General features: G+C 44.8%; 1 protein-coding gene across 3 annotated transcripts; it reads right to left on the bottom strand.

Annotated features, from left to right (window-relative positions):
- Nucleotides 1-28,225: 28,225 nt before the first annotated feature.
- Nucleotides 28,226-64,458, bottom strand: LOC141152857 (uncharacterized). 3 transcript variants are annotated; one of them, XM_073637503.1, is made up of 3 exons: nucleotides 64,354-64,458; nucleotides 36,095-36,200; nucleotides 28,226-29,685 (listed from the first exon to the last, which is right to left on the bottom strand). In XM_073637503.1, exon 3 carries the CDS (start codon nucleotides 29,675-29,677, stop codon nucleotides 28,754-28,756), a length of 924 nt encoding a protein of 307 aa, XP_073493604.1. In that variant the 5' UTR covers nucleotides 29,678-29,685; nucleotides 36,095-36,200; nucleotides 64,354-64,458; the 3' UTR covers nucleotides 28,226-28,753. The 3 variants fall into 3 exon arrangements, 2 of the variants coding, with proteins under 2 accessions (XP_073493604.1, XP_073493605.1); XM_073637504.1 differs by lacking the exon at nucleotides 36,095-36,200 and having other exon boundaries at nucleotides 64,354-64,447; XR_012247172.1 differs by lacking the exons at nucleotides 28,226-29,685; nucleotides 36,095-36,200 and adding an exon at nucleotides 46,923-47,122 and having other exon boundaries at nucleotides 64,354-64,450.
- Nucleotides 64,459-72,089: the final 7,631 nt, after the last annotated feature.

Raw genomic sequence — 72,089 nt, 5'->3', positions numbered from 1 at the left:
TTCAAGTGCAAGCAGCTTTAGAGGAGTTCCTGGGAAAAATGACATGCAAGCTAGATAGGGTTTCCCTCTATGCCAGTCCTTTCACCGAGCTAAATACAACTCTCAGCCAAAAAAGTTGTGGACTGGCTCCGTACCGTCCCTGGCCACATTCACCTGTCCATGTCTTTGTGGTTAGGTGATCCTTCCTAGTAAGTGCACTGGGGAGGGCATGGGTAATGTTGTGGGACCCATGTTTGTGGAAGGCGGAGGCGATACCGGGAAATATAGTGGCGGCTGGGGACCGAATATTTACACCCGGCCGCCGAAGGTATGAGGTTGTGAAAAGCTTCCGCCTCCACAAGCCTAAAAGACCATATTTCAAGTGCAAAGAGCTGCCCAGAAATCTGGCAGTTTAGTGTTGCAGCCTGTGGGTGGGTGGGTGGTTGGCTGCATACTTGCACTTGCATTCCAAGTATGCAGCCTGTGGGTGGGTGGGTGGTTGGCTGCATACTTGCACTTGCATTCTAAGTAACAGAAAACTAAGCAGATGGTGGCCTCTATCATCATCATGGCCTCCCCTTGGCACTATGAACTCTTCTGAAGGAGAAGCCACGGGTAATGTTATGGGACCCGTGCTTGTGGAAGGCGGAGGCGATACCGGGAAATATAGTGGTGGCTGGGGACAGAGTATGGACACCCGGCCGCCGCCAGCATGAAGTTATGAAAAGCTTCCTCCTCCACGAGCCTAAAAGGCCACATTTCAAGTGCAAGCAGCTGTCAAAAATTATAGTATAGTATTGCAGCCTGTGGGTGAGTGGGTAGCTGCCTGCATACTTGCGCTTGCTTTCCTAGGAATGGGGTAGGGACAACTGTACGTTGCAGTGGGACAAGGACATGGACGGTGATTGTTGCCAGTCTGCAATGACAGGTGCATGGTGGGAAGCATCTTCGCATGCGCCAAGGATCACTTATGATGGGCACACTTTTAGGCAGTGACCTGGGTGTCAGATGTTTCCAGAAGTTTTCCCCATGCTGTTCCCATGTCTTTTCAGCACTGTATGCATGTGTCACACAGCACATGGCCAGATAAGGTTGTAAAATGTTAAAATGACATTTCCCATTGAATGCATTTGTCATGGTTGAAAGCAATGCAAAAGTACAAAAGCGCATCAAAAACGCTACGTGTGAACATAGCCCAAGGTGTGGAGTATTTTTGTTTTTGGTTATTTATTTTGCCTTATATACAAGTTATTACCCTGGAAAGGATGTTCCTTAACACATTTCCCAGGAAAATCCATTTTGTTTTTGTTTTTGTATGTTTTATTGTGAGTCCGTAAAAATGGCGTAATTCTCAGACCACGTTGTTGACAGCAGTGATCTGGGAGTCAGAAATGCTTCCAGGGGTCTTCCCCATGCTGTTCCCTGTGAAGCCCAGCTGTGCTTGGTATCACAAATCCTAGAAGGGTGTATTGAAGGATTCCTCCACAAGAGGCCCCCATAACCATTCACACATCTCCACCTTCCACCTCAGACCACCAGAGGGAGCCCGTTAGGGAGATATATAAGGGAAGGTGGAGCCAGGCAGCAGTAAGTCTGTACTGAGTCTACGTCAGTTGGAGTCAGAGTTCAGTCTGGTTTAGCAGTGAGTCCAGTGCAGCCTGAGAAGAGTTACCTCAGAGGACAAAAGCCTGTTCAGCTCCTGCAATTGCTATCCTGCAGTGGAGCTTATCCAGATCAAGCATCCGTGTAGCTCAGAGAGGTGAGCTTTAGGTGTGCCGGCGCCATAAGATCGGTGAAGCGCGGCAAGCTGCCATTAGTGTGAGTAGCCTATTGAAGGTCCGAGTAGGCCGAAGGCGAAGAGAAGAGAGAGTTAGTTCAAAGGGGGCAGAGGAGCTTAACTAGCTCACCCCGAAGAAGAAGTAGTTACCGGACACCTTGTCCGAAGCTTGCTGGGATCTCCACGACCCAGTAAGACAAACCGGAATCCCTGGAGAACTACAAGTCCCAGGATCGCTAAAAGTGCTGATACGTACCAGAGCCAGGTGACACATAGGCCCCGTAGGTCGGGAGCGTGCACTCCAAGAGAAGGCCCTACCACAGGCGGCAGGACAGAGACCAAGTTAGGCCTAGCTCCAGGCAGGTCAGAAACTTACTACGCAGCAGCAAGAACCAGGAAGCCCCAAACCTGCTCATTGGGGAGGATCCGGACATACACCCTTCACCCTACAGTGCTCCGGGGAGTGCCTGAATTTCCATCAGTAAAAGGTACTGAAGTGACTTTTGCGTCCGTCCCTGTTCTTGCTCCGACTCGGCTGAGTCTCCTTGTCCTGCATCCCCATCCTTACACTGCCCTGAGGCCCAGCTCCACCTGTGGGGAGCTATACCATCAAGTTGCCTTATCATCAGCCTCAGTGCACTGCGCAGCGCTGGTGAATATCATCAGAAACCATAGGTGGCGTCACGAACATTTTAATAAAACTTAACATCTATCAACGCCTTTTTAAAGAGAGACCCCAGAGTACGGGCCTGGGAGCCGACCACCGCGACCTCCATAAGGCTAAAGGCCCGGGTAACCGAGTCATCCCCCATCCCCTGGGCTTGTCATTCCCATGTCATTTGAGCACTGTTCCCATCGATTTGGGCAAATTTTAGGCCCTCTGCAGACCGCCGGGGGGAGCTGCCTGAAAAATGCTCGAGTTTCCCATAGACTTACATTGGGCTCATTGCTCGGGTTGAGCACCCGAGTATTCCAATTTGCTCGACCCGAGCAACGAGTACCCGAGCATTTTAGTTCTCGCTCATCACTAGTCGCTACAAAGGATTTATACCACAGTTATATGTGATACGTCTGACAGTCGCCCACGGTTTTAAATAGCGGGCTTGTAGTTTCCTATTATTGCCAACGACCACGTGTGAATAGCTTCACTGACACACTGCTATAAAACCGTAAATGGAGGACAATATTTTGCACGTTCACTACAAATTTCTGGATTATTATCGCTGGAATATGGGATCACGTCTGATGATGGAAAAGATCTGGCTCTATTCTGCCGTGCTAACAAGCAAATGGAGCAGTAAAATGTTGGACACTATTTCTTTTTTAGAAAATAATCAGGATTAAGATAAAAAAAAAATAAAAAATTAGCCCTGGCCCCTGATATGTTTACAGATATCTGTAACAGGCAGCAGCAGCAGCAGATAGAATGTGCAATGGACACTATTGTGCTGTATAGTGTTCACAAATTTCTCTTCCTGCCTAACTCCTGCTATCACCACTGATTTATATGCAGTTGGATTAGTTCTCAGAAGAACTATTAGTTCAGATGGATATGGATATATATATATACTCCTGGAGTACCTATATCTAACTATTACATCGCCAATTCTGTTCCTCACACAGCTGCACCTCTCCCTACTCTGCCTGTCTGAAGGTTAGACAGGTATAGACCTGATGACGCTATGTGGCCGGCCAATCACTGTAATTTCACAACCAACATGGCTACGGCATTACAGTGACTGGCTGGCAATCCCTGCATGTTCAGTGGCTCTCTAAAGAGCATCAAACATGCAGGGAGGAGACCCAAGCTCCTGCCCGAGTAACCCGGAAATACTCGTCGAGCAACTCAAGCAGTGAGATGCTCGGGCGAGTACCGAGCAGTAATGAGCACGCTCGCTCATCACTAATAAAGACTCATCCTCAAAACCTCTCTGCCCCCAATTAATGTAGAACAACAAAGACCCACCCCCACTTATTGTAGAGTGACAAAGACCCACCCCCACTTATTGTAGAGTGACAAAGACCCATCCCCACTTATTGTAGAGCGACAAAGACCCACCCCACTTATTGCAGAATGACTTACTGTAAATATCCACTTCCACTTACTGTAGAGGGATAAAGACCCACCTTCAAAAGCTCTACATACTGTACAGAGACAAATACCCACCCCCGCTTATTGTAGCGCGACCAAGACATGCCCCCGCTTATTGTAGCACGACCAAGACACGCCCCCGCTTATTGTAGCACGACCAAGACATGCCCCCGCTTATTGTAGCACGACCAAGACACTCCCCCCGCTTTTTGTAGTGCGACAAAGACATACCCCCATTTCCTGTAATTATTCTCAAAATTTCTGCTGCCAGAGACGGGTTACACATGACAAATGGCAGTGGATAGCAAGTTATACAGAAGGGAAGCACCAAATGGAGTAATTTTTCTTGGATAAGAAAACATAATTTTTAAATAAAGTGATTGAAATGTGCAACTTGTCTATCACATTACCTATCCCCTGCATAGAAAGTGTTAAATGATGACATCTTTTGGCCTGCAGACATGAGTAGAGGGAGTTTAGAAGCTTACTCAATATTTTATACAGAGTACAATGAAGAAGCTGTATGCAGTAAGCTTTAAAGCTCCCTCTAGTGGTGGCTGCATGCAGCTAGCATGTTATGGCTTAACTCTGTCTATGCCAGAGAATCCGAGTTCTGCATGAAACACACAATTATTGCACTGCTGTAGAAATAATGAATCCACAGAGAAGTTTGAATTTGATGGATGTCTCTGATCGTCTGAATATGATTTAGTATCTATCGATACTTAACCAACCTTCCTGATTTTTTGAGACAGTCTTGCAATCCTCACAAAAAAACTCACATAAAACTATGCCCAAATACAGCAAGAGATGGGTCAGTTTACGATGTGTAAGTGAATGAGGCTTAAGGAAACCCAGCAGCAACCCCTGCAGGACTGAAGAGCTGGTGGAAGCTCCAGGGACGTAATGACCGCGATCGCAGAGGTCGCAACCCAGCCCGTGATGTGTTAGTCGAACGCACATTCTGTTGAAGTGTATTGCGGCACAGCAGTAATACACGCTGCCGGACAATCAGGGGCCAGCAACTGACGTGCACATGACTGGGGGCGCATGGCAGTGTTGTCATGTGCTTCAGTCGCTTGCACGCTGAAGTCAGCTGTCTGCTTCAGAAGAGGACGGCATGGGAGCGGATGGGAGGTGAGTTTAATTGATTTTTTTTTTCTGTGCATTAAACAGCGGCAGAAGGGGGGACATATACCAGGATGGGGGATGTTTATACCAGGATGGGGCCAAGGATAAGGGATATATATGCCAGGATGGAGGATGTGTGTGTATGTGTGTGTATGTATATGTGTGTGTATGTATGTATGTATGTATGTATGTATATATATATATATATATATATATATATATATATATATATATATATATATATATATATATATATATATATATATATATATGTGTATATATCAGGATGGGAGGGGTCCAAATCTTGCATTGGGGCCCATCGGACTTTAGTTATGCCACTGCTAGGGGCCCCAATGCCGAATGTGGCTCTTCAATACCATGAACCATTTATAAAATGGGTATCTTTATATATGGCAGAGGTGCTTTTGCATTTTCCAGACCACTGCTACTTTTGCATCCCCAATAGCCATGCCCCTACCTAAGGCGGCAACTAGGTTGTCACCTGGTGTTTGCTACCCTTTCAGTATAGCGTCATAATTCAGAAATTGCTGAGAGTGAATACTTCACACAGAAAGATGATTGGAGTACTTTTTTTTAATTTTGTAATTTTTAGTGCACTTTAAGTATAGTTGTAACACTGGTGGATGTGGACCCACTGTGCATCGGGCTTACCATGGTTGGGCGTGACTAAGTGTCCACTGGGTATTCACTAAAGCCTCTGATTGTGAGGATAGGCTGGGCCGCCGGTAGACACCATGTACCACTTCAAGGCAGTCCCCAGGACTGCAGTAGCTGACTGGAGGGTCAGAGACCCAGGGATACATGTGGGCGAGGCAGAAGCGTAGTCAGACAATCCAAGGTTGGGGCATTCTGCATGTGTTCAGAATTTGTCGCCAAGATCAGGAATGGAGAGATCAGGATAAACGAGAAGGCTAGCCGGGTCGATAAGAGGTGAAACAAAACAGGAATACACCTATACAGGAAGCTAGAGACTGAGCTGCTGGAACTTAAGTTCAGGCGAGGAATGAAGGGTGGAGTTGCGTGATATATCTCCTCCTAGAAGGTGATAGGCTGGGGAAGCAGATCTCTGCGCCCCCTATGACTCACAAACAGCCGAGCTGGAGTATAGCACAAGGCAGCTCAGAGTGATGGTCAGGTACTGGGTGGAGCAGAGCGGAACACGCGGTGAGTGGAGCAGCACTTAGAAGGCGTGCGAGTTACTGGCTTGACTGTAGCTTATAATAAACTAATGTCTAATAATATAGGCACCTGCTTGTACATTGTAAAAATTTAAGCAGCTGCTAAAAAAAATACTGTTTATCCCAATTTGTATTTTAAAGCGAGCTGGGTTTCCATTTGTCTTTCTCCTGATTTTATTTACTCATGTCTTCTGTGAGTTAGAAGAAAGGACACTTCATTTTTAATTGTGTACTTAAAATGTTATCACTCAGAATGTAAATTGACTGAAATTAGCGATTTCACACCAGAAAACTAAACCGTTCAGCTTTTTTCATTACATGTTAAACCAACCAAAAAGAAGTAAAAAAATAGATTTTGTGAAATGGTGAGCTAATTATTCAGAGGGCTGCAGAATCCATCGCGTATCTCTGAAATTCACTGACCCATTCTGTTAAGGAATCGGGCACGCAGTCATGTTATGGTCTAAAAATGGTTTCACTATGTGCCCCTCCATTACAAATAAATTCACGAAAAGAAGAATTGTGGTATGGGGAGTCTGGGGTCCGCAGTAGTATGGCTTGTTGCAGCATGATGGGCAGAAGACAAGTTTATACATGAGACCATATTTTGGGGCATCTGACATGGAGTGCAAGCCATACATTGTGCCGTTGTGTACTAGATGCAGTTGTAGAAAGCATTGCATTGCCTGCAAGCAAGGAGTTAACAGAAACTTTTTATTGTGATTAAATGGAATATCCCAGCAGGTTTTTACTATGTAATCTGAGAGCATCATGATGTAGGGACAGAGACCCTGATTGGAACCAGGGTCTTTTTCCCTACATTATGCTGTTCTCAAATTACATAACAAAAATCTGCTGACAGATTCCCTTTAAATTACTTTAGGATATTTTCACTGACATTTCTACCACTACTACAGAGGGAGACCAGATGCCTATGATGAGGCTTCCTGGTGCCTGAATACAACATGTTGTGTTGATGTCAGTTATGGTAATTACCTGAGTGCCAAGGATTGTAACCAACAAGTTGCTTGTCAAACCCCTGATTTGTGTACCAAACTATAAAGCTGTGTGTAAAACACTATAACCACTAAGTTGTGCACTGGACATTGTAACCACCAAGCTGATGGGAGAAGTAGTCCCATCAGCTGGCGCCTGTGACCTGCGGTAAGCTTTTTACAGTGGGTCACAGCAGGGGTGGACACAGACTGTAGTGGGCCCCTGTGCAAGAAATTTTTGGGGGCCCCCCCTGCCCTTCATAAGGCAACAAAGTTATGTAAACATAACCCCCCCATGTGCAGCCCTCATCCCCCCCATGTGCAGCTCACCCCCCCGTGCATCTCTCATCCCCCCCCGTGCATCTCTCATCCCCCCCGTGCATCTCTCATCCCCCCCGTGCATCTCTCATCGCCCCCCGTGCATCTCTCATCGCCCCCCGTGCATCTCTCATCCCCCCCCGTGCATCTCTCATCCCCCCCCGTGCATCTCTCATCCCCCCCGTGCATCTCTCATCCCCCCCCGTGCATCTCTCATCCCCCCCGTGCATCTCTCATCCCCCCCGTGCATCTCTCATCCCCCCCGTGCATCTCTCATCCCCCCCCGTGCATCTCTCATCGCCCCCCGTGCATCTCTCATCGCCCCCCGTGCATCTCTCATCCCCCCCCGTGCATCTCTCATCCCCCCCCGTGCATCTCTCATCCCCCCCGTGCATCTCTCATCCCCCCCCCGTGCATCTCTCATCCCCCCCCCGTGCATCTCTCATCCCCCCCCGTGCATCTCTCATCCCCCCCGTGCATCTCTCATCCCCCCGTGCATCTCTTGCCCCCCCCGTGCATCTCTTGCCCCCCCCGTGCATCTCTTGCCCCCCCCGTGCATCTCTTGCCCCCCCCCGTGCATCTCTTGCCCCCCCCCCGTGCATCTCTTGCCCCCCCGTGCATCTCTTGCCCCCCCCGTGCATCTCTTGCCCCCCCCGTGCATCTCTTGCCCCCCCCGTGCATCTCTCATCCCTCCTGTGTGCATCTCTCATCCCCCCATGTGCATCTCTCATCCCCCCCCCATGTGCATCTCTCATCCCCCCCCATGTGCATCTCTCATCCCCCCCCATGTGCATCTCTCATCCTCCCCATGTGCATCTCTCATCCCCCCCATGTGCATCTCTCATCCCCCCCCCCATGTGCATCTCTGATTCCCCCCACTCCTGATTAATTAATTGTATTTAAAAAAAATAAAACTTGTTATACTTACCCCCATGCGATCCCTGCAGAATCCTGGCGCTCGTCCACGTCGCTGCCACCAGGTTCTCCTGACGTTCAGCCATGTGACGGCGCCACATACATAGCCATCAGCTTTTGTTTTGGCCAAAAGATTTTTAAAGCCGCCACCACGATAAGGTAGACTCTTCTGGCCGGGCCCTACTCTAAGCTATTAAAATTTTCTTAAAATATCCAATACTCTTTTTAGATATATGTTTATTTAGTTTTCTTTAAGGGAATGTGTCATATACATTTTTTTTTAAATGACCAATAATACCACATACAGGGAATACCGCCACACCATGACCAGACCACATATTACCACCACATTACTAATATTACCACCACATTACTAATATTACCATAAGTGTCATTATACACGGGAGCTCTATACATGGTATGTATAATGTAAGTGTCCAGGTAATCTAGTGATCACCAGTGACATTATACACAGGAGCTCTGTATATAGTGTCAGTGTACAGGTAATACAGTGATCACCAGTGACATTATACACAGGAGCTCTGTATATAGTGTATACTATACAGAATACAGTGATCACCAGTGACATTATACACAGGAGTTCTGTATATAGTGTCAGTGTACAGGTAATACAGTGATCACCAGTGACATTATACACAGGAGCTCTGTATATAGTGTACAGGTAATACAGTGATCACCAGTGACATTATACACAGGAGCCCGGTACATAGTATATAGTGTAAGTGTACATGTAATACACTGACTCACTGGTGACGTCTCTAGGTGAAGTCCTTCAGCTGCGCTTTTCTTCTTCATTCAGCACAGACCGCCATCACGTCTTCCAGCCAGGACTTGTCTCTGCATAAAATAACAGTTATCTAGAGCACATTCCCCAACTTCTACATTACGCAGCTGAATACAGACGTGCATCCACCATCAATATATGGTTAGTTATTATGCCACCTACCATTCCAAATATAAATTGTAATCCACCACGGTGCCCCCATTAACTGTAAATAGGCACTTAATATATAATTTAATTAGAACCTCTACTCTTTCCGCCAATTTGTTACCAGTTACACTCCTGCATCCGCAACGCCCCCTACTCTATGCTTCCTGCTCCCCGCATTCATTATTTACATGCACCCCCTGCCCCAATTCATTATATCATGTCCGTGCTCTCCCCACCCCATCATCATTTACTCTCCCCCACCCCACATTCATTATGTGCAGCTCATTATCCCCCTACTCCCAATTCCCCCATGTGCAGCTCTCATCCCCCCCCATGTGCAGCTCTCAAACCCCCCCCATGTGCAGCTTTCAAACCCCCCCATGTGCAGCTCTCTCACCACCCCCCCATGTGCACATCTCTCACCCCCCCATGTGCACATCTCTCACCACCCCCCCATGTGCACATCTGTCACCACCCCCCCATGTGCACATCTCTCCCCCCCCATGTGCACATCTCTCATCCCCCTCCCCCACATGTGCCCCTCTCTCATCCCCCCCATGTGCATCTCTCATCCCCCCCATGTGCATCTCTCATCCCCCCCATGTGCATCTCTCATCCCCCCACATGTGCGGCTCTCACCACCCCCCCATGTGCACCTCTCACCCCCCCATGTGCACATCTCTCACCCCCACATGTGCACCTCTCTCATCCCCCTCCCCCACATGTACATCTCTCATCTCCCCCCCCCCCACATGTGCATCTCCCATTCCCCCCCCACATGTGCATCTCCCATCCCCCCCCCCCCCACATGTGCATCTCCCATCCCCCCCCCACATGTGCATCTCCCATCCCCCCCCCACATGTGCATCTCCCATCCCCCCCCCACATGTGCATCTCCCATTCCCCCCCCCACATGTGCATCTCCCATTCCCCCCCCCACATGTGCATCTCCCATTCCCCCCCCCACATGTGCATCTCCCATTTCCCCCCCCCCACATGTGCATCTCCCATTTCCGCCCCCCCACATGTGCATCTCCCATTTCCCCCCCCCACATGTGCATCTCCCATTCCCCCCCCCCACATGTGCATCTCCCATTCCCCCCCCCCACATATGCATCTCCCATTCCCCCCACTCCTAGTTAATTGTATTTTAAAAAAAATAAAACTTGTTATACTTACCCCCATGCAATCCCTGCAGAATCCTGGCACTCGTCCAAATCGCTGACACCAGGTTCTCCTGACTTCCGGCCATGCGACGGCGCCGTCACATGACCGGAAGTCAGGGGAATCATGAAGGCGCTGCAACGGCAGCGCAGCGCAGCGCTGAGATGTCCCGGACCCGGCGCTTAGCATGGGGAGGCCCCATGAGGCGAGAGATGCACAAGAGGGGGGCCCCTACCGGCCGGGCACCATACTGGAGTCAGAGCAGTCATGCCCTGATGGCGGCCGTGCTGGAGGCTGGAGGGGCCCCCTCTCCCTCGGGGCCCCCGTTCAATGAACCGGCTGCACGGGCGGTAGTTCCGCCCCTGGGTCACAGTGACAGCTGTGGGATCATGCTAACATCTGACAGCGTGATCCCGCAGCACTGTGACTATGTTACCGCAGATCAAAGCCCATGTTTCCCACGCTGTCACGCAGATGGGAAACCAGGGATCTTCGGGTTCGTGCTTGGGCTCGGGCGCCCAAACACGAACCTTTTTTTGATGCTTGGGTTTAGTCGACGAAGTCGAGCATCAAAACTTTCGCTCATCTCTAATTGTAACCACCAAGCTGTGTACCAAACATTGTAACCACCAATTTTTGTGTCAAACATTGTAACCATCAAGCTTTATGTCAAATATTGTAACCACCAAGCTGTGTACTAAATATTGTAACCACCAAGCTGTGTCAAGCATTGTAAGCTGTATGCCAAAGACTGTATTCTCCAAGCTAAGTGACATTTTGTGCCAGATGCACCAATATCTTTTCCCATCACCTATTCCGATTGTGTTTACAATTAAATGTTCACTAACCCTGAAAGGTGTTCTATCATCACAACCCTTAAAATATTTGATCTGAGCATTATTTCCTGTATATAAAGATAAGATACAGGGCTCGTTTGTAGTTCATGACTTTCTGGATTGATCTTGAAATACAGTCTATAATGAGTCCTCTTTAAGACACGACAGAATAAAAGATGATATAATGCAAACTAATAAACCTAGAAATAAACAAAAAAGCCAAAGAAATTAAAATGAAGTTGGTAAAATTCCTAATGTCATGACTCCAGAATAGACGAAACCAAGACGCTGTTGCATGACACTCTCTGCTTTGAAAAGTGATTAAAGTGGCATCCTGAAACGTTACTCCTTGTTAGCGGTGCCTCGTGTCTGAGGCCATAACAATGCATAATTTATTGTAATCAGGTTTTGTACTTTAGTTTGTTGTTATCTTTGAAAAGAAAGTAATTATGGCATGTTTTTGGATGAAGTGTTTTGTATGTATTCTTTCTTTTGCGAAATACAAAATGAATTAAAACGAGGCAAGCCAATAGTTTGTCAAAACAATTAGAAAAAACATTATAAAAATATCATTAAAGATTATTTAGGTAACAGAAGAAAACATTGATTGTGTGGTTTTAGTGCTCTGTATAAATTTGCAAGTGACTTTTTATTTTAATTCTTTTAATGTATCTTAAATGAAACCAGAAGCAATTTTGCAATAGATCACAATTAAAAAATCCTTACCATTTTGTGCATTCAGCCCTCTGTTTTGTTTCTACAGGCCCTATACATACTGTGTGTCTCCATGGTAACAGACTACAAACAATTTCTTTGTAGTCTGAGTCTTCTGTTTCCTTTGTCTGCTTCTGGCTAAATTGCCGAATATACCTTAGTGTAGCGTAAAGCCCCCAATTGCATTAGTTAGCGCAAAGCCAAATAACCTTTTGGCTGATGGCCATCTCTCCTGACTTTCCCATACGTAGGAACGCTTGGCCCAATTTTCCAGTGTTGTCTATTTGATTGTACTTGAAAATTTCAATAGCTGGATCCTACTTTTTCCCAACATCATCTTTCAGAGAAAAAGCCGGGATGCCGATCCAACTGAAAAATATACGAAACATGTTCCGCCAAAATGAAGGGTTTTGAGGCATTGAGGATGAAGTGTAAGGACTGGCACACAGGAGAACAGGAGAATCCTCCGGTGGGCCACCACCCTCTTATATGAGCAGTACTTGGCACTATAGACTGAATCACTATGGACAGACTAAGACGGCATCTTATTCATGTAACAATCTACCCAGTTCATTGTTATATAAATTTGTGATTGAGGATAAAATCACATTTGCATGTGGCTAAAAAGTGGGCCCTGGAGTTGGTTGCTGGTGGGCCCTTGACACCCCAGTCTGACTCTGTGTAAGGGGGTCACTTGAAGAGTCTATGCTTAAACTTGGTTGGTCTTGGATTCTTTTCTGTTAGGTATAGGACTCTCCTCTATGTAAAATCTGCATTGTAAAGGGAGTTTGGGGATTGACCCAAGAGGCATAGAAAGAAGGAAAAGAAACGAACTAGAATAATAAAGGAATTGATGCTTGGGTAAGGGACTTTAGAGTATGTAGAGGATGACATTGACCCATAAATATCAGAAATATTAAAAAAAAAATAGATTGGACCCTTTAAGGGGGGTCTGTCAGTAGGATCAACCCCCCCCCTAAGTTGTCTATATGGGCATGTAGGTCATAGGAAGTTGCATAAAATGATACCTTGATATCTGTGATCTGATGTGTTATTATCAAATTATCTACGTTTTTCTTAATATGTAAATGAGCTGTTAACATCTTTCAGCCGGACATAGATCTCCCTGAGAATCTGCTTCCGGAGCTTATTTTTAGTAAAATCGGGTGTTATCAGTGTGAGACATGTAGGTCAGGTGTCAAGCAAGGTGTGTGAAAGATTAAGTGCAACACAAAGGGAAGGGGGAAAGGGAGTCCAGACTCTAGGGAAAGGGGGAAGTGGAGACCTCCTAGGCTGATCTGATATCACCCTGTTTCCACTAACGTCCCTATATTGATTCCTCACCAATTGCCGCATGCGAACCTAAACCCTGTATTTCCCTAGCGCTTGGCCCTGGATAGAGAAGATGAGCGCTAGTCGATCCCCACTGACAACTAAAGATGACAAGGTAGACAGACACGGGGGGGAAAGTAGCTTAGCTTTAACCAACTTCAGAGAGATTACACAAAGCATCCTCCTAGCACCACAGAGGAAGATAGCAGTCTGAGAGCTCCAAGCATTCACAAGGAAACATGTGAGCATCATCGGTCCCTCCCTGCTGCAAAGTGAAACTATTTGAACACACAGGCCAGAGTGTCAATTAGCAGAAGGGAGGAAGCCACTGGATCCTAGAGTGAGACAGATTTAAGAAGGTGTCTGTAATGCCAAACGAAGAGATCTTCTGCAACCAACCACAGAGCGACTGTCTGTCACATCTGATACACCCGTGACATCAGGAGAGCAGTCTTTACATGTCTCACATTGGTAACGTTCCCTTTCATTTAAAATTAGGACTTGGGGCAGAATCGCAGGGAGATCTATGTCCAGCCCATAGATCTTAACATTTACATATTAAGAAAAACGTGGATATCTCAGGAATAAGACATCGGATTGTAGATATCAAGGCATCATTTTATTCAGCTTCGGCTGACCTACATGCCCATATAGGTGGCTTAGGAGGGTTGATCCTACTGACAGATTCCCTTTTAAGTCCTCTTTAGATTTTAAAAGGAGAGAAACCCAACCCGCAATGCCCCCTCGGCCGGCCTTATGGTTTGCCTTTGTGCCGTTTCTCAAAACTTAAATGCACTTAGGTGGATTCAAAGAAACGGGTAAGTAACGGTGAGTACCTGAAGTTCGCTATATTAAGATTTTAATTTTGGGCCAAATTTTCATAGTAATCTCCCATGAATGCTTATTTCCCAAATTGGTCAATAGGCAAAAATATACTAAGAGTCTCCTGCCACTGGAAATTTCTTTGTCCCTAATTTTAATCAATTAATCTCCCTAAATTTTTGTAACGTTCAAAAAGTTCATTATATTAATCACAATTAGTGAATTAGGGTTAACTGTTATTATTAAAAATCTTGTCCACATCACGGCTATTTTTCCCATCTCTCTTTTAATTGCATTTCCAGAATTTCTGCACAATGTGGCAAAAAAAAAAACTCTTCCCCACTTTATCACGAGACATCAATTAGGAGTCTTTATTAAACAGAGGCAATTACATTTTATTACAAGGCTTTATCATGATGTGTCAGAGGGAACGGAGCGAAGCAATAAGTTTAGCTGGCTTTTTTTTAAGTAAACAAAAAGTTCCGCCGAGTTTCTAGCAGACGAGGATAAAGCCGGGATACAGAGGCGCACGAACCGGTCAGGATTCACTGCAGGCAATACTTAGAAACGACACGGATGGTTAAATATTCATTTCAGCTGTAGAAGAATTCAAATGAGCTGTGAGTTATCTCTCTTTGTGTTTGCTGGTTAGACTGAGGTTTTTTTTTGTTTTTTTTTAATTCTTGGATTTTTTTATTTTATTTTATATTTTTTGTACAAGGATTTGAGGAGAAAGTATGGTTAAAAAATGGAGTTGACCAGGCATAGCTGAGAGTTTTAAACACAGTTTAGACAATTTTTATATCAAAAATATATTTTCTTACATGGTTTTTATTTTTTTTATTTTTCATTTTTTTTTTGTACAACTGAGATCTTGTACAGCATGAAAAATTCAGCAGACATAACTTCAGAAAAAGGATGTTTAGTACCTAAAAAAAAAAAAAAAATAAAAAAAATCCTGTTGTAAAATGCCCTATTTAGGGAACACGTACACTGTGGTATGCCTAGTGCAGGGGTAAGTGGTACAACGAAAAGAAAAAATTGCCCCTATTATGGCATTGAATTTTTGACTACAGGAAAGAAAGGGTCTGGGATTTGTTTAATCGTTCATGACCCTAACAGAACCCACGTGTTTGTTCACAATACAGTACAGTTCCTCGGGGGAGTGGAGTTCTGTACAAGCTCTAAAAAAAGCAAAATACATGGACATATCCAGGACTGGGTCCCCTGTGACCAAGGAATCCAAAGGGTCCACAGTGTTGTACATACGTGCTTCTTTATGGCTTGTATAGTCCTTTTTTACTATTAAGATCTCCAGACAATAAGCTGACCTGACTAGGAGCACCAGCAATTAGATGTAAAATGTAAAAGAACCGTTCAGCAAGTGTTCCTTTTCCTTGCAGCGCCTCCACAGGACAAAATGAGGCATTACTCAATTCCAATTGAATCTAATGGAGGAGGTTACATAATGCATGGACAAACAAGGTCCCCCAGAGTGAGAGAAGATGATTGGAGGACATCCCTCTATCAATTCAGTATTCATTATTGAATTTATGGCATAATTCTTATGTTGGGGTTACTATTACCAACGTTTTACATGACTACATACACAAGGAAACTGGACCTGGCAATCATCTATCAAATCTTTACCAGTTTCCTGAAATTATGGGTTTAGGTATTAAGTATGAGAGCACTCAAAGGTGTCCATACATAAATAGTAATACTCCATTATGGAATCTAATGGGGTCTCAGATCTCTACTCTCCTTTGTAACCTTCTGATAGGTCTGAATGACACACAAAACTATGCTGTTGTAAGATTATCTATTTACAGGAATTGAACAGGGTCAATTGTTTCTAGGAACAATTGACCCTGTTCCACGTTGATAATCCGTCACGCCAAACCTACAAAGCAGAATAGGAGCCAGGGATGCTGGCAGGTAGGAGGAGGTTCACAGAGCTCTTGTCCGTTGCTCACAGATTACCATCATGGCGCTGTGCTGGACCAGGGCCTCGGAAATAACGTTTGCACAACCCAAGCGAATTAGAATGAATCTTCAAAATCCATGAGCAAGTCATCCATTGGTGTACATACAGGGGAATGCCAAGACAGCAGTTGCATCTGGACCTCAAAGGCTTCTTTTTCATATTAGAAGTGGGGATCATGGTGTAGATTCAAGGTAGGTCTGTGTCACCACCATCCAAGATAGTAAAATAGACCTTTTACTTACTGGGTGTCAAATGTCATCACCGTATTATCAGCGAGGTCCGATCTTTGAGACTCCAAAAGATCCTGGGAATGAAGGGGCACAGTCATGATGTCATGTTGAGTTTGAGTACCCATTATTGTTTTCCACTGTGCAGCAACCTTGGCCACCTGGCTATGTAGGGAATTGTAACTACTGCTCTAAAGGGGGACGTAAGCTGCATTGACCCAAGGACTTCAACTCCTCTTAAAATAAAATTGGATCCCCAATGATCATGCAGTTATTTACCATCACTTCAGGGAATAGAAAAATTCCTTTAACCAGCAGCTTGGCTGTTTTCTTAGTAAATCAGCTTTGTTGTCCAAAGATGTCTCCAGGTCTAATTATATTAACATTTGGTGATCCTGTCCTCCAAAAAGTCAACCCAACTTTGCAATCTTCAAACTCAACTTTTCTCATATTGGTTCGTGATCCATTTATGAATGAAGAATGAACCAGACAATATTAGAATTTACACGGAAGAGCAAGAAAATTATTTTATTCATTCACATTTTTTTTGCTTTTTCACTTTGATGCAATGTTGGAAGGACTCCAAATGGAATTATAAACTCGAAAATTGGCCAACGCTTTGAAATTTTAGGACAAAGTAAACAACTTGGCACCAGAAGCAGGCAACAATTCTCCTCACAATTTGTTTCCTTTTTTCTTCTTAAATGTAACTGCACATTGAGCAGACTAACCTTTTAAGAAACTAAATGTTGTAGGATTTTTTTGGCAGGGACCTGAAGACACACAGACCTGTATTGTTCCTCAAGTATAAACAATACTTTTTACATGAAAGATGTTGAAGGTGAGCCTACAACGAGACCAAAAAGTGATATTTATTACTGTAAATAAGGAAAAGAGAGACAATGTATCAGATTTTAGAGAACTCTTGGTTCCTGGAACTTTTTGTAAAAAATATGTTACCCCTTAGTTTTATATAGACCGTTTTGGAGGCTGGTATTTCCGTTCTAGAAACATGTGCATGAAGGAGGCAGTGTGACTGCTAGGTCTTTTCATGTTATGGCTGAAGTATTGCATATCCAGGATGGACAATTTCCTTTGAGACTTGACCACCTGAAAGTTTTCACCACCCTGCTTCACCGTGGTCTAAACTTGCATCTTGGAATTAGCTGTGGTATTGTTTAGGACTAGTGTTGAGCGAACATGCTCGACACTGCTCTGTACTCGCCCGAGCATCACGCTACTCGGGATGTTCGGCGAGCACCGAGCATTTCCGGGTTACTCGGGCGGGAGCTCGGGTCTCCGCCCTGCATGTTTGGCGCTCTTTACACAGCCAATGAACATGCAAGGATTGCCAGCCAGTCACTGTAATGCCGCAGCCATGTTGGTTGTGGGCATTACATTGATTGGCTGGCCGCACAGCGTCACCTCGAGTATTTAAAGCCGGGCGCCGCCATCTTGGACACAGACGGCAGGGATCAGACAGTGTAGGGACAGCGCTGCTGATTTAGGGAGAGATATATACTGCAAAATAGTTAGTGTAGGGTCTGTAAAGCCTGCCAGATCAAACAAACAGTCCTTCTCAGGACTAATATCCATGCCAGATATCAGGCAGGCAGGCTGTATAGGAGACGCAGTGGTTATACCAGCAAACGCTGCATTACAGTCCTGTGTGTTTCTGTTGCTGAAATTGCTGGACTTAGCTCCAGGTCTCGGGGGCCAGGAAAAATTCTTTTTTTTTTTTCATCTAAATCCTCTTTTTTTTTTTTTTTCCCTCCTTCACACTGTACAAATACCCATCTTATTAACCTTTTGGTGCCCCCCCCCCCAAAAAAAAAGTGTGTCTGTGACAGTTCAGACACAAATATATTTTTTTAAGAGTCTGGTGTAGGCCAGAGAAATAGAAGTGTGGTTTTGCAGTTCCACGGTTCAAACTTCTGTATTAGCCACTTTTGGGCCATTTTTACCTAAAGAAAAACAGTTTGAGTGTGTCGCTCACTGTTAAGCCGCAAATATATCTATTTAAAATTGTTTGGTATACACCAGTAAACAATAACTGTGGTTTTGCCATTCCACGGTAAAAAATCTCTATTATTCAGCTTTTGGCATTTTTTCCGTAAAGAAAAACAGTAATAGTGTTTCCCTGATCGTTCAGATTGTTTAAAAGAGTCGGGTGTAGGCCAGAGAAATAGAACTGTGGTTTTCCTCTTCCACGGTTCTAATCTACTTTTTATTACCCTTTTTCCATTGATAGTGCGAGTGTAAGCTATTTTACTTCCTTTACAATGGGCAAGGCGCGTGGCAAGGGACGTGGAACTGGACGTTCTGGTGATGGTGCGTGCAGAGGACGGGGCCGTGGCCAAGGTGAAAATGTGCCACAACCAACAGCCACATCTTCTCGCTCCCACTTCTTGACCGAATTACTAGGGAAGCACAGAACAACACCAGTATTGCGAACTGATCAGTGTGAACAGGTTATTAATTGGATAGCAGATAATACTTCCAGTTACCTGGGCACCACCACCTCCTGTCTGTCTTCCACACAGTCAAATCTTAGTAGCCGTGAGTCTCGACCGCATACTCCTCCTCACCCTGATGCTCCTTCCTCCCACCATGCCGAGTGTCGTCAGACAGCAACTGATCCCACACTTGGACACTCTGAAGAGCTGTTCACTGGTCCATTTGTGCCCCTCGCCTGCTCCGCTTGAAGTGGTGGAAGAGGAGATCCCATGTAGTGATGTCCAAATATTTGAACAGCCACGGCCACAGGAAGTCGACTCTGGCAATTTGTCACAAGAGGTGGACGATGACGAGACACAATTGCCAGGAAGTGAGGAGGAGGATCGTGGTGCGCAAGTGGAAGAGGAGGAGGTGGTGGATGATCTAGTAACTGACCCAACGTGGCAGGAGGACATGCAGAGGAGGCCAGCAGCACACAGGATGAGGGAGGCAGAGTACCCCAACAGGCAGGAAGAAGCAGTGTGGTGGCCGCACACAGAAGGCAGGCAACAGTTGCCCGTAACACCAACACGAGAGACGTTGCCAGTACAACCTGTAGATCTTCCAGAGTCTGTAATTTTTTTAAAGACTCTGCTGATAACCCCAAAAAGGCCATTTGTACCACCTGCCATGCCAGCATCAGCAGGGGTGACAAAACTACCAGCCTGACCACCACCAGCATGATCAGGCACATGGCAGCAAATCACCCGACTTTGTGGGGCGAACCCCAGGGTTCACGACCAGTGTCAGCGGGTGTCACAACTGCTTCTTCCGCTGTTGTGCATGTAAGAGAACCCCCTGTTGTGCTTGCAAGGCCATCCCCTGTCCATACTGCATGCAAAGATGCCCCTCCTCTCAGTCTTCACTTGTTATGGCAGTTTCTCAAGAAACCGCATCAACGTCCACGTCCCACCGCTGCGTTCAATTGTCCATATCCCAGACCTTTGAACGAAAGCGGAAATTCGCAGCCAACGCCCCACAGGCCACAGTCCTAAATTCGCACATTTCACGACTGCTTGCATTGGAAATGCTGCCTTTTAGGCTGGTGGAGACGGAATCCTTCTGCAACCTTATGGCGGTGGCCGTCCCTCGGTACTCTGTCCCCAGCCGACACTATTTTGCCCGGTGTGCCATCCCCGCACTACACAAGCACGTGTCCCAAAACATCTGCCGTGCCCTCAACAATGCAGTTACTGGGAGAGTCCACCTGACAACGGACACGTGAACAAGTGCTTGTGGCCAGGGACGGTACATCTCCCTGACGGCACACTGGGTAAACATAGTGGAAGCCGGGACCCAGTCGGACCTTGGGACGGAACACATCCTCCCCACACCGAGGATTGCGGGCCCTATGTCTGTCAGAGTTGCCCCCACAGTGTACAACTCCTGCACATCATCCTCCTCCTCCTCCTCATGTTCAGCCTCCATCTCAGATATCACCACATCAGTTACAAGCTGGAAGCACTGCAGTACTGCCTCCGCCAAGCGGCAACAGGCTGTGCTGAAACTCATAAGCTTAGGTGAGAAACCACACACTGCTTGTGAGTTGTGGACAGCTGTGAAAGAGCAGGCAGATCTGTGGCTGAGACCGCTGAACCTACATCCAGGCATGGTCATGTATGACAATGGCCATAACCTGGTCGCGGGTCGGAGGCGAGGTGAGATCACACACGTACCATGCCTGGCTCATGTGCTTAACCTCGTGGTTCAGTGGTTTCTTAAATCGTACCCCGAGTTGCCAGATCTGCTCGTCAAAGTACGCAGCCTGTCAGCTCATTTTCGCAAGTCGGCTACAGCTTCGGCAGCCCTTGCTGTGTTGCAGCAGCGTTTGCAGCTTCCGTCACACCGACTGGTGTGTGATGTCCCCACATGTTGGAACTGCTCTGTGAGCAGAAGAGAGCAGTTGTGGAGTACCAACTGCAACAAGGCCGTCGATATTCAGGTCAGACTCCACACATAAGACCTCGTGAGTGGACTTGGATGTCTGACATATGTACCATCCTGACAAACTTTGAGGAGTCCACCAAGATGGTGAGTGGCGATGACGCCATCATTAGTGTCAGCATTCCACTTGTCTGTCTTTTGCAACGCTCTCTGCAGAGAATTAAAGAGTGTTATGCACACGCCCGGGCTAAGCGGCGTGTGCGTGTGATTGTAGTGATTCCACTGGACCGTGCCGGAGAGTGAATGCCTGGAGGGGCGTGACTAAGTATTCACCCGATCCGACCAGGGTCGCACGACGGCATACGACGCCAGTGCACCAAGGAGGAACCGAGCAGAGGGACCAGGTGCTACTCCAGGACAGACCCCGGACACGGCTGTTGCCCCACACAGGGGAATACAGGAACAGGCTGGTAGGCTGGCACACAGACTGGTGGGTATAGGCAGGCACGACTGGTATGCAGGCAGGCGGGTATGCAGGCAGGGGGGTAAAGGCAAGCACAGCTAGAGTGCAGACAGGGAGGCACTAGCAGGTAGGAACACAGGCGGGATAGGACCCAGTACACACCGGGACTCAGGAACAATACAGGCAGAGGGTTACAGGCAAGCACAGCTAGAGTGCAGACAAGGCTGAGCAGGGCAGGACAGGACTGCCGGAGCAGCGGGCAGAAGCAGGGCAGGACAGGACTGCCGGAGCAGCGGGCAGAAGCAGGGCAGGACAGGACTGCCAGAGCAGCGGGCAGAAGCAGGGCAGGACAGGACTCTGTTCACACGGAACAGACAGGAAGGGAAAGACAGAGCCAGACACCCACAGGGTACTTGCAGTGAAGTAGCGAGTGGACCACAAACTCACAAACGGGAGTACAGAGACAACAGGCAGGAGTTAGGTACGAGTTCAGACTCTGCAGAAAAAGGAAGGGAACGGACATAGAGGCAAAACAGGTAAAGGATAGGAGAGAGTTCAGACTGGAACTGAGTGTACGGAGGAGACCGACACTGCAGCGGGATACAGGAGCGGGTCTGGGAATACTGCCCCCAGAGAGGCGGGACGAACAGGCAAGGAGCGTGTTCAGACAGGACAGACAAGATACAGGAGCGGGTCTAGGTAATCGGCCCCTAGAAGGCGGGAGGAACAGGCTAGGAGCGTGTTCAGACAGGACAGACAAGATACACAGAAAGGACTCAGTTCAGACACGGGAACTAATACCGCAAAGCAGGAGACATACAGGACTCAGTTCAGACACGGGAGCTGATACCGCAAAGCAGGAGACATACAGGACACAGTTCAGACACGGGAGCTGATACCGCAAAGCAGGAGACATACAGGACTAAGTTCAGACAGGCCTGGAAATACAGCCTCCAGGAAAGGCAGACAAGGAAACAAAGACGGGACCTGGCACCTTCAGAATGCAAGCACACACTGAAGGAAACACTATGCTCAGGCAGGGATAGAAGGGAGCTGCTGAGCTATATACCAAGTGTCAGACAGCAATAGGCTGAGGACGCACAAGGGGTGTGACCCACAGCAGGTACAAAAAGCAGGAAGTGATCGGGCGCCGCCCTTAAGCAGCAGAGACAGACACAAACAGACAGCATGGAGGGAAGCCAGAGAGACACTCTGGACAGGAGATCAAGTGCGCTCTCTTGCACAGTGGGAGATGGACCACCATGCAAGGACGCCGCCAGGTATGTTACAAAGAGGAGGCATTGCAGCCAGAGTATGATGAGATTGATCAAGAAGCCGTAGCGGTCGATTACACACAGCCCAGCCTCATCTCATCCCAACGTGCATTGGGGGACAATGAGGGAGAGGGAGAGGAGGAGGAGGAGGAGGAAGAACAGGAGCTTGTATCATGCGCTGTAGACGGTAGTACCTGTACAGCTGTCATACCGTCAGTTCAGCGTGGGTGGCCTGAGGACAGGGGGGAGGAGGAGGAGGAGGAGGAGGAGGAAGAGGAGGAGGAGGAGGAGAGCATGGTCAGTCGTCATCTTGGTGAGGACACGGAAGTCTTGCCCATTACCAGTCTGGCACGCATGGCTGACTTTGTTACGCTGCCTTAACCGTGACCCTCGCATTGTCAAAGTGTTGGGTGACAGTCATTACTGGTTGGTGACAATTTTAGACCCCCGCTACAAGGAGAACTTTCACTCTTATTCCTGAGGTGGAGAAGTCTACAAAAATGGGGCAGTACCAGAAGGCCCTTGCTGCACAACTGTTAAAAAAATTCCCATCTGAACACGCTAGCGGCAGAGGTCACAGTTCGTTGCCCAACCAAGGCGTACATGCGAGAGAGACGCAACTCCAATCCAGCAGAGGCAGGGGAACACTGTCAACGTTCTGGGACAGTTTTCTCAGACCCTCCCTTCGGACAGACCCTGAGGCGCGGGGTACTCTCACAAGGAGTGGAAAGTTTCAAAAGATGGTGAGGGAGTACCTTGCCGACTGTTCCAGTGTCCTCCGTGATTCCTCTGTGCCTTTTAATTTTTGGGTATCCAAGCTGGACACTTGGAATGAACTCGCTCTGTACGCCTTGGAGGTCCTGGCCTGCCCTGCCGCTAGCGTGTTATCGGAGCGTGTTTTTAGTGCCGCTGGGGGGAATTATAACTGATAAGCGCACTCACCTGTCAACTGACAATGCTGACAAGCTGACCCTTATCAAAATGAACAAGGGCTGGATTGGGCCAGACTTCTCATCACCACCAAATGACAGCAGAGTAACATAAAGTCAAATCCACTGTGTTATTTCGGGAGGTGTATTCACATGCACCGCTTCACACCCACACATGGGTATACGCTTCCTCATTTCGGCTGTTTTACGTTCGTCTCCTTATCCTCAGCCTCCACCACCACTATACCACCAGGGTGACCGTGGTCCGTGTTGCCATTATTGAAAGTTACTCCGTCCTTATTTTTGTCAGCTTTTGCTTGGAAGGCATAAGCAAAGATTGTGGGCAAACCACTCCCCAATAATGGGAATAATTTTTTTAAGATGCTGTACTGTATGGCTCTTGTAAGGGGCATTAAAACCGTCTTGTTAAGCTACTGCGACCTTCACGTCTCTTCCGAGGGGCATTAAAAGCATCTTGTTAAGCTACTGGGACCTCCACGTCTCTTCCGAGGGGCATTAAAACCATCTTGTTAAGCTACTGGGACCTCCACGTCTCTTCCAAGGGGCATTAAAACAGTCTTGTTAAGCTGCTGTGACCTCCACCACTTTTCTGAGGGGCATTAAAATCGTCTTGTTAAACCACTCTGAACTCCACAGCTCTTCCAAGGGGCATTGAAATGTTGTTTTTAATTAACTCTAACCTCCACGAATCTTCGAACGGGCATTGCATTTCTTCCTAATTTTTGGCAGCTTTTGCTTGGAAGGCATAAGCAAAGACTATGGGAGACCCACTCCCCAATAATGGGAATAATGTTTGTAATATGCTGTACTGCACGGCTCTTGTAAGGGGCATTGCAAGTTTCTCCGTCCTAATTTTTGTCTGCTTTTGCTTGGAAGGCATAAGCAAAGACAATGGGAGACACACTCCCCAATAATGGGAATAATGTTATTAAGATGCTGTACTGTATGGCTCTTGTAAGGGGCATTAAAACCGTCTTGTTAAGCTACTGCGACCAACACCACTTTTCCAAGGGGCATTCAAACAGTCTTCTTAAGCTACTGTGACCTCCACCACTTTTCCAAGGGGCATTAAAACCATCTTGTTAAGCTACTGTGACCTCCACCACTTTTCCAAGTGGCATTAAAACCGTCTTGTTAAGCTACTGCGACCTCCACCACTTTTCCAAGGGGCATTCAAACAGTCTTGTTAAGCTACTGTGACCTCCACAACCTCTCCAAGGGGCATTAAAACAGTCTTGTTAAGCTACTGCAACCTCCACGTCTCTTCCGAGGGGAATTAAAACTGTCTTGTTAAGCTACTGTGACCTCCACAACTTTTCCAAGGGGCATTGAAACCATCTTGTTAAGCTACTGTGACCTCCACCACTTTTCCAAGGGGCATTAAAACCATCTTGTTAAGCTACTGCGACCTCCACGACTCTTCCAACGGGCATTGCATTTCCTCCTAATTTTAGTCAACTTTTAATTTTCAATGCATAGGCGAACACTAAGGGAGACCCACTCCCCAATAATGGGTAGAAGGTTTTTAGTACGCTGTAATCCACATCTGTTTCAAGGGGCATTGCAGCTCCTCATAATTTTTGGAAAGCCTTCCATTCACTGCTTAGGCCAAAAGTGCACAGGAGACCCAGTTGCTATTAATGGAAAAAATGGTTTAGTTAAGGCCCTCTGACCTCCATGTCACTTCTAAGGGGCATTGGAGTGTCTCTAAATTTTTGGTAGGCATTGCACTCACTGTATGCCCTATAACTGTGTAGCCGATTCACTCCTTTTGGTATAGAAATATACCCTACAAGACATGTGTGGTTGATTGGCCTGATATTTATGTGAATGGTCCCTGTTCCTCCTGCTGTTTCTCCTTTGCCACCACCTCATCCATCATTTATCACCTGAAGCTTTGTTTTAACGGGAGTCATAGAACTGGGATATTAGCAGGAAAACATCCAGCAATCCTCGGAGGAGGTAGGATATGCGCCAAAACGCTGACCACCTCAGGCCTTGCCGCTACTACATACATGCACTTGCATTCCAAGAAAACAAAGCAGATGTTAACTTCTATCATCATCATCATGCTCCTCACCTTGGCACTCTCAACTCCCCTGATGGAGAAGCCAGGGCCCACCGGAGGAGTCTGGTTCTCTGTTGGGCTCCTTCAATGCTGCCCTAAAGCAGGCCAGGCTAAGAAAAGTGTGTGGGAAGGTGACAGGAGAAATGGGGGCGGCTGGGGACCATTTATGGACACGCGGCCGCCCCCCAGGTGGCTGGGGACCATGTGTGGACACCCGGCCGCGGGGCGGCTGGGGACCGAGTATGGACACCCGGCCGCCCCCTGGTGGCTGGGGACAGAGTGTGGACACCCGGAAGCCGGGCGGCTGGGGACTGAGTATGGATACCAGGCCGCCGAAGCAGCCATGAGGTAGTGGCCAGCTTCGGCCTACTCCAAACTAAAAGGCCCCATTTCAAGTGCAAGCTAGCAGTATGGCATTGCAGCCTGCGGGTGGGTGGGTGGTTGGCTGCATATTTGCGCTTGCATTGCAAGGAATGGGGGAGGTACAATTGAACACTGCCCTGGGACAAGGACTTGCACGGGGATAGTTGCAAGTCCGCATCTTCTGATGCGGCAAGGATCACTTCTGATGGGCACACTTTTAGGCAGTGACCTGGGTGTCAGAGATGCTTCCAGGGGTCTTCCCCATGCTGTTCCCATGTCTTTTCAGCACTGTATGCATGTGTCACACAGCACATGGCCAGATAAGGTTGTAAAATGTTAAAATGACATTTCCCGGGGAATGCATTTGTCACGGTTGAAAGCAATACAAAAGTGCAAAAACGCATGAAAAATCCTACTTGTCAACATTGTGTGACGCTCGCAGCCCTGCCCTGGGAAGAGATGGTGGGGGGTACTTGGAACCGGGTCAGATGTTAGAGGGGATGCAGTCGTGGACCGGACCCGTCCTGTGCCCAGGGCCGTCACATTAAAAAGGATGTTAGGGCATTCAGGCTTGAGTGGTTTTAACGACTACGCCACCTGCGGTGTCTGGTGATGAGGCACCAGCGCTGCTAGCAGTCCTCTGAGGCCGGGTGTTGTGGCAGCTTGCGATGGTATAACTCCCCACAGGCGGAGCTGTGCCTCAGGGCAGATGGGACAGGAGGATGGGGAGAGTGGTCCTTGTCACCTGGGCGCAGTGTGGTGCAGTGTGTAATAAAGAGTCCAGAGGCCACAGGGATGATCTTCCAGGGTTTTTACTCACAGTTCTTTTAGACAGCAGCCGCAAGCTTTTCCCTGCTCCTCACGGATCACTGCGGCCACCAGGGATGAGGGCTCAGCGCACCCAGGTGCTTCAGGTGCCTGGATCAGGACCTTCCGAGTGTTCCTAACAGACCCCTTTGAACCTCTCCTGTGTGCAAAGGCTGGGTCTCCCTCTGGACTATGCACAGATATAGGGTAAGGCGGCAATTCCGTTCCGCCTGTCACCCGACGGGATCCACTGTAGCCTACCAGGCTAATCTGACAGAGACGTGAAGTGGCAAAGTCAGATGTCGGGGGCCGGTACCCCTCTTGCAGCAGGAGTCCCTCTGGCAGGGCCAGAATGGAGAGTACAGGTGGTGTACGCCGCTCCGTCCGTGCTCCCCGGGATCCTTTTGCTTGTGGAGCTCTACTCCTGAACTCCGGGCCTTTATGGTGATGGTCCCTGACCAGGTGGAGACATAGGTTATCTCCAACCTGCCCCTCGCCCCAAGGCCAGGGCACGAGGGCCACGTCCCCATCCACTGCAGGTCCACACAGGATCCACTTTCAGTGTTGAAGTTTACAATCCAGGGACCTTCAACCCAAAATGGCTGAGTATTAAGTATGAAATTATGTGTGCAAGCTAAAAGTGTGTTCTACCCTTCACCCACTACATGGTTCCCCTAACTTTTGGTTCCCCCACTCGTGATCCTGCTGAGGCAGCACTATGGTGCATATTTGCCTCCCATAGGTCAGGAGTGTGTAGTGTTGAATGTAGATTCAGGGTCCTGACCAGTGCACCTTCCTTACCTGGGTGAGGAGACACTACACCTGCTGACAGGCTGCAGTATCCCCCCTTGTGGCGACCGAACCCTCAGGGGCGCCACAATAGCCCAAGGTGTGGAGGAGTATTTTTGTTTTTGGTTATTTATTTTACCTTATACACAAGTCTTTACCCTGGAAAAGAAATTCCTTAACATATTTCACAGGAAAACCGTTTCAGTTTCGTTTTGAACGTTTTATTGTGAGCCCGTAAAAGTAGCTTAATACCTCTGACCACGTTGTTGACAGCAGTGACCTGGGGGTCAGAAATGCTTCCAGGGGCGATCCCCATGCTGTCCCCATGTCTTTTGAGCACTGTCACTATCGTTTTGGGCACCTTTTAGGCTTTCTACAGACTGCTGGGGGTGCCGCCGCAAAAATGCTCGGGTCTCCCATAGACTAACATTGGGCTCGTTGCTCGGGTCGAGCACCCGAGTATCACGGTGAGCTCGGCCCGAGCTTCGAGCACCCGAGCTTTTTAGTGCTTGCTCAACACTATTTAGGACATGTAGTAGTCATACATTATGAACATGTCAGATTACATCCAGGAAGCACACAGACAACTCTTGGATATAAAATACTACACTCCACTTAAGGAAGATCCCACCAAAAAATACACAGAGGAACTAACACATATTATCAATGGGTTTGATTCTACTTCGTCATCACTGCTGGAACTAATACCAGACAATCCCCAAACAGGTACCTTCTACTTGTTACCTAAAATACAGGGTGGGCCATTTATATGGATACACCTAAATTAAATGGGAATGGTTGGTGATATCAACTTCCTGTTTGTGGCACATTAGTATATGGGAGGGGGAAAACTTTTCCAGATGGGTGGTGACCATGGTGGCCATTTTGAAGTTGGTCATTTTGGGTCAAACTTTTATTTTTTTCAATGGGAAGAGGGTCATGTGACACATCAAACTTATTGAGAACTTTATTCTTTTCATGAGTTATTTACAAGTGTATGACCACTTTTAAAATGTGTTCAAAGTGCTGACCATTCCCTAGTTCTCCCTTTCCTTCCTTTGTATAAAATTATTTAAAATTAATAAAATTATTGGAAAACAAAGTGCTGACCATTGTGTTGGATTATCAATGCAACCCTCTTCTCCCACTCTTGACACACTGATAGCAACACCACAGAAGAAATGCTAGCACAGGCTTCCAGTATCCGTTGTTTCAGATGCTACACATCTTGTACCTTCACAGCATAGACAATTGCCTTCAGATGACCCCAAAGATAAAAGTCTAAGGGGGTCAGATCGGGAGACCTTGGTGGCCATTCAACTGGCCCATGATGACCAATCCACTTTCCAGGAAACTGCTCATGTAGGAATGCTTGGACCTCACACCCATAATGTGGTGTTGCACCATCTTGCTGGAAAAACTCTGGGAACATGCCATCTTCAGTGCATAAAGAGGGCAGCACATCATCATGGAGCAATTTCAGATATCCCGTGGAATTGAGGTTTCCATTGATGAAGAATGGCCCCACTATCTTTGCACACCATATACCACACCATACCATCAATTTTTGTGTTCCAACAGTCTTGGAGGGATCTATCCACTGTGCGTTAGTGTCAGACCAATAGTGGTGGTTTTGTTTTTTAACTTCACCATTCACAAAAAAGTTTACCTCATCACTGAACATAATGTTCTGTGTAAACTGAGGGTCCTGTTCCAATTTTTGTTTTGCCCATTCTGCAAATTCATTGGGCCGATCTGGGTCATCCTCGTTGAGATGCTGCAGCAGCTGGATTTTGTAAGGGTGCCATTTGTGAGTAGCTAATATCCGCCGAAGGGATGTTGGACTGATGCCACTCTCCAGTGACGTGCGGCGAGTGCTACGCTGTGGGCTCTTGCTGAATGAAGCTAGGAGAGCCACTGATGTTTCTTCATTAGTGACAGTTTTCTTGCGTCCACATTTTGGCAAATCCAACACTGAACCTGTTTCACGAAATTTGGCAAGCAGTTTGCTAACTGTAGCAAGGGAGATGGGTGGTCTCGTAGGGTGTCTTGCATCGAAATCTGCTGCAATGACCCGGGTACTGCGTTCACCAGACATTAACACAATTTCTATCCGCTCCTCATGTGTTAACCTCTGCGACATGTCAATGGCTGTAAACAATAAGAAACTTGTAAATAACTCATGAAAGAATAAAGTTACATTAAAACCAAGCACATCATTGTTTTTCTTATGAAATTCTCTAAGTTTGATGTGTCAGATGACCCTCTTCCCATTGAAAAAAATAAAAGTTGGACCCAAAATGGCCGACTTCAAAATGGCCACCATGGTCACCACCCATTTGGAAAAGTTTTCCCCCTCCCATATACTAATGTGCCACAAACAGGAAGTTGATATCACCAACCATTCCCATTTAATTTAGGTGTATCCATATAAATGGCCCACCCTGTACACATAAAAAAGGTAATCCTGGGAGGCCAATCATTTCTGCCATTGGGACATTAAAGGAAAATATCTCAGGCTGGGTGGAGAACATTGTGAAACCCCTGGTGAGGCGCACACCCAGCTATATCCAGGACACCACGGATATTCTCTGCAAACTGTCAGCCCTGGGCCCACTTCCGGAGGACACAATACTAGCCACCATGGATGTAGAGTCTCTCTACTCCAACATTCCTCATGAGGATGGGATTGCAGCATGCAAACATTTCCTACAAAAAAACAATCTGGCCACAGAACCAACTCTGCAATTCATCAGGTGTGTGCTCCATCACAATTATTTCTCCTTTGGGAACAGTTTATACCAACAATGTATGGGTAACGCAATGGGAAGCAAAATGTCCCCACAATATGCTAACCTATTTATGGCCAAACTAGAGGAGGACTTTTTTGTCATCTAGCTCTATTAAACCCCTAGCATACTTCCGCTACATTGATGATCTGCTAATAATCTGGACAGGCTCAAAGATGATCTGCTGACCTTCCACGATAACTTCAACAGGTTCCACCCAACCATCAAGCTCACCCTCAACTTCTCAAAATTCCAAATACATTTCCTGGACACGACCATATACATCAAAGACAACACCATACAAACATCAATTTACCATAAGCCCATAGGACGTCCGGCATATCTTAGATGGAATAGCTTTCATCCAAGACACACAAAAAAATCCATCATCTACAGTCAAGCTCTGAGGTACATTCAAACCTGTAAAGACAGCAAGGACAGAAAACTGCAGCTATTATCACTGAGGAATACATTCCTACAACCAGGATACCATCCACTGGTAATAGATGATCAGATCCACAGAGCTACAAGGATACCAAGAACTAGCCTCCTGAATTACAGACAAAGGGAGGACAACAACAGGGCACCTCTTGTGGTCATATACAACCCCCACATGAACATCCTAAGGAAAATTGGAGCTGATCTCCACCCCATATTCCACAGAGACCACAAACTGAAAGAAATATTCCCAGAACTACCACTTCTCTCCTGCAAACAGCCCCCTAACTTAAGGAATCTCCTTGTCAGAAGTGTCCTCTCCTCACGATCAGTAACGGACACATTCCCATGCAAAAACAAAAAAATGCAAAACTTGTACCCACATATTAACATCAAATACAGGCCATATACCAAACACAAATCAGGACTACAAAATCATGGATGTCTTTTCATGTACATCCTCCATTGTGGTGACATGATACAATGTACAAGGTGCCCAGAAGGAGTTTATATTGGAGAAACTATGCAAAAACTGCAAACGAGAATGAATTTACACAGACACACAATTAAGAATGAACTGGACGCGCCTTTGGAAAAACATTTCTCTGGCCCCGGGACACTGTATGAAAGATCTAAAAGTTTTAATACTAAAAGGTCACTTCAAGGACGACCTTGGGAATTCAAATTGATAAGGATGTTCAATTCCCTGACAACAGGACTCAATCTAACACCTGGGTTTATGACTCACTACATGGACACAATTCACACCTTCAGGCAATTAAACATTCCCAAGGACTCTCATTTTGCAACAAAAAAACTAATTTGATCTCCCGAACTTATCAGTAGGAGGCATCACAACTTACACCTCATGAACAAATGTCTTGTTGAAACATCTCTCAAATGTTGTGCCTTTTGTCTTATGAATTCATTTGTAATCTTGCCTTACGAAGGAGCCTCTGTGCAGTGAAAGCTTGTGTGTATATATGTATATGTATATATATATATATATATATATATATATATATATATATATATATATATATATATATATATATATATATATATATATATATATATATATATATATATATATATATATATATATATATATTTTTTTCTGGTTAGCCAATAAAGGTGTCACTCCGAGAATACTTTTGTAATTTTTGGCATAAAAGTATTTACATTGATTTTTCTGGCTAGCACGGTACCACAATATAACTTTGTATTGTACATCACGACAAGCAAAGCAATTTTTTGTTTTAGCCCCAACTGTATGGTGGAACCCTTTTGCTTTTCCACAACTCGCCTCTCCTAGCTCCTTTCCCCACTTTCCTGGATGAAGAATGCTCTCGTAATTGCTGGTTTCTAGGAGATTTTGGGGTAGTTTGGTGGGACCAGAGAAAAATTGCCCAGAATTGGCAAGTATGTGTCTAATCCAAGAATTAGTGTCATACATATCACAGATAACAGTGTCATGTAATGCCTCCTATGCAAACGCCACAGGAAAAAAACTCAAAGGACCCTGGTCCAACAGCCACGTCTGTAGTCTGTAACTACTGGACCAGAGCTGTGTGATCCATCTACACCTTCAGCATCCCCTTCTGATGAATAAGTCCTAGCGGCGTCATAATGTCACAGTCTCCTGGTAATCAGAAGAGGTGCTGGGGATATTGCAGGTAAAAAGTGGTTCACAGGACTCTGGTCTGGTGGCCAAAGACTATTGAAGGTGATTGCCAGACTAGGGACTTGCAAATCTTTTTTCACAATTCTAGCAGACACTTTATGGTAAAATTACTTGAGCCCTATAAGGTGGCAAAATTTAAGGACTAATAAAACCAATGTAGTGCAGAAATAAAATCCTCATGCAAATACGTATAACCCACTAAAGAAAGCATGATTATGACCAAATATCACCATAAGTTATAATAAGCTTTATTGGTACACAGTAAAAAAAATACAAAAAATCTGTATAAAAACATGACATATAATCTACACAATGTAAAGGAGAAAAAAGGCTGAAGTGGCAGGGCAAATCAAGAACCTCAGAATAAACCAAAGGTAAAGATGACTTGTGTTATGATATATTCATATATATGAGTGTCACCTGAGACCAAAATACATATATTCAAGTGCAGATAGTATAGAGTAAATAGTAAGTATAATTCTAATAATCCATGGTGGCAGCCATTCTAGTGAAAGCACATATATAGTGAAACCATCTACAGTTGAAACCAGTTTACATACAGTACACTATATAAAAAGACACATCTGCATGTTTTTCTCAATATCTGACATGAAATCAGAATAAACCTTTCCCATTTTAGGTCAATTAGGATTACCATCATTTTTAATATTTGCCAAATGCCAGAATAATGAGAGACCGAGAATGTTTTAAGGCATTTTTATTACTTACTGCAAAGTCAGAAGTTTACATACATTTCATTAGTATTTGGTACCATTGCCCTTAAACTGAATGACTTGGGTCATATGTTTGGGATCTCCTTCCACAAGCTTCTCACAATAGTTGGTGGGAATTTGGGCCCATTCCTCCTGACAAAACTGGTGTAACTGATCAAGGTTTGTAGGTCGTCTTGCTCGCAGCCTTTTCAGTTTTGCCCATAAATTTTCAATAGGATTGAGATCAGGGCTTTGTGATGGCCACTCCAAAACATTGACTTTGCTATCCTTAAGGCACTTTGTTACCATTTTGGCAGTATGCTTCGGGTCATTGTCCATTTGAAAGACCCATTTCCGCTCAAGCTTTAACTTCCGGGCTGATGTCTTGAGATGTTGCTTCAGTATTGCCACATAATCTTTTCTCATGATGCCATCTATTTTGTGAAGTGCACTAGTCCCTCATGGAGCAAAACAACCCCACAACATGATGCTGCCACCCCCGTGTTTCACAGTTGGGATGGTGTTGTTAGGCTTCCAAGCTTCTCCCTTTTTCCTCCAGACGTAATGATGGTCATTAAGCCCAAAAAGTTCAATTTTAGTTTCATCAGACCACAGGACATGTCTCCAAAAATTAAGGTCTTTGTTCCTGTGTGCATTTGCAAACATTATTCTGGCTTTTTTATGTTTCTTTTGGAGTAATGGCTTCTTCCTGGCAGAGTGGCCTTTCAGCCCATGTTGATACAGTACTAGTTTCGCTGTGGATATTGACACAATCTTACCAGCTTCCGCCATCATCTTCACAAGGTCTTTTGCTTTTGTCCTTGGGTTGATATGCACATGTCGGACCAAAGCACGTTCATCTCTGGGACACAGAACCCATCTCCTTCCTTAGCGGTATGATGACTGGACATTCCCATCTTGTTTGTACTTGCGTATAATTGTTTGTACAGATGAACAAGGCAACATCAGGTATCTTGAAATTGTACCCAAAGATGAGCCAGACTTGTGCAAGTCCACAATTCACTTCCTGATATCTTGGCTGATTTCTTTAGACTTTCCCATAATGCTACACAAAGAAGCAGTGTGTTTCAGGTGTGCATTAAAATAGATCCACAGGTGTGTATCTAATTAACTCGGATGTTGCCAAAAAAACTATCAGAAGCTTCCAAACACATGACATCCTCATATGGGCAGTCCAGAATTGTTACAAGGCATAGTAATCTTAGTGTATTTAAACTTTTGACTTTGCAGTAAGTATTAAAAATGCCTTAAAACTTTCTTTCTTTCTCATTATTCTGGCATTTGGCAAATATTAAAAATGATGGTAATCCTAACTGACCTAAAACGGGAAAGGTTTATTCTGATTTCATGTCCGATATTGAGAAAAACATGCATATGTGTCTTCTTATATAGTGGATATAAACTTCTGCTTTCAACTGTACATATATAATAGAGTCCGATAGAAATATACTAACCAGAGGTAATGGGAAAGTCAAGATGCCCAGCCAGTCTGTGACGCGTTTCACACATTGTGTTTCATCAGGGGCTTATCAGCTTCATCAGCTTTTTTTGTAGCAATATTTAGAGACTGTATAATTGTTATTAACATGGTAGTATGATGGTCCACATCCTACCATCCAAGAAAACGGCCAGGATTTGGTCCTGCTTGTACGTTAGAACCTTCTCACTCTGCAACTTGTGTTCTTATGGGTACTGAATACTGAACAAAAAATGATGATTTTCACAGATTTGTCTGCATAGCTATGTTCTTGATTGTTGTGATGACAGCCAGAGAAGAGTGTTCTAGTTTTTTGGAAGTCAGCGACTGTCCTAGAATATTGAGAACGTTTTTTGGAGAATCTAGGTGGCCTAGTCCTAAACATCTAAGCTTTCCATCATGCTATTACTGGCTCTATGCCCAAGCTGCTGATTTTTTTTTTTGCAACTGTGGCTGAATTGAAAGGTCTTCTCCTCGAGCTGGCTAACCCTGGCTCTCACGTCGATCTTTACTCAGCACTGGTTATGCATGGTAATCCTGAGGAAATGTAGATGACTTTGCTGACAAAGTGATGTTGATAGAATATCAGCCCGAGGTGTCTGACTTAAATGTTTGCACTGATTGACAGCTGAGAGCTTTCAGTCTGCTACCAAAATGACAGCGCTTTACAAGCATATTACTCTTATTTTTTTTTTTTGCTGAGAGTTTGAAATATGTCTGTGAAAGAAACACAAGGTTTAGATGTTTTTAGTATTTTTTTTCTATATTAAGCTACCACGACTGAGAGTTCACATTGAATTTTTTTTCATAGTTTTCATAAGGTTGTAGAATCAAACTGGTGAACCTCTTTATTCAATGCTTGTCATCGTATGACTGAACGTTTCCTCCGGGATTGTTTTTATGATGCGTCATCAGGTCATTTGTGGCTCGCGTCGTCTGGTCTCTTGTGGCTCATGATGACAATATTGATAGCATTTTTTCAAAAAGAAATCTTCTCTTTGGTTCGTTTTGAGAATTTTTCATATTTTGATGCTGAAGGCATCATGCATGTAAACTTATTATGGCTCCAGTCAAGGTTCGAGTTGCATGGAGCCATATTTATTGTAACACCTACTGATTTCTATGGGACCATATTTTACCACCAAGGTCCATCAATTTCATGTTCAATGGATGCTGCAATGCTTTTAGGGAAGAATACAGTGACGCAAGATACTATTGTATACGGCTTCGTAGGAACTCCATATGGTGCCGTATGGGCTCTCATGCACTGTTTTGTCATATGCATAAGACTTTGATAATCACTCTGCCCAGCTCCAGCAGCGACCTAATGGCTTGGACCTCCGTTCTATTGTTCCCTAGCACTCAACAGTATCCATTTAGTAGGATAAAGAGCACCAGGTGATGTCAGACCCAGTGACATATATAAATAGGTAATTACCTGCCAAATATTGACTGGTGATCAAGGTTCTTTCCTCCTTCCACGTTGTCCAGTTCCAGCAGCAGCAAGTTCTTCTGACCTATTGCTCCCAGTACTCGGGGCCATCCTGTTGGAAGAGCAACCATCACCAGAAGATATTTATTAAAACATGCATCCACTGGCCACACATTGCCTGGTGGTCAAGGTTCTACCTTTGTAGCTCCTTGTTCCTTGGACGTTTTGGATTCCTCCTGTTCCTGACCTTGGATTGTTTGAGTATGCTTCTTCCTTGTCCTTCGGACACCCATACTTACTAACATTTAAAATGCAAACTTAGGAATAAGATTGTCCCCAAAACAGCCACATTCGGCATGGTGGTGCCAAACCTTTTTGGGTTCAGTTGCCAAAATTGGTCCATCAGTTGGAAACCTCTCCTGATAATTTTTGTTATTACTCCTGGTCCTGACTCCTGACTGTTTCCATGTCCCTGACCCATCCTCCTGGTACTATACCTAGAATCTGTAATCGTACTCCTGGTGTTGACCTATTACTTGCTGCAGACTTCGTTCCTAGCTCTGTCCCTGACTTCCCCTAATTTTATCTCTGTTGCCTTGAAGCTTATATCTATAGGACGCTATTAATAATTTTTTCTATTACAAAATCACAAAATCACAAGGCTTTACGCTTCCTATGTTTCAGCAGGAAGAATTTCTAATAATTCATGTTTCTAGTAATATACAATATCTGCATTTACCAGACAACAGGCGTTTCTTCTCGTTGGGCCATCATAAACAATGCTTCAGAGATAATCAGCGAGTGACCTTAAACAAGAAAATCCTGCTCTGTGCTACTAACAACCACCGAGGCAGGGCTATGACAACCATGCTCGGTTTTAGCTTTTATTAAGTTATGATGATCCACTTTGCGTGGTGCTTGCTGTCATCTGCAAGGGTAATGTTCTCCAGAGATAATTAGCAAGTGACCTTAAAGAAAAATCCATACTCTTATTCAATGCGAAAATCTCATTATTTTTTATGAGTTGTAGCCTAAAATATCAGCACTGCAATTAATACAGGACCATATCGAAATATGTGTATATATTAGGTACATATATACAGTACAGACCAAACGTTTGGACACACCTCATTTAAAGATTTCTCTGTATTTTCATGACTTTGAAAATTGTACATTCACACTGAAGGCATCAAAACTATGAATTAACACGTGGAATTATATAGTTAACAAAAAAGTGTGAAACAACTGAAAACATGCCTTATATTTTAGGTTCTTCAAAGTAGCCACCTTTTGCTTTGATGACTGCTTTGCACACTCTTGGCATTCTCTTGATGAGCTTCAAGAGGTAGTCACCGGAAATGGTCTTCCAACAATCTTGAAGGAGTTCCCAGAGATGCTTAGCACTTGTTGGCCCTTTTGCCTTCACTCTGCGGTCCAGCTCAGCCCAAACCATCTCGATTGGGTTCAGGTCTGGTGACTGTGGAGGCCAGGTCATCTGGCGTAGCACCCCATCACTCTCCTTCTTGGTCAGTGATGGGTGTTTCGGGCTGTTTGCCCTCGTCAGTGCAAAGTACGAGAACTGATTTGGCTAGGTTAGAGGCTCTGGACTGAGGTCTAAGGGGTAACGTTTCTCCTTGGGGAGAGTGACACACCGGCTCTGGCATGTCAAAGTAAGGAGGCTGATTGAAAATTCTGATTGAAACACCCCGAAACAACGTGACTGCAAATTGAGATTATGATTTGGCTTTTATCCTAAGTCATATTGCACGACTCATTAAAGGGTTGATTGTGACTTGTAGGATCGCTGCTTCCAATAGGTGGCGCTATAGAGTTCAAGTTCGCTTTTTCTCTGAAGAGGCAATTTGCACACAAAAAATTCTAATTTTTCAAAACCCAAATTTTTGGTGACTTGATTGGCATACTGGCCTCCATTTTACTTTATGTTTTTAAGGACATGGAAGGGGTTAAAATGAAATTAAAACCCATTATTCTCACTCTGCACCTCACTTGTCCTGGTGCTGCATCTCCTCCACCCAGTCCTCCTCTGGCTTGCTTTCTCCCTCTTGCTCCGGGCTTCTGTGCCGTCTTAACTAGTTGGCTCTTGTAACGTGGACGATGTCTCAAGTGACGGTATCATATTGTGGGACATTGCACATGATGTTGCATGAGGCCTCCTCATCCCCAGCAGCTCCAAAACGTGAAGAAGATTGAAATTGTAAGACTGGAGCTGGAGGTTGAGAGCAAGCAATCAGAGGCTTGGGTGGGGAGTTGTGGTGTCTGAATAGATGAGGAGCCAGATGAGTACATTGTTTTTTTATGTTAAAGGAGTTGTCCAGGACTTTAACATCTTTAGGGTAGATCATCTATGTCTGAGATGTGGGGGTGCGACCCCTGACCCCTAGCCCATCAGCTGTTCCCAGTCTTGACGACAGCCGGAACTCCTCAGATACAGCTCCGTCAATGGAATAGTGGCCGCTGCTGGGTATTGCACATCTATCACCTATCGATTTGAAAAGGGGGCGGATGTGCAGTACCTGGTTGTGGCCACTATACAGTCGACTGAGTTGTGCTGTGCAGCTTAGTAACTGATCAGTTCTGGCCGCCACTGACACTGGGATAAGCTGATTGGTGGGGGTGCCGGGTGTCACACCCCCACCGATCAAACGTTGATGACCTATCCTAAGGATAGGCCATCAATGTTAAAGTTCCGGACAACCACTTTAAAGGGAACCTGTCACCAGGTTGGGCCGATATGAGATACAGCCACCACCTTTCAGGCATGCTGTATATAAGCCCCCGATCCAACCTGAGAGAGAAGAAAAAGAGCTTTTATTATACTCACCTGGGGAGCGGTCTGGTCCGATGGGTGTCGCTGGTCTTGGTCCGGCGCCTCCCTTCTTCTTACGATCACCGTCCTCCTTCTTGCTTCGTGTGGATAACGTGTCCCTATGTCATCCACACAGTCTCCCCAGCATCGTGCTCCTGCGCAGGTGTACTTCTCTGCCCTGTTGAGGGCAGAGCAAAGAACTGCAGTGCGAAAGCGCCGGGAGATCTTTGACCTTTCCCGCACCAAGACGGGACCGCCACCCAGGTGAGTATAATAAAAGCTCTTTTTCTTGTCTTGCAGGTTGGGTTGGGGGCAGATATACAGCATTATCAAATGCTGTATATGAGGGCTGAAAGGTGGCGGCCATATCTCATATTGGCCAAACCTGGTGACAGGTTCCCTATAAGCCCCTCCTTTTACAATCCAGAGCATAATAAACGGCTTTTACCAGCCGTTCATGTTGACTAAGTTTGACACAGGTTGAATTTCCCGGCTAAGCTGAAGCAAATCTGGGGAATTGAATTTCTGCATATTTGCCCTTCTCATTTATATATTACGGCAAAAACCTAAATGAAATAGGAGATTTGATCTAAAGGTACATGGTGTTAATTTTGTCCAAGTGATGGGTCCTTGTATTGGTAATAGAAGTTTATACTAGAGCTGCATGAACCAATCACACAGAGAGTATCTGAGAATGTAAAGTGCTAAGTTTTGCATTGTGTGTAGCTTGTTGAGGACCGTGTGGACTGGAGGTCTCTATAACTAGGTCAGAACTATGATCATATGATATAAGCCTCTTTTAGGAAATTGAGTTTGAGAAGCAATTGGCTGATGGTCAGGGCCAGTGAACTCTACAGAATAGGTGCAGAGCGAGAGAAATTCTGAGTAAGGATATGCAACAAGGGATGCATTGTTATCTTTAGTCCATATTGTCGTCAAAAAGCTAGCTGTGGCTAAGTCAGGTAAGGAGGACTATGATTACATGACCTAGACTTCCTTGATAGAATTGAGTTTGAAAGACAATTAGAAATATTAAGAGTAAATCTTATGATCCTGGAATATAATTCTTACAGAATAGGTGCAACATGAGGGAAGTCCTCAGTGAGAACATACAGTAAGGGATGCATTGTCTGTAACTGTGGCGCCCCTGATGCGCATTAGTGCCACAGATCCTAGAGGGGTGCGTGGACGGATTCCTCCACAAGAGGCTCTCACAGCATACACACACCTCCACCTTCCACCTCAGACCACCAGAGGGAGCCCGGATAGGGATATAAATAGGGAAGGTGGAGTTAGGCAGTCAGTAGTTCCTCTGAAGAGTTCAGCAAGTACAGGTCTGAATGCAGAGTCGAGCTCAGTCTGAGGAGAGCCCTTGCAGAAGTGATACTGCAGTGGAGCTCAGTCAGTTTAGTCAGACTCAGTTGTAGCTCAGAATAGTGAGCTTAAGGAGTGCCGACGCCATAAGAGTGGTGAAGCGCGGCAAGCTGCCGCTAATGTGTATAGCCTAGTGAGGGCCTCGAGCGAGGCCAAAGGCTAGAGGAGTGAGTAGCATTGGGGGCAGAGGAGCTGTACAAGCTCACCCCAGGAAACATATACCGGACACCAGGTCCGCGTCTACAGGGCCGTATATCCCCCTGTAGAGACAACCGGAGACCCCTGGAAGACTTCTGGTCCCAGGATCACCCAAGAGCTGATACGTACCAGAGCCAGGAGTCACGGAGGCCCCGCAAGCTGGGAGCGTGTACTCCAAGAGAAGGCCCTACCACAAAGTCAGCCAGTGCAGGACAGAGACAAAGTTAGGTCTAGCTTCAGGCAGGTCAAAAACTTACTACACAAAGGCAAGAAACAGGAGGCCCTATACCCGCTCACTGGGGAGAAGCCTGATATGCACCCTTCACCCTACAGTGCTCCGGAATGTGCCTGAACACCCATCAGTAAAAGGTACTGAAGTAAACTGTGTGTTTGCCTATCCTTCTCCAGACCCGGCTGGGTCCCCCCACTGTCCCGCATCCCTACATCCATGCTGCCCTGAGGCCTAGCTCCACCTGTGGGGAGCCATTCCACCCAAGCTGCCTTAACACCGGCCTCAGCGGGCTGCCGCAGCACTGGTGATCCTCACCAGACACCACAGGTGGCGTCACGAACTTTCATATAATTATCCACCCTTTTAAAGAGAGGCCCAGGGTACGGGCTCGGGAGCTGACTACCGCGACATCCCCCGAAACTAACAACAAGGCCCGGGAACCGAGTCCTCCCCATCCACTGGGCTCGTCATAACTAGATGAGGATATGTTCACTGGAAGTGTTGGTGACCAGGTCAGGTCAAGACTATGATTATATGACATGGGCATCATCAAAATTGACTTTCAGAGCAATTGGGAAGTTTAAGGAGCAAGTTTGAGGCAGTCAGTGCTACAGAATATGTGCAGCATGATTTCCCTTAGCAAAATCACGCAATAAGGGATGCATTGTGGCAAGCTAGTTGGGTACAGTATGAAATGGAGATATATGACTTTGTCTGGGAAGAACTTTGATAATGTGATATAGGCTGTGTCAAATAAATTGAGTTTTAGGGCACTTGGGAATAAAAAAAGATGATCTGATGGTCCTGGACATTGAATTCTACAGCATTGGTGCGAGAACATACAATAAGGGATGTATTTTGAGTAGCCAGTTGAGGACTGTGTTGACCGGAGGCATCTATGACCAGTTCAGGCCAGAACTATGAGTATGTGATGTAGGGTTTCTCAAAAGAAATGGACTTTTAGGAGAACTTGGAATATTAGAAGCAACTCTGATGGTCCTGGTCAGTGAGTTCTAGAGAGTATGTGCAGTACGAGAAAAGTCCCAAGAGAAATTATGCAATAAAGGATGAGGTTCAGAAGTCATTTTGGTTTATGCAACTTGGAATAATATTGAAAGCAAGGCTGAATGTCCCGAAAAGTGATTTCTATAGAGTAGGTGCAGCACGGGAGAAGTCACAAGTGAGAATATGCAGTAACGTAGGATGAGGTTAAATGGGTCATTGGTTTAGGCAATTCGGAATATTGGAAACAAGGCTGAAGGTCATGAACAGTGATTTCTACAGAATAGGTGCAGCACAGGAGAAGTCTCAAGTGAGAATATGCAACAAAGGAACATGAAGTTCACAGATCCTCGGTTTATGGATATGAGAATTGTGTATTTAAGGTGGCATTGTCTTTAAGTAAGCAATCCAGCCATTTCTGTAAAGACGAATATACAAGCAGCCGACGCGGGTATTCCCAATACTATGTCCTTTCAGCAACCCTTAAAAAGTGAAATGGCTGCTTTCAACGGTGTCACCGAAAAAGATTAGGAACATATTTTATGGGGAAGTCTGGAGAGGAGTATTAGACCTAAAACGGCTGGTTCCTGGCAGACATCTAATTGTTACACTGTAACATTGCTGCAGGCACTTTTCTCTGATTTAATTAGAGTAACGGTGGTGTTTTTCCTTTTTTGCAAAAAGGCTTTATTATGTAGAAATGAAATATGTATAAATTTAATTTTTAATCTTGTCACTACAGAGGGAAAAGAATGAATTGACTCTTCATTTAATATCCACATTAGAAAAAAAAAAGTTGAAGGAACAGAAATGAAGTAGACAGTATCACAAGTGTTTACAGCATGAAGATTATAGAAGGGGAATGGATTCGAAGAGTCGGAGTCGGCTTCTTATCTGTGATTAAAGGGAGACTCCAGTGAAAAACTTGATTTTCCAATTGAAATGAAAAAGTCCTTAGACTTCTTAAAGAGGACACTAAACTTTCTATGCTGCGCACAAACGAGTCCTGAGAATTGCAAAAATGGCCAGCCACCAGAGGTGACCACAATGGATACTCCTGCTTTTACGAGACCAAAGTGTTCAACCTCTTCATGTTACTTAAGGAATAACCATCATTTTAATTTGGATTTCAAAAGTCAATTATGTACATGAAAATAAGCAACTTTGTAAATATGTCTTATCAAAGAAATCTGCTTCCTTCTCTGTCTGGGATGATTTTTCATTCTCAGTTCAGGGGTAAAATCTGTTTAGAGTAAAGACTGACTTTCCCCTTACTGAGATTGGAGATGACGATTGGTGATTTTAAAATTCTATGGAGGAGGAGCTAGAGGCACAGACATTCCACTGCAAGTTCTCCTAGAACCTTATGAGCACCAACTGTCATCTCCTATCTGAGTGATGGAGAGAAGTCTGCATTCAATGAAGAAAGATTTTACTCATGAGTTCAAAATTTAGGGATGAATGTTAAGTCCAGGAGTAGAAAAAAAGCAGATTTCTCCAGTAAGATGTATTACAAAATTTCTTACTTGCACTTGTACTGTTGATTTTTTATTATTATTATTATTATTAATTAGCGGCCTTCGGCTCTGTCAAGCCATGGCAACTTGATGGTTGAACGATCTTTAGGAAGATCGATCTTGTGCAAGCCTAGATAGGCCCACCAGAGTCTTCTCCACCGTTATCTTGATAATATCAAACCATCGGGTTGCTGGTATTCCTTTTCATCTTGTTCTTTCTATTTATATTTTTTAAAAAACAAACAGTTACTCCTTAAAGGAATTGTCCACTTTGTGACTATGCAATAGGCTTTTTGCTAGTATGCAAAGTAAGTGATGCAACACAAAGGAAGGGCTCAATAAGTCTAGACCTCATTCCTTTACCATCCCCCCCCCCCAAAATGCTCTGATTTTTTTTTTTATTAGGTAGATATTTATGGAATTCAATTTGTATCATGCAATAAATAACGTGACCATTCTATCTGGTGGTGAAATGAAAAGAAAATTTAAAAAGCCTGGCGTGGTATTTTGATTGAATTTGATTGATTTTAAACTATAAATTGGTCTTCTGTCCATGGCTACTTAAAGTACCTGTCACGGGTATACCATGAAACCATGGTGTCTGCTTTCACATACTCCTGCACTGGTTAGAAGCACTTCACCGTTTTATTAAACAGTGCAGGTTTCCTCCTTACTGGTAGTGCAGAGGTTAATCTGTTCAATTGAGAGCTCCTGAAGCTTTTCTGCTATGTTCGTCTCAGCTGTTCAGTGTTGGCCACTCCCCTCGCCTCTGGCACGTAGAGATTGCCAGTATTAGTTCATACTTCCTGGTTCTGGAGTTGGGGGTGCTGGTTGTTTGAGAAGGTGTTTGGAGTGTTGTTCTAAAGATTGTCACTTGGTGATTTGTCTGTTTGCATATCCTCATCCTTTCCTATTTGGTTTTTCCTTCCTTAACTCCCCTGTGTTCGACTCTGTTGTATTGAAGTGCATTTTTCTATGATTGGTATTTTCATTTATCCCTGTTCAACTTCCCTTGTTTGTCTGGTTTGTGTATTTTTATACACTACAACTCCCCACTTCCCTGGGTGGTGGAAGGGACAGATAAGGGCTGATTTAGGAGCTCAGCAAGGCACATGGCCCCAGCGTCTTCACCATCATAAGTATTTTGGGGAGCAGGGATAGACTAGAGCACCCCCTAGCTTGAGCGATAGGGAAGGAACCCTAGCATCAGAATATCCTGCAACAGTGCCATGACAGTACCATAGCAGACTTTTTTTTATAAATTTCACCATTGAATAGGTATAAATAATGTATGTTCCCCGTATGTAGTAGAATACTCACCGGCTGTCATCTTCTGCTGTTTCCAGCTGCACTCCAGTCCTCTTCTGCACCATGTGACCAGAGTTATGACTAGTCAGATCACTCCAGGATTTGAACTGTGGAACTGCAAACCCACAGTTCTAGTTATCTAGTTCTAGTCCCGGAGTGGTACTTTTATGTAGCCATGGACAGAAGACCAATATATACTTGAAAAATCAAAGTCCCTATTCATTGTGTTGTGAAGCTCCGATAGCTTTCATACAACAAATCCTTATTGGAGAATACAGAATGAACCAGGCTTATAGGACCACAATGACCCCAATACAAATGAAGAGATCTGTTATAGGTACCAATGTCGTGCATCATTATGCAGTCAACTAAAAATCTATCTGCAGATGCTGAATGAATATGATGGAGAGATGTCCTATCATAGTTATCCAATAATGAAGACCTAAATAAAATGCAAGATTTCTAAATATTCTACAGGATTGTTTTACAAAATCTGATATTAGTGATGACCTGTATGTACTAGAACATATGTTTGAGAGGCGGGGAGAAAAGAATAATTGGATGTGGTCTAGCTCAAAGATCTCAAATACCTGAATCTGATTTATTAAATATACTTCCAGTAACTCAACCTTTTTGCATTGTAAAAAACCTTTCTACGATATAGACTAACACTTTAGCAATGTTTCAGATACCGGGATGGTGCGGTGGCTTAGCAGACTAAGGAGTTAGCATATGGAGCCTGCAGCACTCACGAGACTGTGGTTTTATATCTGGCAAACAGCAGACTCTGAGGGATTAGAAAACATGGCGTTTGCGGAGAGAGATTAAGGAGCGTGAAGCAGAGGGTGTGGAAGCTCCACCGGAACAGTATCAGCTGGGAATCCCAAATCCGTACAGAACTTCTCAGCATTACAGCTTGGCTGCAATGTCTTCACTAAATCTTAATCTGCAAGATAAATACTAGATAAGTCTGATATCTGGGGATAAGGGTGGGCAAAAGCAAAGGTGGACAAAATGGAGAATACATTTTGGGTCCTTCTGAAAGTTGGGTTTTATGGCCAAGATCCCAACCAGTTGTCCCATACAAGACAGTAAGCCAGCAGAAGAGCAGTGTCTACTTTCTTAAGTGCTGAAGTGGGCTATATTTTTCCTTGACTAGTTGAGTGATGTTGAAGGACACCTGAAAGTTTCAGTTGACCAAATAGCAAGTCATGCCTACAAAAGTAGATGAATTAGCGACCAGACTGTCAGGAGGAGCAATCATGAAAAGAAGACCATAAGGGAAAATTAGCACTTGTAGCTAGAATGTGAATGCCAGAGCAGGGGCCCAAAGAAAACCTGTCACTTGCTATAAATGTTATTTTTTGTACTTGGTGTAAATGCCGCTGTTCTCCTGAATCCAGCAATGTTTTTCTTTTGTTTTTGCGCCTCTCCGATCCTGAGATATGGCTCCATCTTTCATGTATATAAATCTATTTCTTTAACAAAGATCCACAACTTTTTCTCTGTGGCAGAATTCATTAGGGCCACGCCTAGTTGTCTAACAGGGACTATGTTTATATTCAGGAAAGAGGGAACCATATTTCTGGAATGGAGAGGCCCAGAATTCAGGAGAACAGCGGCATTTACACCTGAAATTACATATTTATGGCAAGTTAGAGGTCTTTTTTAGTAGCTGGATTGAAGAAACCTGCCTTGTCAGGGTGGGGGCAGTGGTAGAGACCTTTTAGGTCAGGCGGTGGAGGTCTAGGGCAGGTGCCTCTTGTGCCCTCTATAATCCAACACAACTTTAGATCCTACAGAGGTTTAGCTTTCTTAAAGTCTGGCTCTCGGGCCTCTACCACCTTCAAACTAGAGCTTTTGGAAGGTTTCTTGTGCGGAATGCTGGGATGTTCCATCAGTAGAACCGGTGTCCAATCAGACATTCAAGGACCAGGCAATGGGGTGTGGGTTGGGCGAAGAACAGGCATGGAGGAGGTGTAAAAGTTTTGGATGTCGAACTTCACAAGCCACTAGAATCTACCTTCCAAAATGTGCAACTGTAAAATTGGCAAATGTTAGTTATGCAGGCAAGGGCAGATAGAGCCTACAGAAGCTGTAATGGGGGCACCAATAACTTTCCCAAGAACGGATATAATTAAAAGCTAAGTGCTCTATAATATGTATTTAGTTTTACAATGCAAATTCTTCCTCCATTATTCCTAAATCAACAGTAATTCTTGTCTCCATTGAATTCTGACCATGGAGTCTTACAGTTGCTGAGCTTTTACAAGTGCGGAAAGGGTTAACTACTTTGGCGTGCATGAAATCACAGTGCAATAATACAGGGTCGCTGTCTCACATTGAGGAATGAAAAAAAAAAGTGTCAGCTCAAGCCAATAAAGTCCTTTATTTGAATGCCATTAATGGGTTTGGCAGTCGGCCCCGCCATTTACATCAGAGGAGCACAGCACAGATTAAGAGAGGCTGGATGCTAATTTGCACATATGGAAATACTCTGCCTCTCAGTTGCGATGGCTCTGTTGTGGACAGATGGAATTAGCGAGCACTCTGAAGCCGTGAAGGCAAACACATATCTGAGAAAAAAAAATAGAAAAAAGACTCTTACACAAGGAACGGAAATCAAATAAATACATTTGTGATCTGTCTCCAGTGCTCAATACAGAATTAAACAATGATAATGGACTGGCAGCGGGTGGAGAGGGCCTCCAAAACGCGTTTAGCAGTAATTATTTAACGATAGCCCTTGGTGATTCCAATAAATTCTTATAAATAGACTGAAGAGGTGATTGAAACTTCCCCCATTATAAGCGACGAGACTCTTAGGAGGAATTTATCGCCTTCTCCCAAGTTATGGTAATTTGTATTCAACATCGTCTAAAAACACCCACAAATATCAGAAGTTTCTGAAAAGCTGACTCGTGAGGTTATTTAATCAGATTTGTATCGATGGCCACTAGAGATGAGGGAATCTGGTGAAATTCGGCTGGGAAATTCGATCTGCAAATTTATTCAATGAAAATCGAATCGAACGTGCACTGAATGCTGGTGAGATTTCGGGAAGGGATTAAAAAAAATATATATATTATGCTCACCTTGCCCATCACCTTTTCCACCATCAAGGCTCTCTGCTAGGTCCTCTACTTGCTCCGTCCAACTGGCTTTGGACTTCAATCTTCGCTTCAGTCTTCACTAGAGATGAGCGAACTCGAAATGTAAAGTTTGGAGTTCGTACCAGACACCCAATGTCCGTTGCTGAACTCAGAACAAAGACTTCTCCCGGGAGTCTGTTTTAGTGTTTGGAGAAAGAGAAAGAGTTGGGTCTCCGTTGATCTCTATTGGGTTCAGGATCAAGTTCGGGTACAGTTCTGGCACCTGATCCGAACTTTGGACTCAAGTAAGGTCAAGCCCAACAAACCCGAGCTTCCACAGGTCCACTCCTCCTTAGTCTTCACTATTTGGCTGGACAGGCTGCAATTTTTCAAGATTTAATGGAATCGAAATGCAAAAAATTTGGATTCTGGTGAATCCTAATTTCTTTTGGTAATTTTTGTTCTAAATTCTATTTGCCATGAATCAATTTCAAGGCTATCCCTACTATGGCATTCATGATAATGAGGGGCCCAGTTTAGGCTTGAAAAATCCCTCTACGGTATTGTCTGTAAGATCTTGTGCTGGGCTCTCCAAAGCAAAACTTAGAACTGGTCAGACAGTAATAGCAATCTTCCATCTGACATTCAGGTTCGGTGATGAAGGCAAATGTTAAGAGGGTAAATGGGTACGGTCATTGGTTTGTAGACATAGAGAGTGGGGAATTAGTTGCTTCCCCTGCACCTTGATGCTTAAAGGCTTTCAATATCACATAGGAAGACACCAGAAATGTGAATGATGCTTGGTAGATTGGGCTATAACAAGACACATTGCCATACTTGCCCACTCTCTCATCTGGATGACTCCCAACGATAGGGGAGACAACCTAATGCCTCAGAGTCAGCAAATATCCCAGGCCATGCCCAAATCACCAGAAACCTCTGGAAATTAGTGATCCCTGAAGGTTCTTATGAGAGGCAGATGCCTGAGATGGGAAATGGGTATGGAAAGGGACATGGCGTGGAAAAAGGGGGATATGCTGCAGCAGAAAAGTAATTAATCTGCTAGGTGCTGGCTGATTAAGGTTAGAAAGTATGCATTGTACATTGGAGCCCAGGAGATTAAGAGACAAGTCACTCAATTTCGAGGGCGAATGATGGAGCATTTTGGCATCAAACATGTTAATGTGGAAAAGCCAGGCATAAACCATGAACCGGCCATGAACCATAAGAAAGACGGATAGATCTTGTCAGGGAAGCGGGTGAGAAGAGCGAAATACAAGCATCGGGCTTCCTATCCCCAGAAGTGATGCTATGAACAAGCCTAGGCTAATCTTGGCCCTTTTTTTATCATAAACGCTAGCCTCCGTCTGTTTTTACCAACCCCTAACTAGTTTATTCATAGTGGCCCAATACTCCCCACTTCCCTTTGCAACTTCTTTCCCAGAAATGCCACTTCTATAAAACCTCACGAAACACATGTTAAATTAAATTGGCCACATCATCCATATTATTAAAAGAAGCAAAACATTAATGTTTGCAAAAAATAATGGAGGGGGTTTCTAAGAGTTAGAAAAACAGCTGGTGTCTTATCAATTGTAAATTTTACTGCATTTCCACCAGCCGCCAGTATGGGCTCAGGGGCAACCAAGCCACCAATCTTGCTGATTACCATTACCTTCCACTGACCTTCAAGGACACCTCCAAGGCTTCTGTGATGAAACAGCTTCTGATCTTAATCAGCCAGACGTCTAGATTTGTTAAGCCAAGAGAAATACACTATTGTGTTTGTGTTGACTTGTGAATGTATGTGTTTTACCTTGGCTGGTCAAGAAGGACATACTATTATGTGTATAAACCTGAATGTTGACTTCTCTTGGTTTGGAAACTATAATGTTTGTTAATATGCTAATTACATATTGTACTAAGCCAGCTAATTGTTGATTTAAAGAACCCCCTGCTATACCCACTATGTAAATTGATTAAATGCACAAACAATGAGACCTGAGACCTGAGGAAAAATATCATCCCTAATCCTAGACCTGTGGATGTGTACTGAAAGGACAACTGTAACTTTTTAAGGGACATACAGTTGTGCTCAAAAATTTACATACCCCGGCAGAATTTTTCCTTTCTTGGCCTTGTTTCAGAGAATATGAATGATAACAAAAAAACTTTTTCTCCACTCATGGTTATTGGTTGGGTGAAGCCATTTATTGTCAAACTACTGTGTTTTCTCTTTTTAAACCTCAATGACAACCAAAAACATCGCATACCACAGGTGGCGTCACGAACATTATCTCGATAAAAACTTCATTCCCCTTTTACTTTTCCCCTTTTATTGACCGCCCTGGGTCACAGACCAGGTCGCTGCCACCGTGACATCCCCCACCATCGACTGGCCCGGTTACCGAGTACCCCACGGCCCAGGGGGCACGTCACATACAGTTGTGCTCAAAAGTTTACATACCCCGGAAGAATTTTTGCTTTCTTGGCCTTGTTTCAGAGAATATGAATGATAACAAAAAAACTTTTTCTCCACTCATGGTTATTGGTTGGGTGAAGCCATTTATTGTCAAACTACTGTGTTTTCTCTTTTTAAATCTTAATGACAACCAAAAACATCCAAATGACCCTGACCAAAAGTTCACATACCCCAGTTCTTAATACCATATATTGCCCCCTCTAACATCAATGACAGCTTGAAGTCTTTTGTGGTAGTTGTGGATGAGGTTCTTTATTTTCTCAGATGGTAAAGCTGCCCATTCTTCTTGGCAAAAAGCCTCCAGTTCCTGTAAATTCCTGGGCTGTCTAGCATGAACTGCACGCTTGAGATCTCCCCAGAGTGGCTCAATGATATTGAGGTCAGGAGACTGAGATGGCCACTCCAGAACCTTCACTTTGTTCTGCTGTAGCCAATGACAGGTCAACTTGGCCTTGTGTTTTGGATCGTTGTCATGTTGGAGTACATGTATGTCAAGTACATCCCATGCGCAGCTTCCGGGCTGATGAGTGCAAATTTGCCTCCAGTATTTGCTGATAACGTGCTGCATTCATCTTTCCTTCAACTTTTACCAAGTTTCCTGTGCCTTTGTAGCTCACACATCCCCAAAACATCAGTGATCCACCTCCGTGCTTTACTGTAGGAATAGTGTTCCTTTTATCATAGGCCTTGTTGACCTCTCTCCAAATGTAATGTTTATGGTTGTGGCCAAAAAGTTCAATTTTGGTCTCATCACTCCAAATGACCTTGTTCTAGAAGTTTTGAGGTTTGTCTCTGTGCTGTTTGGTGTATTGTAGGCGAGATACTTTGTAGCATTTGCGCAGTAATGACTTTCTTCTGGCGACTCGACCATGCAGCCCATTTTTCTTCAAGTGACTCCTTATTATGCATCTTGAAACAGTCACACTGCTAGTTTTCAGAGTCCTGAATTTCAGCTGATGTTATTTGTGGGTTTTTCTTTGCATCCCGAACAATTTTCCTGGCAATTGTGGCTGAAATTTTTGTTGGTCTACCTGACCATGGTTTGGTTTTTACAGAGCCCCTGATTTTACATTTGTTACATTTCACAGTTTGAAGGCTGCTGACTGGCATTATCAATTCCTTGTATCCCTTTCCTGTGTTATACAGTTCTACTACCTTTTCCTGTAGATCCGTTGACAATTCTTTTTCTTTCCCTATGACTTACAATCCAGAAACGTCAGTGGCTGGATGAAAGATGCAAGAGAGTGTCTGGATCCAAGAAACTCACTCCGCTTTTATGCACACCCACTGATTACAAGCAAACAGGTCACGGGTGAGGATGTTACCTTTAGTAGCCATTCAAACCCATTTGTGTCAAATTCTATGCATGTTATCAGGCCAAAATCACCAGAGTATGTGAACTTTTGATCAGGGTCATTTGGATGTTTTTGGTTGTGATTAAGATTTAAAAAGAGAAAACACAGTAGTTTGACAATAAATGGCTTCACCCAACCAATAACCATGAGTGGAGAAAAAGTTTTTTTGTTATCATTCTTATTCTCTGAAACAAGGCCAAGAAAGGAAAAATTCTGCCGGGGTATGTAAACTTTTGAGCACAACTGTATGTGACGTGCCCCCTGGGCCGTGGGGTACTCGGTAACCGGGCCAGTCGATGGTGGGGGATGTCACGGTGGCAGCGACCCGGTCTGTGATCCAGGGCGGTCAATAAAAGGGGAAAAGTAAAAGGGGAATGAAGTTTTACCGAGATAATGTTCGTGACGCCACCTGTGGTATGCGGCTATATGGAGCCGCCGCTGCGGTGCAGATCCTCTGGAGGTGATGGTGACAAAGCAGAGTTGGTTCAGCTCTCCACAGGCAGAGCTTAGCTCCAGGGCAGTATAGTGATGCTATGAGGTAGATGTTGCTGGTGCAGTGTAGTGCAGGGCTGGTGATAGCGCAGCAATAATCCTAGGACACAGTGGGGTGCAGTCTTCAAGGTGTTACTCACAGTTATCACGCTGCTCCAGGTTACAACTGCCAGATTATAGCCACCCACGTCGTCCTGCGTTCACCAAGAAAGGGGTTCAGTAGCTCTCAGGTATTTCAGGAGTACTTAAATGGGACCTTGTTCTATGTTCCTTCCTTGGTCGTTTTCCTGCGCTGGCTCTCACCCTCCTGCCCCTCACAATCAGTGTCCCAAGCCAGTAGCCTTGGGTCTTGTCGGTCAACATGCAGTCCCCTGAACCCTATGTGGCCACCTTTTCAGCGATGTAATTGTGGTAGTTGGCAGCTTCGCCTTGCAAGTACACTAGCCTCTGGTTATCTAGCTGAGCCTGATTCTTCTCCACTACTTTAGGGGCCGGTCCCCTCTGCGGCCTGATCCCTCAACGAACCTGTAGATTCGGGCGCACGGATGTCTTCTACACTCACCGTGCCGCTGGGATCCCCTCTGTCTCTGGAGCCTTCCCTCTGCTCCCGTCCTCTTCTCTCAGTCTTTCCTCCTGGGCCCCTCAGACTAGGCCCCTGCTCCTTTCTCCACTCCTCCTGAGCAGAGCTCCTCCAGAGCTCCTGCTCCCAACTCATTCTCCTCTGAACTCTCGCCACAGACTGAACCTCTTCTAAATGGTTCCCTTCTTTCTTATACTCCTACTGAGGATGCTCCCCTGAACTACTTCCTCCACCCACACCCACTACATGGTTCCCCCTCTCTCGGTTATCCCCCTTCCAACCAGGGACAGGGCCCAGCATTGTACACGTGCATCTTGCCACGCCTGCTGGTCTGGAGTGGTGTAGTGTTGGATGCAAGTGGGTAGATCCCGGGTAGTACCCCATCCTTACCTGAGAGTTGGGTACCACACCTCTGGGTGAGATGCAGTACCTCTGTGGTGACTGAACCTGCAGGGGCACCACATATGCCTATGTAGCAGGGAGAATTGAAAGAGAGAATCAAAGATCAAATCAGACTCTTCAGGACATCAGCTTGGTAGCATGGCTTTATCCAGAGAGACACTGGTTTGGATTCTACATGATTCTGGCCTAAGGGTACATGGCCCTGACTGGAAGGATACAGCTTCATTGACAGAGAACCCATGGATACATTTGGGGAGACCAGGTTGGGACGATGAAATCACCTGGCCCCATGGATATGTTGTTTGGGGTTGCCAGGTGGGACCCCTCTGGTTGCCTGGAACCCATGGAGACATTCGGAGAAGCCATATTGGGACCAGCTAGTCATCTGGCCCCATGGAAACTCTCGGAGAGGCCAGGGTGGGACCCTTGGGTCTCCTGGCTTGTACCTCGATGGACTGTCAGCTTCTTAAGCTTGCCATTACCTCCTCTCTGTGGGGGCCCGCTGGTTGAGGTAGTTGGCCCTGGAAGTCCCAAAGTCACAGCTGTTCTATCCCAGGCGGGCGGAGCGGAAGAGTGAGACTCTGTACATTTTGCACCATCTTGGGTATGGGTATTTGCTGGGACTGTTCTATGTGTTTATTGTCCATTTAGAGGTTTAAAAAAGTATTGCCACACTGTTTAACCCTCTCCCTGTGTTGTCTGAGTAGTGTTCTGCCCATGGAAGACCCCGGGTCTTCACAGCTTCTATGATTCACTCTATGCAGAAAGAGCCCACATGGTCCCCTTCCACATACCCACCCTAACTTTATCTAGGGTGGTACCGTTTACAACTTCTGTCTCTGTAGGTTTCAATTTACCCCACCCTCTCTGTTTCTCTTTTAGCCCTACACCCAACTAAGCCTCTCGCCCCCATCCTTCCGGCTGCCCACCAATAAGTCATATGCTCCTAATCCATGGCTCTGCCTGGGCTCCGGGTTCTATTTCTATGGAAGAATTATCAAACTTTTCAGATTAATGGATTTGTACTGCATCTATAAATTCTAATATACAGAATAATGTTTCATCATAGAAATCCTTAAGTATCCAAACTCTGTTAGGTAAGGGTTAAAAAGCCAATAACAAGATTACTCTTCTTTCCAGACATCTTCCTAATTTCCGTAACGTAGGCAGATCCTGGTATGAGACATGCAGGTGTGGTTACATGGCCTCAAGGGCTTTAAATACCAGTCCCTTGAATGCCTTCCATCCCAGTACCCTGTCCTGTCCTTGCCTTCATCGGATGCGACGGGGCAGAACAGCACCGATGTGCCATGCAATAACTTAGCTTTCTAGTGCCACTAATTGAAATGAAAATGCGGTGCTCCTGAGAAACTCTGCACGATGGCAATACAAGAAGCAATCTGTAACTTTGTCCCTTCTTGTATTGCAGAATTATAATCACCAGGGGAGTGACAACTCATAGACTGCAGCCAATTTCCTGCATTGTTAGGCAGATCTGGAAAAGCGCCTAATTTCTTTGTGGTGTTCGGATGACAGTCCCCAGTGTGGTGGAAAAGTTCCTTCCTGTACATGTGAGCCTTCAGTGTCCCACAGCAAACGCAGCCCAAAATTACTCACTTTCTCATAAGATGCAGATGGTCCCTGTGTAAGGTCTAATTTGTATTGTGTGCAAGTTAATGAGGTCATACTACAGAAGTCGGGAATATTGCGGCCTGTGTCTGATCAGGTCTTAAGAGAAATCTGCATATTATGAGCGTAAAATTACGACCTTGGGAGAAATTTGTGGAAAGTTGGAAGGAAAGGCTGAGAGAGAAGAAAACTCCGTGGGCTTTGAGATGTTCCTAGTGGGACTGTACAAAGTCTCCTCTTAACAGTTGTTGTAGAGATGTGTCTGCTGCTAGAACTCTGTGTGGCATTGACCTGGTCTCTAATCTGAGCTGCTGTTAACCTGTGATTTCTGAGGCAGGTGACTCGGATAAACTTATCCTCAGAAGCAGAGGTGACTCTTGGTCTTCCTTTCCTCATGTGAGCCAATTTCTTTGTAGCGCTTGATGGTTTTTGCAACTGCACTTGGGGACACTTTCAAAGTTTTCCCAATTTTTCGAACTGACTGACCTTCATTTCTTAAAGTAATGACGGCCACTCATTTTTCTTTACTTAGCTGCTTTTTTCTTGCCATAATACAAATTCTAACAGTCTATTCAGTAGGACTATCAGCTGTGTATCCACCTGACTTCTGCACAACACAACTGATGGTCCCAATCCCATTTATAAGGCAAGAAATCCCACTTACTAAACCTGACAGGGCACACCTGTGAAGTGAAAACCATTTCCGGTGACTACCTCTTGAAGCTCATCAAGAGAATGCCAAGAGTGTGCAAAGCAGTCATCAAAGCAAAAGGTGGCTACTTTGAAGAACCTAGAATATAAGACATATTTTCAGTTGTTTCACACTTTTTTGTTAAGTATATAATTCCACATGTGTTAATTCATAGTTTTGATGCCTTCAGTGTGAATGTACAATTTTCATAGTCATGAAAATACAGAAAAATCTTTAAATGAGAAGGTGTGTCCAAACTTTTAGTCTGTAGTGTATATATTTTGGAGACTTATCAATCAATGAAACCTAAAAGATAGGATTGTCACAAAAATATTAATGCTTCTGAAATTCAGAAAATGCTCCAGTCTCATATAGTCCATAGAAAATTGGTCCTGGCTGTAGTGTAGGCAATGAATTTTTTACTTCAATGGGACTCTGGTATCCATTCCATGGTGCCCTTAAGAGACACAGTAGGGTAGAGTTTTCCTGGTCTAAAGTCTTAACCAGCTAGTGCAATGTCTTGTTCCTGATGTGCTAGTGGTTATTGGCGAATATACACACGGTAGAGACAGATGATATCAGGACCTTGGTGGTGACCCAGCTCTGGTTAGGCACATACTTTTTGTTAAGTAGTATTGACCTATGAAGGACTCATTTAACTACATTATAAGCAAATAGCGAGTTATCAGTTGACCCAAAGGTCAATGAAAACAGGTGGAAGGCACCTTAAAGGGCCCCAGTTTAATCTTTGCTATGGAGGTGTTACGTGGTCTGTGGTGGTAGACATGGGTGAGGTACTTGTCTGAGGCGCCCTGAAACGTTACATTAAAGTGAAGGTCCCACCTGGGTATGTGGATTTGTGCCGTGAGGGCCTTACGCCCATGCAGACCACATGTCACCGATATTGCTGGTTTGCCAGGACAAGATGGTTCACAGTTCAATGAGAGAGACTACCTATCAAAAATATTTTTTTTACTGAAAGGCAACTTGGTAAGGGTTATATACTAGGGATAGCGGGTACAAAGTCTTATGGACATTTCCTTTACAGTATGAAGCATTTTCCACACAGTATCCTTCCTCTGTAGTATACTCCAAGTCATTCCATATCCACTGTTTCTCCCTATTACACCACATATCAACTTTAACGCTACAGTCCTGAATAATAAGTCTCCTTTACTAGTTCAGCTGTTCCGTGTCCTATTTCTTCCACTACTGGCGCCTTGGATCTCCCGCTTTCCCTTCACTAGTGTCATGTACGCAGTCTTGTTTAGTCCCGTTACCTTTCATAATTTCATACAAGCTCGAGGTCTCGTGGCTAGGCATCCTCTCCTAGGACCTGTTTCCGGAAGACCACGCTGTCACTAATCCTTAGGATCTTGCTATCCCTTCTCTTTGGTCTCATCTCATTTACGGTCACCCTTGACTGCGGCACTGTATACCTTGAACCAAGTAGTCCACTCACTATGCACTCAAGGCCCTAACTGTTCCCCACTGCTCCTAAACTATACACATAGTAAATAATGCATTATTTCACACTACTAAACTTACATTACTGCACACTATACAGGAACAGAATACATTACAATTCAAATTACTCAATATTTACATAAGACTCAAGACATTATTTACATTACACTTTACATCACACTAATGTGATTGTTGTCTTCAGGGGTAGGAACAGGACTGCAGCAGTCTACCACCCTTACAGAGGTCCCTTTCTGCCTACACCATCGTCCCTGGTATCCTAGTGGAAAAGTACTTAGTCCTAAATTATCTAAAAATCTGTTGTACTGTCCATGCTTTTAAAGTGGTTTATTGTTGTCTTGTACCTTGTGTCTTCCTACCTAACAAAACACTTTTTGATCATCAAGTAGAAGGCACCGGAACCCTGTTGTGATATAGAGGATTTAACTTGTCCTATTTAAAAAAAAATCAATTTTTGCTGCTAGAAATGAGAAGGGGGACTAGTGTCTATAAAAAAAAAAAAATGCAGTAGAGATGAAGGAAGCCTAAAACCATTGTCCCTGGTATCCTAGTGGGAAAGTAATTTATCCAAGTCACACTAGTCTAAAGATGTATTGTTTTGTCCCTGCTGTCCAAGTGTCCCCTATTGTGGTGTCTTGCATCTTCCTCTTCCCTTGCTTCCCCAACCAGACTCAGTCTTTGATGGAGGAGCAAAGCGGAAGACTGTCGGTAAATCAAGTTCAGTCTTGTCGCATGGGGAGTTTTATTGGAGCCTCGATTTTGACCAGACAGCCATACTTTCGACTAGGTCATTAAAACCTCGAAGCCATCAACATCCATTAAGATATTAAGTTTAAGTACTTGTATTCCATCCCTTCAATGTGACTTCCCCCTCCGCCCTGCTAGAGATTCTCTCACTGGCAGGTGTTGAGTACAGGGTGGATGATTCAGGACTTGAATATTTATACACACCTGTTTCCTTAAGTCCGGTGTAACCTATTCTCTCCGACTGCCCATTATATGGAGGAAGATCATTTCTTGCTCTCACGAGATATGGGCTTGGCAGCTTAGAGTTAAAACACAAAACAAAAGTGACCTTCACAAAGGTAATACCTCTGCGGCTCGCCTGTTACCACAAGTTGTAATCACCATTCCTGGAATGGGAAAGGCTATTATGACTGGGCAATGACTTCAGCGAGACATGTACACCGGATCTGATTCATCTCAGCCCTCAGCCAACAAAAGTCACTTATGTTTCTTTGGATCACTTCAGAAAATTTCTCATGACCTATAGCCGGGCTTTGCTCTGTTTATTTAATGCCTTGCAAGATACAGGTGAACTGGACGGCGTTGATTTCAAGCTGTCATCAATCAATGAAAAAGTTCAGCAAATGTGCCAATGTCCGGTGCAATGTATTCTCCTCTGGAGAGAAGAATATGTCCTCCATTATGTGAAATACAATGGAACATGCCATGAACACGCCAACGCCATATGCAATGATGCAAATTAGCTCCTTTCCAGGCAGAAGAAAACTACATGTTTTATGCTCTCCTCTAGGGGAGGTGCACACAACCATTTTTCTCTCCATCTGAGAAAAATGTTATGATTATGCTAACCGTACTCTGATCAGAGTTTTGACTCGATTGGGATCTCGGATTTTCTCGGAGGTGAAGAGAAAAAAAAAAAAAGTTTTTCCACCCTCTCCATTATGCCAGTTTGTGAAAATTGGACCACACTAGCATTTCATCCAATTGAGGTCCGATTTTTTTTTTCAGAAACCAAAGACATAAATAGGTAGGTGAGTGTCATCCGATTCTCGAAAGCAAAAGCAAAATTGGACATGTGCACAGCCCCATAGAAAAACATGGGTATGAGTGCCATCTGTCAAAACCACGGATACCAGTGCCTTTATAAGTCAATGTTGACCCTTTAAGGAACCAAGAACCATGCCATATGACATAGTATATTGACCCAAACTAGAGTCTTCTGTGCAGATAGTTGTTTTTAGGTTCTTGTTAGAGATGAACAAATTTCACAAAATTAGTTTCAGGCTGGATTCAATTCTGTCCAAATAAAAAGTCATAAAATTGAAGATTATGCTCTGAGGTCTCTCGAGACCCCAGAGCATAATAAATTCAGGTCCGAAAAGAGGTTAAAAAAGATTTAATATACAATCCCTGGCCCATCAATCTCCTGTCCTATGGCTGGAGCTTCCCACCCGGTCATCCGCCCACTCCCACCAGTCTTCAGATCGGTAATTGGATCTTTCCTTGTTGACTAAACCTCTTATGGTCACGAAGTGAGACAGGAGGGATGAGGAGCAGGTCTACGACAGGTCAGTATAATCATTTGGATTTTATCCTCTCCAGAGTATAGAGACCAGTGGGCCACCATTTTGCTGGATTTGTGCAACTCAAATGCCCCCAAAATTTGTAATGATTTTTGTTTTGAATCAATTCACTCACATGTAGTTTTTGCTCTTTGTCGGAGCAGAGTAGGGTATTGATTGTCTGGGTTAGAGGTGTCAATAATGCCAGGTTTCAAACTGTAATTTGGATACTTATTCCCAGGGTACCTATAAGTCTCCCTATGACAGCTTGCTAAGGGTAAAGTAAGGAAAAGGCACCCCCTAAACCGCCATCAAGGACCTCTTTTTCAATTAACCAACAAGGACCCTCCACTGCACAGACATCGGCCAGAACTCCTAAACAGCTGACTACTAATGCAAAGCACATTTTTCTTTTTGGAGGAGACTCTGGTGTGGTGAAAAATTCTGTAACAAGGCTTGTTAAATGGTTGACTTATAGGATGGCTACCTCCAATAAGTGGCACTAAAGAGCTTGCTTTCTTTCTCTTGGAAGAGAGCTAATTTACATACCCTTTTCCCAGTAAGAATTGCCTGACCTACAATTATACCAGTTAGCAATCACTACGAGTAGGAGCAGTCCCTTTTAATAGACTCCACGTGGAATGAGATGCAGATGAAGGTGCAGTTAGGCCCATAGGTTTGCATGGGCATTGGCCTCATAGATCAGTAGAACCTGGATGGGTCGATCCTAAGGGTCTTATAGAAATATGCCAGATATATAACCCCCACTCTTCATCTGACAATCTCTTCATCTGACAATCTGTTTGCATATCCACGGGTATGTTCCTGCATCCATTCCCTGCAGTATCCACTGATCTCTGCTAATTTCATTCTATCTATCCTGGGTATGTTCCTGCATCCAATCCCTGCTGTATTCACTGATTTCTGCTAATTTCATTCTATCTATCCTGGGTATGTTTGATCCCATCCGCAAGCTTATCACTTCAATCCTTTGATCCCAATACACACTCCATCCCCATCCATCTATTTCCTGAAAACATTTAGCCTGTCTCCTAATTACTCCCCCCCTCCACCCTTGCTTTTGTGAGCAGTCTTCCTGCGGTTCCTCCTCTCCTGCACACACCTGACACACCTCATGTGCTGTTACAAGCTCCATAAATCTAACAAGCTAGGTCTGGCAGAGACCGTGGGTCTAGCTCTAAAGGGTCGATTTTAAGGGTCTTATAGAAATATGCCTGATATGAGCCAGAAGTGACCAGAAGGTACACGTAACTATTTACTAATTGTACTTAGTTTCTCTTTCTCATTGACACGTAACATTCATTATGCTTATATATATCCTTACAGTTTTTGCTCCACTAATCCTCACTCTCCTTCTCTATCCCCAAACCCCAGCACCCTCTAACCAAATCACCATCTCTCCTTCCCTCTTACCCGACCCCACCTGACCTCATCTGCAGACCTGCTCCTCAACCTCAGATCTATCCTACCAAAACATAAAAAAAGCCGGACACTCTCCTTCTCCCACCTGCTTTCCCTCTCTCTGCTTCTCCTCACTGCTGGTGACATATCTCCCAATCCTGGACCCCTACAGCTTATAACTTCCACTAATTCCCCCACCTATCGCTTCCAACGAACTGCAAACTACCGCAACCTCTCCTACGTAAAACCCATGCCCCTGATGCCCACCCCCCTGCTCCATCTCTCTGAAGCACTCTGGAATGCCCACTCTGTCTGCAACAAGCTCCATTTTGTCCACAACCTCTTTACCTCTCGCAATCTCTCCTTTCTGGGCATAACAGACACATGGCTGACACCCTCCGACACTGCCTCCCCTGCTGCGCTGTGTTATGGTGTCCTCCACTTTACCCACACTTCTCGCCCTGGTAACAGACATGGTGGAGGAGTAGGTCTTCTCCTTTCCACCAACTGCACCTTTAGCCCTATTCCACCTCTACTCTCCCTTATTCTCCCTTCTTTTGAAGTCCACTCTGTCTGCATCTACTCTCCCTCCAACCTCCAAGTGGCTGTCATATACCGAACTCCAGGCCCGGTCACTGCCTTTATTGACCAATTCTCCACCTGGCTTCTTTACTTTCTGCTGACATTCCCACCATCATCTTGGGCGAATTCAACATCCCTACTCACAATCACCAGCCAGCAGCATCCACACTCCTGTTGCTTACTTCATCCTTTGGACTTACTCAGTGGTCCTCCTCAGTCCCCCACACAGACGGACACACATTAGACCTCATCTTCACCCGACTCTGCTCCCTATCTAACCTTACAACTTCCCCCCTACCCCTATATGACCACCATATACTTACGTTCTCATCCCTGCCCTCCTCACCTGTCACCCATGTCCAGCAACTAGCACTCCCCCGCAGAAACCTTGCACATCTAGACACTCACACACTCTCTGACTCTATTCTACCACTGACATCCATATCTTCACTCCACGACACAGAAAGCACCACTGCTTTCTACAATGCCACTCTCGCATCAGCTATTGACTTGGTCGCCCCTCTTATGCATGGCAGAGCATGACTAGTCAATAGGCAACCCTGGCACAACAGCCTCACTAAACAGCTTCGACAAGCATCCAGGGTTGCGGAGCTGCGTGGGAAGAAAACACATTCTCAAGATGACTTCACTGCATTCAAACAAGCAACACTCGCATTCAAATCAGCCCTCACCTCTGCTAAACAGGTCTACTTCACAATCCTCATATCTTCCTTATCCTACAACCCTAAACAGCTATTCAACACTTTTAAATCTCTCCTCCGCTCTCCACTGCCCCCTCAGACCTCCGTCATCTGTGCTGAGGAGTTTGCCACACACTTCAAAAACAAGATTGACCAAACAAGGCAAGTCTTTACTGTCCAACCACTACAGCCCCTTTGTTTTCCAGACCATTGCCCTTCCCCCATAACCTCCCTTCCCAACATCAAGGAAGGAGACTTTACTCAGCTCCTCTCCAAATCACACTTCACCACTTGTACACTCGACCACATCCCATCCCACCTCCCCCCCAACCTCACCCCCAACCTCACCCCCACATTCATCCCATCCCTAACCCATCTCTTCAACCTATCACTAACTTCTGGTACCTAACCTGCTGCCTTCAAACATGCAACAATCAAGCCCATCCTCAAAAAGCCATCCCTCGACCCAACCGCCTTGTCCAGCTAACGCCCTATATCGCTGCTCCCATTTGCCTCCAAACTCCTTGAGCAACACATTCACGCAGAACTTTCCTCTTAGTTCTCACCTAACACTCTCTTCGACAACCGACAATCCGGCTTCCGCCCCCACCATTCCACTGAAATTGACCTTACCAAAATTACTAATGACTTACTTACAGCCAAAGCTAACAGACAATTCTCTGTCCTCCTTCTTCTTGACCTGTCCTCTGCTTTCGACACAGTTGGCCACTGCCTCCTACTACAGGATCCTCTCTTCCTTTGGCATCAAAAACCTTGCCCTATCCTGGATCTCCTCATACCTTTCTAACCGCACATTTAGCATATCCCACTCCCACACTACCTCCTCACCCCGCCCCCTCTCTGTTGGAGTCCCTCAAGGCTCTGTCCTAGGACTCCTACTCTTCTCAATCTATACTCTTGGCCTGGGGCAGCTCATAGAATCCCATGGCTTCCAGTACCATCTGTACGCTGATGACACCCAGATCTACCTCTATGGCCCAGATGTCACCTCTCTGCTGTCCAGAATCCCAGCATTTCTAGCAGCCATATCCTCCTTCTTCTTCTCCTCCCGCTTCCTCAAGCTCAATGTGGACAAAATTGAACTCCTCATCTTTCCCCAAACTCGCATATCTTTCCCACCTGACCTTTCTATCACAATAAATGATATCACACTTTCCCCTGTACCGGCAATCTGCTGCCTCGGAGTAACCCTTGACTCTGCCCTGTCCTTCAAACCCCACAGTCAAGCTCTCGCCACCTCCTGTCATCTCCGGCTCAAAAATATTTCCAGAATCCGTCCTTTCCCCAACTCTCAATCTACTAAACTGCTTGTGCATGCCCTCATCATTTCCTGCCTTGACTACTGCAACATCCTCCTTTGTGGCCTACCTGCTAACACTCTCGCAGCCCTCCAGTTCATCCTTAACTCTGCTTCGCGACTAGTTCATCTCTCATCTCGCTACTCCTCTGCTATCCCCCTTTGCAAATCCCTTCACTGGCTCCCAATTGCCCAAACTACTAACACTGACCTACAAAGCCATCCATAACCTCTCTCCTCCGTACATCTCTGAACTAATCTCCCGATATATTCCCTTACGTAATCTCCGGTCCTCCCAAGACCTCCTTCTCTCCTCCACACTAATTCGTTCCTTGCCCAATCGCCTCCAAGATTTCTCACGAATATCCCCCATTCTATGGAATTCTGTGCCTCAACACGTCCGATTATCCGCCACACTTGGATCCTTCAGACGGAACCTGAAAACCCATCTCTTCAAACAAGCTACAGCCTGCCATGACCTCGCTTGTTGCCACCTCAACAACCCCGGAGCTACTGCAACCCCCCCAACCTGCTGTCTCCTTCCCCCTTACTGTAGAATGTAAGCCTGCAAGGGCAGGGTCCTGTTCCCTCTGTATCAGTCTATCATTGTTAGTTTGTTTACTGTAAGTGATATCTGTATTTTGTATGTAACCCCTTCTTATGTACAGCGCCATGGAATCTATGGTACTATATAAATAAATAATAATAACCTTTTGAGATGTTCGGAGGCATAACACATCATTCGCAAAAATTTATGGGGTCATACTGTGCATCCATACCCCAAATTTTTCTCTAAAATAAAAGAAGTCTGGCTATGTTTCGAACATTGAGCTAGTTTTCCAGATACCAGACCATCATGTTCATCACAAGACCTTTTACTGTATTTTTTTTGGTATGCATTGAATTAATAGTGCAGTGCAGCCTGCAATCAAATCAAAGAGCCATTTTTTGGGGAGGACGATGCAGTTTGTGAAATAAGGGCATATCTTCTGAGATACAAGATGAGCAGTTTGATTTGTGCCGCCCTAGTCCAGGGTCCAGTCTGGTCACTCCGTGGTGACTAGTCTTTGTTTCTACACCCAGCATCCTCAGCTCGACAACCTGTGCATCTCTTGTGCTTACTGATCCCTGAAACATCATATTGCAGCCCCACGCACGTCAAGAAGATGTTGCAAAGGGCCTTGTAAGCTTCAAAGGTTTCCAGAAGCAAAGGTGAACACTGGAGCAGTGTAAACTGGATTTCTCATTTCTAATATCTAGTACTTACCCGGCTAGGTGTTTGCATCTCGCAAAGCATCATTTTCCAGCGCTCAAGCAGTTAAGGACAGCTCACGACTAGACCGAATTCTTTAGCCTTCTGAAATGAGGCTTTAGGGAGTGCACAGAATCATTATGCCATCCTGAGATTGACTAATTAGTCTAGATGCTGGTCAGAACTTGCTAAGTTTAATAAGCTATTGCAAAACTTTTCCTGTGGTCACTGAGCCAAATTATGGTTTTGCAAGCAGAACACACAGTCCTACCTGACTAAGAAGCAGAAGAAAGGTCATGTTCCAAGGTGCAAATAACGTGCATTGTATATGGTATATACTGCAAAGGACTGAGCTACAATACCAGACCTAGCACATGGACAAAGAGGTCACAGTGTACAGGAAAAAAAAAGGGCTCCATCCACTCTTGTTAGTGGTTCTAGGAGATTGTTCTTCCAATCAGTATGGAACTCCTCTAAGGGGTCGTTACAAAGGTAAACTAATTCTCAAATTGGTCCATAGATACCATAAATGTCTTGATTGTTTGATATCCTTGGGTTTGATCACTAGAACCCCCACTGATCATGAGGGCAAGGATCTCTGTGGGAATTCATTCACTTCTTTGGGAGCAGTAGTGGGCCCGCTGACCACCCCTCTATTCACTTCTGTGGGAGCAGTGGTAATGCATGCGCACTACCGGTGCCATCGACAAGTGAATTAAATTTTGTTCATGCATTCACACCATCACACCATTCACACAGGAGAATTTGATCAGTAGGGATCTCAGTGGATGGACAGGTGATAAATGTTCTCTTTTTATTCTTGTTAAATCTGATTTGGAGGATGTGGGTCACTGATGGCAATGTGGGCCCATCACTTCCAATAGTCTAGAAGATCTTCTAAGGCTTGATAGGACCAGGATCAGTCACTAAGGCCCCCTTCAAAAGTTCATATAAAACTCGTACGTGAAAAAACAGTACCGGTGTCATCAGCATTTTCCATCAGTGTGCCATACGTTTTTTTCCGGTATGACTAAAAGAATGAAATGACAAAGCTTCTCCCATACTTTGCAATGTTAAACACATACAGCACATGGATGGCTCACGGATGCCATCCGTGTGCTGTACGTGTTTTTCATGGACCTATAGACTTTTATTGGCCCTTGTCACCCGTGCTGCCAGAGAAAAAACAGACATGTCTCCATGTGGTTCACACGGACACACGGTCCCTGTGAAAACATGAACATGTGAAGATCACCATAGATTATTATCGGTATGTGTGGTATCAGTGAAAAAAACGGATGCCACATGTACCGGAAACACGAACATGCAAGCAGAGGACCCAAGCAAGAACGTTTTTCTATTTTGTTTTTTCCAAGGTTTAAATCAATGGATTGCTAGTCATAGACCACCGCATCCCAATGCAACAGAAGCAATGAGATTTAGATGGGAATGTGTGGAGGACTTTAAATGTCATCCAAAGGACATTAGGGAGCCATATGATAAACGTATATTAAAGCAGCACTTACCCGCTGGCCCCTGTGCAAGAATAGGGACAGCGTTAGAGATGAGGGAATAAATTTGCAGGACCTGGGTTTAGCAACCAGGTCAGTATTCTGGGGCTGCTGTACGGAGAACCAGCTCCTACTTCCCAGCATCTGTGGCTCATCTTTTGATAAGCCAGCCTGATGATAATGCGCTAGGCCAGATAATGAGAAGAGGAGTTGCGGATGTTGGCGTGTAGGCCTTTGTTCTCATGGCTCCTGTCCAGTGCTGACGACCTTAGACTACTGACCTTGGTTGTTCAACCAGGGATTTGCGAATCAATTCACAAGACCTGGCCCATCTGCCACATTAATCTGTGGCCGGTAGACTGAAGCCCTGTGAGCCACCTCCTACCTGCTGGGATCCATGGCTCCTCTTTTGATTATCCAGACTGGTGATGATACTGTGCCTGGCCAGTTAATAAAAAGAGGAGACAGGGATGCTAGCAGGCGGAGTATGGTTCTCAGTGCTCCTGTCTGGCGATGGGGGCCACAGACTGTTGACCTGGCTGCTGAACCAGGCACCTGCAAATCGATTCCCAAGACTTTGTCCATTGGCTACATCTGTGACCGCTGGAAAGGAGCCCTGAAAACGTCCTCCTTCCTCCTAGTATCCACTGCTCTTCTTTTGATTAGCCAGCCTGGTGCAACACCATTTTTGCAGAGTGACGCCCATGTGACTTTGCATTAGACTGGCCAGTCAAAAAAGAGCGTGGATGCCAAGAGCAAGGAGGCAGTTTTCAGGGCTCCTGTCCAGTGGCCACAGATTAGTGACATAGCCAGTGGCTTGGGTTCTGCAAATCAATTAGCACCAACTCTATTTTTAATGAACCAAAAATGTAATGGTCTTGTCCAGGATTTGGAAAACATTGCATCCTTTTTTCCAGAAACAGCACCACTTTTGTTCACAGGTTGTGTCTGGTATTGCTGTCTCATTCTATTGGACAGATGTGGTGCAGTTTTTTAGGAGAAAGGAGCCATGTTTATCTAAACTTGAATCTTGATTTTTTTTTTTTAGCCTGCAAACTATGGAAATAAAAAGATATTTCTACAAGAATTAAAAACCAGAGTTTTTTGAATCCTAAAAAATAATTCCTAATATTACTGCTCATGCAGTCACCAGGCTGGTAGATAATTAAAAGGAAGAGACGTTGCCTCCTTTTTGACTATCCTCACCATAAGTCAGAAGGGGGTCCTGTGAGGATTAACACACCCCAAGGTGCAAAATGTCCTCCTGCAGTGCGTTAATCCCACCTAACCTGGCGGTGCGGCTTATTATTGCTTATTTATTAAATACTGAAATGCCATTCTGCGAAGATCTATTTTCCCACATAAAGAATCAATTACGGGAGGTTTACACACCGACGCCTGATGGATATTGCAAAGGGTCAAAACGTGCATCAGATTTTCCCGATGCCGGGCCGCACCGCACTACACAGGTTCTCCGAAATGCGTGACATCCAGGCATGTACCTTCACCTTCTTCATTGAAAGTCACCGTAGCGGCAGATGACACATCTTTTTAATTAAAAACAGGATTAAAAACATAATTACATTTGGTTTATGTGTTTTCACACGTGTTTCAGCACAGAAGTGTTACTCGTCGATGTGCTACATCTATCATTCTGTACATAGAGCCCTGTTGTCAATCTTATATAAAATTCAGAAGGAATATAGGGTATATTATGGTTTGTTACATGGGGACCCTTCCATTAAAGTTAAGTCACATAGCTAAAAATAAAGTTTTCCAACTAAAAACTTTTATTTGCTAAGTTAAAGCGTAATAAATAATCGTCATTTTAATTTTTGTTTCATAAATGAATAGCACACATGAAAATAAGGAACTCTGTAATCTATCTTATCAGAAAAATCCGCTTCTTTCTCCTCCTGGACTGATATTTCAGTCTCAAAATTCTCAATTCCTAGGTAAAATCTGTATTCGGTGAAGATAGATTGTTACTTTACTGAGATAGTGTCACGCAAGGTGTGGGAAAGACTTAGTGCAACACAAAGGGAAGAGGGATAGGGGGGAAGTGGAGACCTCCTAGGTTGATCTAGCGTCACCCTGTCTCCCCTAACGTCCCTGTATTGGCTCTTCACTAATCGCTGCACGCGTGCCTCGCCCTGTCTAACCCTGGCGTATGGCTAGTGCTAGGGAAGGGAGGCGATGACCACTAGTCAATCTCCACTAAACACTATAGACAACAAGGGGAAAATTGCTTAGCTTTAGACGACTCCAGACAAATGCGTATATGTCCTCAATCTCCAGAGGGGACAAAGTACTGCTCTTGCTAAAGCCTCACAAGTAGTAATGAATATCGCCGGGACCTCCCTCTCAAACACAGCAGGTATTTATACACCCAGGTAGGGTGTTAATTAGCCAGAGGAAAGTAGCCGCAGGGTCCTAGAGACAACCTCTAAGAAGATGTCTGTAATGCCAAATGTAGAGATCTCCTGCAACCAACTGCAGGGCGACTGTATGTCACTTCTGACACATCCGTGACACATGGCGCTGTGTCAGGATATCCCCAAGGCCAGGGGCTCCTTCCCTATCCCTCAAGCTAGGGGGTGCCCTATTCTCTCCCTACTCCCCGGATTACTTCTGATGGTGAATATGCCGGGGCCATGTGCCTTGCTGTGGTCCTATTTCAACTCTTATCTGTCCCCTCCCCCACCTAGGGAAGTAGGGAGTAAAAGTGTATAAGAAAACACCAACCTGACATACAAGGGAAGACAGACAGGGTTAAATAAAAATACAAATCATACAAAAATGTACTTAAAAACAGAGTGGAACACCGGGGAGTTTAAGGAAGGAAAAACCAAATAGGAGAGGATGAGGGTATGCACACACACAAATCACCAAGCAACAGTCTTCAGAGCAACACTCCAAAATGCCTCCTCATACAACCAACACCTCCAACTCCAGAACCAGGCGGTATGAAACTAAACCTGGCAATCCCTGATTACCAGAAGCGAGTATATATAGCAGAGGGCAGTGGGCAACACTGAACAGCTGAGACCATCAAAGCAGGAATGCTTCAGGACCTTCAACTGAACAGATTAACCCCTGCACTGCTAGCAGAAACCTGCACTGTTTAATATGATGAAGTGCTTCTAATCAGTGCAGGAGTGAGTGAAATCAGACACCACGGTCTTCTGGCCCTTCTCTGTTGCAGAAAACCTGTGACAGATATAAGATGACAATTACTACTGATAAGATTCTATGAAGATTGGAGTTGGGAATAGTGAGGGGCTCTGCCTGCAACTCCACCTCCCCCCATCTACATAAGATTCTATCTCAATGATGTAAAAATCTGTCTTCACTGAATACAGATTTTACCCAGGAATTGAGAATTTTGAGACTGAAAGATCAGACCAGAAGGAGAAAAAAACAGGTTTCTCTGAGATGTATTACAAATTTGCTTATTTTTATGTGTACTATTAATTTATTAAATAAAAATTAAAATTACTGTTATCCTTAAACTTAATGTGATTTCTTAAAGGGGGTATCCAGCCTCATTAAAAACATTCCAAGTGGGATGTATGGCTTTAAAAAAAAAAAAAGCCAAAATCAACATACACAACTGAATGTCCCATTCTCCTGTCATTAAAGTCCCCCCCTCCCTATACACAGAAACACTCTCTCTGCCAACTCTTCTAAGACAGCTCTGGCGGTGGCTTATCTCTTACCGAACAAAAGTATCGGCAGTCCGAAATCAGACATGATAGATCCTTAACTCCTCCGAAAATAATTTGTCAGGGACTCCCCTACATATTAGACTGTCGACCAAACCCTTGATATCAGCGGGTTCTGCCAACATTAGACTTATGTATATGTGGGGGGCTTAAAGCTTTTGATTAGCTGGGCCTGTCAGGTGAGCCAAAGAAACAAGTTGGTGCCGGACAATCCCTTTAAATTTAGTTTGTCATTGGCATTTAGGTGCACTGTACTATCTGTTTTACCACAAGTCATGTGACCAAGATTTTCTCCATTTTGTCAAAGAAAATTACAATTAAAGGGGGTCTGATAATAAATCCTCCCCCTCCCCCCAAAGAAAGAATGCATATCTGGAATTGCAGACCTTTAAAATGTAAACTCATTGACACCTTTATATCTTCTCTCTGTTGCTGCATTCCCAGAAAATTGGCATTTTCATTCATATGCAAATTAGGCATTAAGTGCTCTGGGTGTGACAGAGCACTACCCAACCCTCTGCCTCCCAAGGTTGTTTTCCTTCTAGCAACATCCTCTTTAGCTTGATTAGCTCACTGTGTGATGTCAGGCACCAAGCAAGGAAATCAGACAGTGAGCTATCAATCAAGCTAAAGAGGTAGAGGCTAGATAAGTGCTCTGTCACACCCAGAGCACTTAATGCCTCATTTCTATAGGAGTGAAAATGCTAATTAGCTCAGGAAGGCAGCAACAGATAGAAGATATAAAGGTGTCAATGAATTTATCTTTTAAAGATGCATGCCAGTAGATGCTTTTTTAATGGGTATGATCTTACTGACAGATTCCCTTTAAGAGCATTTGATTTGTAGCTTCTGGCGCCTTTGATTGTCATACTAGGTATGGGAAGGACCCAGCGTTCAACAAAGGGAAAAGGGGGGAAGCCCAGCAACTAGGGAAAGGGAGAGTGGAGACCCCTGAGCAGATCTAACAACACCCTGGCTCCCCTCTCATCCCTAAATAGGCTCCGCACCTATCGCTGAGCAGGATTCCTTAGCCCTGGCTGTCCCCAGGAAGGGATGGGGAGAACTAGTCAGCCCCACTGCAACTAAAGACAAACCAGGGAAAAAGACAAGGGGATACACTTAGCTTTGAGAAGACACCAGAGAGATCACGACTACAACTCACAAAGGAACTCCAAGAAGAATCTAGCCGACTGCTAGAACTTCCGACCTGAACAGAGGAATTTACTCTATCACCGGTGATTCTCTGGAGAAAGTGAGGACATTTAAAGATCCAGCAAGGGTGTGTTAATTAGCAGCAGAAGGTGGAGATCACTGCTGGGTCCCAGAGAGGGAGGGATGATGAAAGGATCAAGAAGGTGTCTGCAAGGCCTTCTACAGTCGGATCCAGAAAGACTGTCTGTCCAACCTGATACACCCGTGACATTGATATATATAAACCATGATCAGAACATTGGGAAGTGTGGGGAAAAAAAATCTATATTTGTTTTATATTTTTTACTCTCCAAGAGTTCTCTTGATGATAAATCTGTATTATTTAATGCAGTAGCCATCACCGCATTACATATACCATAAAGGGTTGTCCCTTAAATCTAAAAGGGGCTCCCAATGATCAGAAATTTCCCCCTGCTGGGATCTGACACAATCAATTAGGGAATCCTTTTGTAAGTGTGTCATCTCTCTGCAGTGCCACCTCTGGGGAGATTAAGTATTACACAGTTGCAATTGAAATCAATAGCTTGTTGGGTCCTCCGAAACTCTTGCAGTTGATTGTCGTGATAGTCCTTAACTAAGATGAATGAAGAGGGCATAATTTACTAACAGGTTATTAAAAAAAAAAGTGTTTTAAGCAAATAAAACATTAGAAAGCAGTACCCTTTTAATAGACTGTCGGCAGCCCAGACACGGAGAAATATAAATCCTGACCTTGTCGTAGACAGTTACATAATAGCAATTGGCAGAGCCGGCAAGCAAGGAAAGAGAAGTGAACCAGAGACAATTCTGATTTGTCTCCCTTTATGTATTTTACAATTTAATTGCTCTTCTGTAGGTCGTATCGTCCACACAATTAGCCATTGTGGGATCACGCACATTACAAAAGGTAATTTTCCGCTAGTTCTGTGCAATAAAATCTTGACCAAACACTGCGGTACGGGGGGAATCCGTCATTTAAATTGTTGTCACTTATGATCTTCGGCTAATTCACGGGAAATATCATCACAAAGGGAGAACTGCTGTGAAATTCATTTATTCCTTAAATAGGTCTCTGGGAGAACATTTGTATTTATTAGGTTACTCTGTTTGAATTGGCGGTCCGGATCTCATGGACTACAAAGTCTATGTTAAGTGTAGGGATAGCGCCCCTGTTTATCTTAGAAAAAGCTGTATACATAAGAGAGCCCAGATTTAAAAAAAAAAAATCCAAAAAGTCTTAGAATTTTTCTATTGTATAGGAGGTAGCAACCGAAAACCACAAATACGACTACCCTTGCACCTCTTAACACCCCCATATGCTTTG

Source organism: Phyllobates terribilis, unplaced genomic scaffold, assembly GCF_046119375.1.
Source record: "Phyllobates terribilis strain yellow unplaced genomic scaffold, ASM4611937v1 Scaffold_7__3_contigs__length_470593459, whole genome shotgun sequence".
Taxonomy (NCBI): Eukaryota; Metazoa; Chordata; class Amphibia; order Anura; family Dendrobatidae; genus Phyllobates; species Phyllobates terribilis.
This window is presented reverse-complemented; position numbering and strand designations above follow the sequence as displayed.

Coding starts and splice junctions, on each gene's coding strand:
- LOC141152857 (XM_073637503.1), bottom strand. CDS start 29,677: ATGTCGCAGAGGTTAACACATGAGGAGCGGATAGAAATTGTGTTAATG.